Source organism: Coffea arabica, chromosome 2c (assembly GCF_036785885.1).
Source record: "Coffea arabica cultivar ET-39 chromosome 2c, Coffea Arabica ET-39 HiFi, whole genome shotgun sequence".
Lineage (NCBI taxonomy): Eukaryota > Viridiplantae > Streptophyta > Magnoliopsida > Gentianales > Rubiaceae > Coffea > Coffea arabica.
The window spans coordinates 51,837,280-51,909,368 of record NC_092312.1 but is presented as its reverse complement, the minus strand read 5'-3'; the positions used below and the strand labels follow the sequence as shown (position 1 = coordinate 51,909,368).

Below are 72,089 nucleotides of genomic sequence, written 5' to 3'. Positions count from 1 at the left end.
GAACAGGTAAAGGAGTTAAATCCAAAGGTGTGAGAGGGTTAAAGCCATACACAATTTCAAACGGCGAATACTGTGTAGCAGAATGAACAGTGCAATTATAAGCAAATTCCACATGTGGTAAGCAGTCTTCCCAAGATTTAATGTTCTTTTTAATAATGGCACGCAATAGGGTGGATAAAGTCCTATTAACCACTTCGGTTTGACCATCAGTTTGTGGGTGACTAGAAGTAGAAAATAGCAACTTAGTACCTAGTTTACACCACAAAGTTTTCCAAAAATAGCTAAGGAATTTGGCGTCCCTATCAGAAACAATAGTGCGAGGCATGCCATGTAATCTAACTATCTCACGAAAGAATAAATCTGCAACATGCTTAGCATCATCTGTTTTGAGACAAGGAATAAAATGAGCCATTTTGGAAAAACGGTCAACTACCACATAGATTGAATCATGTCCTTGTCTAGTCCTAGGTAGACCAAGCACAAAATCCATCGACAGATCAACCCATGGTGCATGTGGAATAGGCAAAGGTGTATAGAGACCATAAGGGTGTACCTTTGATTTTGCTTGGTGACAAGTCACACACCTTTCAATGTGCCTTTCCACGTCACTCCTCATGCGGGGCCAGAAGAAATGCTCTTGGAGAATCATCAAGGTCTTGGCAATGCCAAAATGCCCCATTAAACCACCTCCATGAGCTTCCCTTACCAGGAGCGTGCGCATGGAGCTCTTGGGAATGCAAAGCTTGTCTTTGAAGTATAAGAACCCCTGAGAGATGAAATAATGCTCACGAGAGTGTCGTGGCAAAGAGTTAAAAATCTCACCAAAATCTGAGTCAGTTGCATAAAATTCTTTAAGGAATTCAAAACCAAGCAACTTAGCATCTAATGTAGTGATAAGTGAATGCCTTCGCGAGAGTGCATCAGCCACTACATTCGTCTTACCTGCCCTGTATTTGATCACAAAGGTAAAACTGTCAATGAATGTAATCCATCGTGCATGTCGCTTACTCAACTTGTCTTGGGACTTGATATGCTTGAGCGACTCATGGTCGGTGTGCAAGACAAACGCACGAGGGCATAGGTAATGTTGCCATGTTTGGAGAGCCCGTACCAAGGCCATTAGTTCCTTATCATAGGTTGAGTAGTTGAGAGCAGCTCCATTCAACTTCTCGCTAAAGTAGGCAATCGGGCGACCCTCTTGGAGTAGAACAGCTCCAATACCTATACCAGAAGCATCACACTCTACTTCAAAAGCTTTGTCAAAATTAGGTAAACTAAGAACAGGTGCATGTGTGAGCTTGTGTTTAAGTAATTGGAAAGACTTAGCTTGGTCTTCTCCCCAATGAAATTGCACATTTTTCTTGACAATGGATGTAAGTGGGGCAGCAATTGTGCTAAAATCCTTGACAAAACGCCTATAAAAGCTTGCCAAGCCATGGAAACTTCTCACCTCACTTACATTGGTAGGAGTTGGCCAATCATTAATAGCCTTCACCTTTTCTTGATCAACATGAATTCCCTGCTCACTTACAACATAACCTAGGAAAACCAATTGATTTGTGCAAAAGGTACACTTTTTAAGGTTAGCGTAGAGGCTCGCCTTGCGAAGTGCATCCAGGACCATTTGTAAATGCACAACATGCTCATCTAGACTCCTACTATAGATCAAAATATCATCAAAGTAAACAACCACAAATTTACCAATGAAAGAACGTAAAACATGATTCATTAGTCTCATAAAAGTACTTGGTGCATTGGTTAGCCCAAAAGGCATGACCAACCACTCAAAAAGTCCATGTTTTGTTTTAAATGCAGTTTTCCATTCATCTCCTTCTTTCATGCGAATTTGATGGTAACCACTTTTCAAATCAATCTTAGTAAAAATGATAGCACCATGTAATTCATCAAGCATGTCATCCAAACGAGGTATGGGATGTCGATACTTTACCGTGATGGCATTAATTGCCCTACAATCAGTGCACATTCTCCATCCTCCATCTTTCTTTGGAACAAGTAGAACTGGTACAGCACAAGGGCTTAGACTCTCTTGAATCCAACCCTTACTAAGCAATTCCTCCACTTGTCGTTGTTGCTCCTTGGTTTCCTCAGGATTGGTCCTATATGGTGCCTTGTTGGGAAGGGAAGATCCAGGAATGAAATCAATTTGATGTTCAATTCCCCTTAATGGAGGCAAACCAGTAGGTATATCCTCAGGAAAGACGTCTTGATACTCCTGCAAAAGGTTAGTAATACTACTAGGCAAGGAAGCATCAGGAGCATTAGTGAATAAGGACCCTTTGCAAAATAAAATAAATAAAATCTGGTGAGAGTGCAAGGCCTTTCTCACATCTTTTACCTTGGCAAGCATGCTGGATTTTCTCTCCTGTGTGGGCTCTAAGGCCGAATGAGAGTGATCCAACTTACTTGAAGAAGGGTCGGCCTGTGACGCCCTGAAAAAAAAATGAGTTTGAGAACCCGGAAATTTTGTAATTTTCTAGGGTTTATTTTTTTAATCGCCCGTTTTTCTACATTTTCTTGATTAGAAAAATTTCCCAGATAAAGTTTATGAGCAAAAATAGTTTTAAAATGATTTTCCTAGTATTGGAGAGTTTTTAGAAAATTAAGAATATATAACGGACGTGGGACCCACAAGTGCGAAAAGTTCGGAAAAATTCGGCCAATTAGGTTAAATTCCGGATATTGTGTAAAATTTATCGGGTGTTAAGGGATAAGTAGAGGATGTGAATTGATTGATGTGAGAGGAAAAAGAAAAGATAAGATTGCATTTATGGAGGTGACAAGTGTCACCATTGTATTGGAAATAGCTTATGACTTACTATTCATTTTCTTGACTTTTTGACCAATTGCTTAAATATCTTAAAAATCACACAAAATTCATTCTTGTCTTCAACCTCTTGTCTGATTCTCTCTCTAGCAAAGAAGGAAGAAGAAACCTCTTCAAAGTTTGGCAATTATCTAGCTCAAATCCTCCAAAACACTTGCTTGATCTAGTTTCTACTCCATAAAACCTCTTCTTTTAGTGATAGTGAGTTGTTTGGTGAAGTTGTTTGGAAGCTTAAGGTGACAAGTAGCTCTTCCTCTTGTTTTGCTAAGGTAAGTGGTGGATGAACACCTCTCCTTCCTCTAATGATGTTCAATTCATGATTAGTGGTGTTATAAGATGCAATTTCATGGATTATTTCTTGAGTTTGGTTGAATTGGTGAAGTTTTATTATTTTTGAGGATTTTTCTGTTTTCATAGGGATATGATTGGGTGGTCATGTATGATGATTGGAAATGATGTTTAATGACTCTAGGAGGTGGAAAAAGTGATTAAGTGCAATCAATTTCTGTTTTGGAAGAAATTTCAGAAAATTAGGTTTTGTAGTTCTTCATTCTGCCCGAATTTATTGCACCATGTTAGAGGCCGAATTGGACTTTGCTCAAAACATGAAAGTTGTAGGTATTGATGAGTTTGAAGTGCCTGTAAAATTTCAGGTCATTTGGATTAGTGTAGAGTGAGATATGCCGATTTTACTGTTGCTGTTCTGGGTTGATCAGAATGCGAAAACTGCACTTGTAATTGGCCATTTTGACTGGAATTGCTTTGGATTTAGGTGTTGGTGTCTTCTGATGAAATGTATCTGGATGTCTTAGCTACCATATGCCTTTGGAATTTCGGCATTTGGACCTGTATAGACTGAGTTATAGTAATTACAGCATTATGTGATTTGTAAACCTGTTTTTGGTGTTTCCGGTTGAGTATTTGGCACATTTGACCTAGTTGTGCTAGGATTTGGACTGAGTGGCCTTCTACATTGTTGTAGACCTATCTCTTATCTTCGAAACGGTGGGTCTTGCACCTTCTTCCGACAATCATAACGCCTTTGGTACCATTACCGCAAAATGACGTCAAAACTGTTTTTCTGGTTTTGAGTTTAAGTTTCATTTCCGGATTTTTTTTCCCCCTAGCTTGACTTGCACTAGTATTACTTGGAGCTTGCTGAATGACTATGGATGAACTTGTTGTTGTGTGTGTACCTTTGGGACTGGCTGAGGAAATAATGAAGCCATGATGGCTGGAAAAGTTAGCAAATGTAGGGGAAGTGCTGTCCGAACTTTTAAAGGATTTGTTTGCATTGAGTTTGTGATCTAAGACTTGGGTTTGAGCAAGGCAATGATACATGATGGATGATTTCTGAGCCATTGAGGTGAGTGACCTCAAACTATTTCTGAAGTTACTTTTGTACCGTTTTCTTGCATTATTTACTTTTAAACTATTTCCAAAGTTACTTTTGAACTGTTTTCTTGCATATCATGCGTGCTTGCATATGAGTGTTCCTTGTTTGCTGTAATTCTTGACTTATTGGCTTGTTATTATTGATTGATAATGTGTTAAGTGCTTTCGATGATTGTTAAAACGAGTTTTCTAGGCGAGTGTGTACTTTATCGCACTCGACCTAAATAAATATGAAATTTTCAATGATTAATGATTAAATGCTAGTTGCGCATGATGTAAGCCTTTGGGCTGAATTGGCCACTGCCCTTTGTTACCGATCGACTCGAGCCAGAAGCGGACTCGGTCGGGCGATATGGTGACCCTGGGTGAATTTGGTATACTCGAGTATTACCTTGTAGTCCGGCTACGTCCGGATGGGTGGAGTCCGGCCAACGTCGGATGGGTGGAGTCCGGTCAACGTCCGGAAAAGGGGATGAACGAATAAAAAGATGAACGAGGGTTTATTTATAAAAATGAAATTTTCAAATAATTGGAGGAATAAGGGGAAATGTCAGGGGAACGAACAAATGAATAGCTCCATGTGAGCGGTATCCTTTTAATGAATATGTTACTATCGCTTTCCATTGTAATTGTTTCATGAATTATTAATTATTGATGGTTAATGTGTTGGCTTTGTTATGAAATTTCATGTTCGGAACCTTATTGAGATTTTAGCTCATTGAGCTTTGTGGAATTACCATGTGGTGTCATTTTCTGCTTTTGTTTTACTCTCACTGTGCAAATGTTGACCTGTAACAAAATTACATTTTTACCCCCGGTTACTTATTGAACTTCTAAAACATTACAATGATTTCACTGGCTCACGAGAGCAAAAATACGTACATCTGATTTCTGAACCATGACATCAATGAAATGAATTTTTGTGAAAACTATTTGATTACTGATTTTACTGGTTACTCACTGGGCTTTTAGCTCACCCCAAAAATATTTTATTTCCCCCCCCACAGGGCTCAAGGCGAAGGAAGGGCTTGTTGTGCTTATTCACGTGACTGGATGGCTTATATCGTGTACAGTTTAAGTTTGGATCTATTTTATGTACGAGTTGGTCTTGTATAAATATTTGAAATTGATATGGATGTAAGTATACATTCCACGATTGGAATCAGTTTCCGCTGCATTTGTGACATGTAATTATTGGAGACTTGGATGTATGTTTGTGGACCATGTGATGTATATTTGAGATTTATATTGTAATTCATTTGAGGAGTGTAGTGATCGACTGAGTCCCGGCGAGAGCTGGGCAGGCGGCCCGCCGAACCCTCTGATTCGCCTTAGGGGGAGGTGGGGTCGTCACACGGCCAACACTAATTTCTTAGCTTTGGCGTTGTCCTTCTTGGTGGTAGCATGCAGGTCATACTCTTTTTGTAGACTAACTTGATCCTCATGCACTTGTTGAGGTGTAAGAGGTGCAAGTGTAATCTTTTTACAATTATGCATAAAAGAGTATTTGTTCAAGAAACCATCAAAAGTGACTCTTTTGTCAAATTGCCAAGGACGCCCTAAGAGTATATGTGCAGCTTGCATTGGTACTACATCACACATAACATCATCTTCATACCTACCAATGCGAAAAGTAACCAAAACTTGTTTAAGAACACGTACCTCTCCACTGTTGTTTAACCACTGAAGCTTGTAGGGACGAGGGTGCTCACTAGTCGGCAAGTTTAGTTTCTCCACCATCAATGCACTAGCAACATTAGTACAACTTCCGGGATCGATCACCAAACTGCATACCTTGTTGGTCACATGGCACCTAGTGTAAAAAATGTTGTCACGTTGAAGCTCATCTTTACTAGCTTGAGTAGCTAGTGCTCTTCTTGCTACCAATCCAACCTTGTCTTGAGTTGGAACTTCTTCTATCTCATCTTCCTCTTCAACCAAGGGAGGCATGTCTGTGTATTCCTCTTCTTCATCATCAGTGACAATGTCTCCATTTGGTAGGACAAGCATGGCCCTTGGGTTTGGACATTGGCTTGCAATATGCCCAACTCCTTGACACCTCCAACATTTGGTGTCACGACTCCTAGGTTTTGAAGTTTCGATTGGTGGCTTGGAAATAACCTTGGAGTCTGGTTTGGCAAAAGACGGCCGTGAGCTTGGACCTTGATCATGCTTCGGCCTTGGAGGGTTCCAAGTATTCGAACCTCTCTCTTCCCTTCTAGGCTGGAATGGACGAGTAAATGTTTGTGGAGGAGGGTTATAATTTCTGGTTGCACCCCTCCTCTTGAGTCTTTGCTCAATCTTGATAGCCTTGTCAACCATATCATCTATCTCCACATAGTATTGAAGCTCAAGTTGATCGGCTATCTCAACCCTTAGACCACTGAGAAATCTTGCCATTGTAGCTTCTCGATCTTCTTGAATATCAGCTCTCAACATGGAGATTTCCATGTCCTTGTAGTAGTCCTCAACTGAGCGTTGGCCTTGAGTCAAGGTTTGAAGTTTTTTGTACAAGTCTCTATGATAGTGACTTGGTACAAATCGCTTCTTCATAAGTCTCTTGAGCTCAGTCCACGTGGTTATAGGTGGTTCACCACACCTTCTCCTGCTAGTAACCACTTGCTCCCACCAAACTATGGCATAGTCGGTGAATTCTACTATGGCAAGTTTCAATTTTTGGGCATCGGTGTAGTCATTACAATCAAATACTAGCTCTACCCGACTTTCCCATTCAAGGTATGTATCCGGATCGGATTTGCCTTGGAATGGAGGAATCTTCATCTTAATCCCTTGGATTGCATCACCAATTGCTCTTGTGTTCCTCTTCGGTCTCCCTTGTCTGTAGGTCTCACGGTCCGAATCGGCGTTGGAGTCACTAGATTCCTCCAGGGCGGATTTTCCTTTAGATTTCCTAGATGAAGCCCTAGATGAACTTAGGTGATCAATCTGCTCATGGATCGTTTCCAGTCGTTGGTCCAGTCTCCTCTGCATTTCCTTCCACATAGCATCCATTTTAAGTGATAACTGAGCAATGGTAAGTTCATTTTCCTGAGACATGGTGAACCTGCAAAACTTGACAAATTGTTAGTAGAAAAGGTCTCACTTGCTCCCTTAAGTGTTTCACTCCTCTCGTGTTTTCACTCAAGTGTTTATGTCCCTCTAATGCTCTCACCAATTCACTTCTCAAGCCACTTGATAGGTACCTTTGAAGAAATCAGAAATTTTCTCAAGGAAATTCAATCAAACTTTAATCAAATAGCTCCCAATTGTACTAAAGTAACAAGGAACAAAAGTAGAAACGGAATGAAATGAAGAATGAAATGATAAGGAATGAAACGAAGAATGTCCAAATACAATGATGGAGTTTCCCAAGTGTTTCCTTAATTTTCCTAATTGATTTTTCTGGAAAACAAATTAGGTGTTGTACTTTTTGGAAAGTTCCTTAAGGTCGGCTAAATGGAAATAGGATTGGTTCCCAAAACATTCCAGATTTTGTACCCCCTTAACCTTCCTCAAAATCAGCTATACCAAAACAGAATTGTTTCCAAAAATTTTCCAGATTTCCTTCTCCTTGTTCCTTTCCTAAAGTCGGCTGGTCAACCAAGTGCAAAACAGAATTTTGTAGTTTCCTATTCCAACCGAAACTAATCTCAGAAAATTCCAGAATTCCCTCTTCTTAAATCCCTCTCATAGTCGGCTAGAACTTCCTGAAAAATTTTCCAGATTTGGTAACTTCCTAACCTCTAAAATTTTCCAGAATTTTGCTTCTAAAAACCTTCCATAAAACTCGGCTATACTCCCCTTCAAAGAACAAGCAATTCGGCCCTCCCCTCTTTGCTCCACACAAGGACAGTTTTGACGCTTGGTGCTAAACAATGGCTTCACAAGATGACACAAGCAACGTCACCCAAGAATACCCCAAGCGGCCTGCTCAAGAAACTCCCAAGAGGTTTACTCCTAAGCCAAGAAAGCCCCGTATGGATGCAAGGACGTACAAGAAACTATTTATACGTAGGGAGGTGCAAATCTTCAAGAATCAAGATGGTCAAGATCCTCAAAAAACTCAACGGGTGATACAAGTGATCAAGGCTCAAGGTGTGCAAGATTTTCAAGAGGAGGTTGGTCAAAACTTTTGAGTAGTCTTTTCTTGATGTAATTTTCTGGTTTGTTGGAACAAGTGCAACAAGACAGAATTTGGCAAATAAAAGTGCGGCTTCCTTCTTTGTTGTTTGCTACCCGAATGCCTTTTCTCTTTTCCTTTTTCTGTTTGTTTTTTTTTTTTTGACTCTAAGAACACACAATTACTCGGCTGTTTTTTTTTTGGTAGAATTCCAGAATTTAATGTCAATCCAATGTTCTCCTTCAATCCTCCAATAATTATCAAGACATGTATCAAAGTTTCAAGACTTCAAGATTAGTTTCAAGAAACTCAAGAAATCCTAGATTATGGTAGTCCCTCTCCAAGATTCCAACCCCAAACAAGTTCAACCACAAAATCAGTTTAGGAAATTAATTAAAACAACTTGGTGGAATAAACTAAAGTTTGGACAGATTTGGCAAGAAACTTGCGCCCAAGGAAACCCTAGTGGTTGGATTTTTTTTTTTTTTTTTTTTGAATTGACACACAAACTGATTTGGAACAAGAGTATGTGACTCGAAACACAAAAGAAAAGATGGATATAACCTGGTGGTTGTCGACTAGCTCTGATTACCAACTGATGTGAGACGGATCTAGACGAACACCAAGTTGGGATGATTTGCGGAACTTTGACCCTTCTAGAATCACGAGCCACGAACTAAGGAGATTCCTTAACCCACGACTAGCCACTTTAGTGAACCAAAAGTATAGATAGAAGAACGCCACAATCAAGGAGACTACTTGATTGATAAGTTCGTTGAACAACTTGAGATTGATTCTCAAGTATTCAAAGGAAATTCTCTTGAAGCAAGAGAGAGTGAATAAACTCACGAATATGTTATAAAATCTGAATTGTCCTCAATGAATGAAAACCTAGGCTATATATAGCCTTACATGACTCAAACCCTAGAATGCCCAATGGACGACTTTGCCCTTCATTAAGGGTAAAATATCTAACAACTAATTGGCTAAATTAAGACTCTAAAATTCGGCCAGAGTGAAGTGGAAATTGACCGAAATTATTAATGCTAACAAACAACTAGTAATGGTAACGAAAACCCTAATTAGCAACCTAGAACTCTGTGGACTAGTCTTCACTTGAATCTTCCATTTGAAGGAAAGTGTATAGAGTAGTTTCTCCATTATGTAACCCTTCAATGGACCTCAAGTCATCACCAACTCGTTCTTGAATCGTGCAAACAAGAGCTTGAAGTGATTCTTGAATTCTCCTAGCACGCGCTCTTGTAATTGGACCACTGGGTATTTGCATGACTTGAGCACTAGAAGTTTGAGCAGCCTTGAGCCCCTCCTCATTATTAGTGAGGTTCCTTTTGAAGAGAAGTTTTGATAAATTTGGGGAGTTGTTTTAACAAAAACAAATGAAAATCGTTCATACATGTGTCTTTTGTTTAAATATGTTTTTTTTTTGTAAATAGTTTTCAATCAAGTAACTGCTAAAGACACGTTCCATGATATTAAGTATGGTGTTTCAATAAAATGTACAGTCTTATATATTGTGACTTACACATTCTTTTCAGATGGCCCAGAATAAAACCGTCTGACCCTTTGGATATCACTGTTCAGAAATTTGATGGCAGCGATCTCATAAATGTGAATGTGAATTTCAAAAATGAGATGAGTGGGGAAGAGGCATCCGAAAATGTTTCAAAGAAGCCCGAATGGAATAAAAGAAGTCCAAGCCGAATCGGGATCAAGATTAGGAATAAGAAGCAGTTGAACACAGTCCGTCGTGGTCAATATGATCAAGAGGATTGGTCTGTGATTACCACTAAAGGGTCAAATCATGACCATTCAGATGAGAAGACAAAGCATTAAGGTGATTTTTATCAGTACAAAATGAAGCCAAAAGGAGAGTTTGCCGCAAATTGTTGAGGTGCTCTTATCATCAAAAAGGTATCGCCTGGTGGAGCACTTGTTCCCTCAGCCAATCAATTCGGAGATGTGTAAGAAATTTTCATCTGATAAACGAAAGTTTTCTTTTAGAGTTAATGCGAAGAACGGAATGAAAGTCAGGCCCTCTTCTTTTCCCATTAAGACATTATATCCTTAGTTATCCCTTTTGAGCCTTCAGAATAAAATACTTCATTTGGCAACCCCTGAGAATCGCAAACCCCACACTGGGGCAAGTTTGAGTTGAACAGAAAAAGAAAAGTCCCAAGAAGTAAAAAGCGATACAGCAACAAAATAAAAAAAGAACCTCGGTTGAGCATAAATTGGGGCAAATTTTGTGAAAAATTCAAAAGAATGGCAGAAGGCCGAAAAATCAAAAGAAGAAAGAAAATGAAAGAGAAAAGCCTCCATTGAGCATAAACTGGGGCAAATTTTCGAAAGATGGATGAAAAAGGGAGAAAATGAAAGAACAAAGAATCTCAGTTGAAAATAGACTGGGGCAAGTTTTGGTTTCACCCTAAAATAGGGTTAATATGAAAATGCGATCTCAGATTATTTGAACTACTTTTTGAAGTCTGCCTTCAAGCCTTAACATTTCCTAGCACCTCACCAAACCCCATTACAAAAGCCAAAAAGTCCTGGTTTCCATTCTTGGCATTACCTCTTTCAAGGAAATTTTCTAAGTCACATGGCAAATGATGTCAATACACCTTCACTCATGTTGTAAGGGAAGGGGTTGCCGCATTGATGCCATTATTTCTTAAAACACATTTTTTGAGTTGATAAAGGTTGTTTGCAAGATTTGTTCATCAGGTAAAAATCCGGAAGGGCACCTTTGAAAAGAAAAGGAAAAGAGAAGAAGAAAAAAAAGAAAAGAAAGAAAAGCAAAAAGAATGAAAAATGAAAAAAAATGAAAAAAAGAAGAAGAAAAAAGAAGTGGGAATAGCCTTAGTGAAAATCTAGAAGGGCGCTAATGTAGAGTTTCATGAGAAAAGTGAGATTGGAATTAGAAAGCTGGTGATTGGATTCATTTGGGATTCCTCCTCGCATTATGATTTTTCTGTTGCCGATATTGAACTCAGGGCAGATGATATCTAAAGGGTCAAGCGTGGCATTTTGTTTGAAGTCGGAATAGTTTGGTTTTTCAAGCGTAAATTGTCAAATTATAGATTCAGTTCTTTAAAATTAATTTTCGTTCAATAAATGATTTTTTTTCATAGACTATTCTTTCATCAGTTTCATGATCTTATTTATCTCTTTAGTCTCATCGGCTAGCAATCCCCCTGATTTATCGAAAATCCCGGGATACCAAGGACCTTATTAACATTGGAAGTCAATGGAATTTAATCAGATCACAGAGCAAAGTTGAGTTTTCGAAGTATCAAGGGGGAAAACATCAAAGTACTCATGTTTACACATTTTCTTGAAGTAGGAATTGATCGAATGGTGGTGGCATTATTTGTTCTTTCTTTTGCAGATTCATACGCGTTTCAAAGGACGAAACTGGGGCAACTTTTTGAATTGAGAAATGTCGCCCAAGAATTTTTATATGACTGAGGGGTTCGGACCAAAGAAGAAGTGAATCAAAGTTTTAAGGAGGAGCAACCATGCCATAATGCAAATCAAGTGATCGGTTGCACAATAATCGGTGGAGACTGGGGCAAATTTATTTCTTGAAAACTTAAAAAAAAAAAAATTCAAAATCGATCAATCAAAACTAGGTTTAACTTCCTATTTCTTGAAGAAATCAATTTCAAATCTCAAACTTTTAAATTCTTGTTGTCTTTTCTGGCGAAATTTCAGCGTCTGCCGCGCACCCTCCTATTCCCTACTTTCGTGACAATCACGCTCAATTTCTTGACCAATTGAATGGCAGGATTGGGTTTTAACATTCCAAAAAATCCTGTTGGGCCTGAATTTTGTGCCGCCAACATTCCAAGGATCACGTTGGGCCTGGACTTCGTGCCGCCAACATTCCAAAAATCCTGTTGGGCCTGGACTTCGTGCCGCCAACATTCCAAAAATCACGTTGGGCCTGGATTTCGTGCCGCCAACATCACAAATATCAAGTTGGGCCTGGACTTGGTGCCGCCAACATTCCAAGGATCACGTTGGGCCTGGACTTCGTGCCGCCAACAATCCAAAAAATCCTGTTGGGCCTGGATTTTGTGCCACCAACGTTCCAAACATCAAGTTGGGCCTGGATTTCGTGCCTCCAACATTCCAAGGATCACGTTGGGCCTGGACTTCGTGCCGCCAACATTCCAAAAATCCTGTTGGGCCTGGATTTTGTACCGCCAACGTTCCAAACATCACGTTGGGCCTGGATTTCGTGCCGCCAACATTCCAAAAATCCTGTTGGGCCTGGATTTTGTGCCGCCAACGTTCCAAACATCACGTTGGGCCTGGATTTCGTGCCGCCAACGTTCCAAATATCAAGTTGGGCCTGGACTTGGTGCCGCCAACATCTCAAACATCACGTTGGGCCTGGATTTTGTGCCGCCAACATCGCAAAGTTCACGTTGGGCCTGGATTTCGTGCCGCCAACTTCACAACATCCCGTGGGTCTATCCCAATTTTAAATTTCTGTTCGGGTCTATCCCGTGGGTCTATCCCATTTTATGTTTCTGTTCGAGTCTATCCCATTTAAATTTATGTCTGGGTCTATCCCATTTAAATTTCTGTCCGGGTCTATCCCGTTTGCATTTTCTGTTCGGATCTATCCCATTTAAATTTCTGTCTGGGTCTATCCCATTTACGTTTCTGCTCGGGTCTATCCCGTTTACATTTTCTGCTCGGGTCTATCCCATTTTTACATTCATGTTCGGGTCAGTCCCATTTTTAGAATTCTTGTTCGTTGGAATCATCTTGCAGCCGAATAATGCAGGTAAGTATTTGGTGTCTACTTTTTTGTCTCAAGTTTTTTCAAAACTCAGACAAAGAGGGGCAAACTGTAGACACCAAATTTTGGTGTAATTTCATTTACTATTTATTTTTTTTAGTCTATGCTCGTTTTTTTTACTTTTTACTTTTTAGTTTTTTAGTTTTTTGTGTTATTATTATTTTTAAGTTTTTAGCATAGAATTTCTCGAAAAGAAAAGAAAAACATTCAAAAAATATGTTTTAGTTGTTTCAGATTTAGTTTCATTATTTAAAAATGAAAATGAAAAATGAATGAAAAATTGAAAAAAAATGAAAAATGGAAAAAGGGGAAAAGTGGAAAAGTGGAATTTGCATTTTCTAGTTTATATTATCCGATGTTAATTAATTTGTTTTTGTCATTTTATTTTTTATTATTATCAATATTGTTTTAATTACTTTTAAAAAAAATGATGGTGAACACGCGACTTGCAAGCTGCGTTTTTGCAGCTTGCAAGGAGGGGCTCTTAGCAGCCCCTTAGCTGCAAATTTTGGAGAGTATAGCTGAGGGTTTAGGAGGGGGATTCCTGGTATCAATAGCGAAAGAAAAGGCAGCCGCAAAGGGGAATGACGGCAGAAAAGAAAAAAGAATGAGGGAGACGGCTGGAGGGATTTCAGAGGAGAAAAAGCAGAGCTAAGGAAAAGGAGGGCCGCCGCAATTCATCTGGGTGGCCGTCAAAGCCCTATCGTCCTCTTCATCGTCAAGCTACAACATTCCCATCAATCAAGACAGCAGCTAGGGAAAAGAGAGGAGAGAAAGAGAGAGGGCAGCGGCTGGTTTTGAGAGAGTGAGGGAGCATTGAATAGAAACCAGAGAGGAAATAGCCAAAGAGGGAGAGTCTGGAGAGGTGGTCGGAGGCTGGGTTTGATGAAAGAAAAGCTGCGGGCTTTGGGGAGAAGGAGCTGGACGCCGCCATCACTCGCGAGAATCAGTCGCCACCATTGCTGTTAAACCTTACCGTCAAACCTTGCCGAAAAGAAAAACACTTCCAAAGCTATTTCCTTTTTGCTGTGTATTTGTGTTTTAGGTACGTTGATGCCTGCTTATTTCTCCCCTAGAATTTGTTTTGACGTTTTGTTTTTTTTTGAATCTGTTCTTTACGCTTTACTTGCAGCAGTTTCTTTACGCTTTACTTGCATTTGACAGTCCAAGTTGCTTCCTTTTGTTGTTTGTTTGCTTACATTTGATTGTCTGATGGTTCTTTCTTTTGCTCCCATGCTGTCGGATGATTCCTAGCTGAGGGTTTTACCTAGAATCTTGCTTGCTCTTCCTAAGAGCGAGGGACCTAATTGATGCTTTACTTTGCTGTGAAGATGAATAATGTGTACATAGGGCCTGATTGGAGTGATATTTCGGTTCCTTTTTGTGTCATAATAAGGCCATGGGTATTCATACAGAAACTCATTCTGTTTTGATGACCTGTAATGCCTGGGGAAAGCCCAACAAAAATGCAGCAAACCTCTTTTTCAGTTGCAGTAGCTTTTGAACATCAAGTATTTGCATGTTTTTCCAGAATTTTGCATAATATCTTGCTAAAGCTCTTAGCCTATTTAGATGCGGGAGTTTCTTGATTTGGTTGCTTAGTTTTTCATTTTGATGTCTGGTGGATAAAGTTTAGATCAAAGTTGTGCATTTGGATGATAATTATCCACACGGGTAGAAAGCTATATATCATTGAGCTTTAAATCATCTTTATTTGCCTTAATCTTGCCCATACAATACTCTAGCATTGGATGTTGTTGAAATGGAAATCTGAATCCTTGTTCGAAAAATGAGAAAAGTTGCATTGCATGTTTCTGTTTTGCTATTTCTTTCTCTGTAACAGCCCACCAAGTGGGTCTCCTTTGATGAGAGAAAATTGAATGAGTCTTGACATGATTGTTTTACCTTTTGTGGTGATAAGTTGCCAAATGTTTGGCTAGTCCAATGGAATAATGTGGCGAACTAAAGAAGAAAGCAAACTATGTTGCAGAAAATTTGTAAACTTTGCATGAAGTTGTTTGAACTGTCCAGATTTTGTATGTTCTTTGGTCCGACTTTGGATGTTTAAATTTACAACTTTCATGTTGCAAAGTGAGAAGTTTGTGTGGGAGTTTTGTTTGGATTTGATGGCATTTGAAAGCTGGATTTTATGAAGTGCCGAATTGCAGAAAGCTTTCAGCAGAAATGTTTGTTGCAAAATGCTTTCACGCCACTTTTGCATGGATTTGCATGGAAAATGTTTCCAAAAATTGAACTTTGGCCCCTAAGTCTCCCCTTATGTCACTATGACCCAACCAATTGAATAATATCCTCAATTTGGTCCTTATAATTTTGCAGCAATGCTACAAAGACACAATTGAGTTCTAGTAGCTTGCAATTTGGTCCTAAAAGTAGTTGCATTTTAACCTTTACTTGACCTTTTCTTTGCTCTTGGGCCCTTGAAGTTCCTAAAATGTTTAATTAGGCTTGAGTGCTTGGTTAATGTTCACAATGGAGTTCTTGGTAGCCTCAATTTTTCAACTCGATTGCTTGTTTGCTTTCACTAGTGACCATGTTTTGTTAAGGTGTTACTTAATGCATGAATTCGTGAACTTTATGATCAAATGAGCTTGTGTTCACCTAATTTCTTGGATCTTCTGAAATAAATGGGCTTTGGCCCTTTTCTTGCTCTTTGACTTTCAAAGTTTCTAAAATGTTTCAATTGGCTTTGAATGGTTGATAAATGCTTGCAATTGGGTCTTTGGTGGATCCCTTTATTGGAAATTATGTATAGTTTGATTTCATTTAAATTGCAATTAAGAGAGTTTTGGTGACTTTGTTATACTTTACTATTTGAGGTACCGTGACCTTTTTGTTGTTTTGAAGCCATTTTTCTTTCATTTGGACATCGTTCAAAGGGGGCGGTATAATTTCTTTTCTCCCTTTTTGTGTCTCTCCTATGTGACTCAACGTGCTAAGTGAATTGCATGTCTACTTTGTTTTCCTAGCTTTTCTTTAATTCCTTTTACTTATGTCATTTACTTTTTGTTTTCATTAAGTTATTCTTTTAATGGGGTATGTGTACACCTCTTGGCTTGTAATAGATAGGGCTGCGGCGAGCAATTTGGTCCATTTTCCCCTTCCCCTTTTGTTTTAGTTAGTGAATGTAATAGGTTCATTAGCTTGGTTGCATGCCTATGTGTTACGTGTTACTTGCTTTATTAGGTTTTGCATCTAGTCAAGCATGTTAAGTGCTACGTGCTACGTGTTTATGAGTGTTTGGCATGTCTACTAGCTTTCCGTAGTGTAGATGAATGGAATGGATGAATGTACGTTTCCACTAGTCCAACGCTAGTCGGAATTCATAGAATGGGCTAGTCCAATGCTAGACCCTTAGGGATTTCCCCTCGTTAGTACATGTTTGCATGTTCATTACATGTCATGCATTCTTTTTAGTTTTATCATTTTGCATGCTCCTCGATTCCCCTTTCCCCTCACTTTAGGTCTTACATCTCATGCTAGTTAGGGTACATTTGCCTGAAGAGTCCCCTTCTGATAAGGGAAACGAGCGAGTGTGGCTACTCGATAGCCTTAGCACGCTAGTTTTGCTTTCTAATCAAAGGGAAAATCGAAGTCGAAAAGTTAGGAGTCATTCCCATACCCGACCTGATGCATTCCTTTAGGTTCATTCATTCTCATTTTATCACTTATTCATTTTTCAATTCACATTTCTTCATCACTTTTCCTTTCCTTATTGTTCATTTTGATTTCTACTTCACAAAAGGGCACTTAATTACACCTATATGCACTTATCACTATATTTCATACACTTGCACACAAACACTTGGATTTTTCATACAATTTCACACATGCACCTTTTCATACACTGGCACACAAACACTTGGATTTTTCATACAATTTCACACGTGCACCTTTTTATACACTTGCACACTTGTACTTTAGCCATCATTTGCATTAATCGACCTCTATAAGGTTTTCCTTTATTGGCCGCCACAATTCATGTGGTTGGGACCAAAAACCTTACAAGAGACATTTTAGAATCTAGGTTTGCATTTTTTCTTTTCTTTTGCATTCATGTAGTGCATCCAAATGTAATAAATTCTTTGGTTAAAACAAGAAAAACTTTGATTAAATCACGCAACTAGCCTTGGCTAGGTCGAAGAGGTGCCTTGGATTTTTATCCTTGCCTTCCCCTTCGTCAAATGTGACTCCCGAACCTTTTTCGTTGGTTTACGTGGACTAGGAGTCGTTTAAAAGGGGTTTCTTACTACTTTTTCCCATTTTTCCTTTAAAAAATTCATTTTTTAGGTGACTTGGTACACCTTAACTCATTACCAAGTGGCGACTCCAATTTTATTATTTCAAAAATCCTTTTTAAACTACAATTTTGGGTCAAATCGTCGCATTCTCAAACCCCCATTTAGGCCCACTTTTTCTTTTAAATCACAATTCATTTTTTCCAATCACAAAAAAAATACATTTTTTAAACCATTTATTTATTTATTTATCAAAAAATGGGGCGCGACAACAATACCCAAACAGTTTTTTTTTCTCGAATGAACAGTAACGTGAACAGTACGGAACAGTAACGATGAACAGTAACCGCTACAGTTTTTTTTTTTTGACAAAAGACACAAACTAATAAGATATGAACAACTTCAATTGAAAGAGAATTAACCTGATGCTCTGATTACCAACTGATGAGCAACCCTAGGGGAAGACCCTCCTAGAACCTCCCAACCTTGTAATTATCAGAGTTGAATCTTTTCTCCCAAAAGAAATTAAACTCGGTTGTTCTCATGAACTCAAGACCTCTGACACACAAAGGCAATCAGCAACTTTAAGCAAATAATGATGGATGAAGAGACACCACGATTAGGGAACAAGCTAATCGATAAAGTCAGATTTGAATCCTAAGCCATGAACTCAAGAATTCAAGAGTAAGTTCAATTAAGAACTTGAAGGAAAATTCCTCACGATTTCTGGTTGTAAAATATATTCTCCCTCTCTCACTCATACAATATGTGCCTTTTATAGGCTAAAACTTGGGCAAATTCCGGCCCAAATAAACCTGGAATAGAATTTCGGTCCGCATAAAGAGCCAGCTCTTTAAGGCTTCCCGATAAGGCCCAATAAGTAATAAAATACTCAACGACTAACAACTACTAAACTAGGCAGTCTTAAAACAACTACCAACTAAGCTAACAAGTATGAGATCATTCTTTCACTTCAAACGTACAAGTGAACAAGGTAACTTCATGGTCCATCAAATCTTCAAACTTAGCTTACTCCTTGCTTGTATGGTGAATGATCAAGGCTCGTAAAGCTTCCTTCACCTTCTTGGATCTTGATCTTGTCATCGGACCACCAATGTTGATCAAAGGATCCTTGACCCAAGGCTGAAGTTATTTATTGCACACCCGTATCCGTATCAGAGGAGCATGAACAACACTTGCGGATAGTGCTACAAACCCTAAGAGAGCATCAATTGTTCGCTAAATTCAGCAAGTGTGAAATTTGGCTGAAAAAAAGTGGCATTCCTAGGTCATGTAATTTCAAAAGATGGGCTTGCTGTAGACCTGGCGAAAGTAGAAACTGTAGCCAAATGGAAGCGGCCAGAAAATCCCACAGAGATGCGAAGTTTTCTAGGTCTAGCAGGATACTACCGCCGATTTATAGAGAACTTCTCAAGAATTGCGGGACCCTTGACTAACTTGACCAAGAAACAAGGAAAGTATATTTGGGATGTTATGTGCGAGAGTAGTTTCGAAGAGCTTAAGAAGCGATTGACTATGGCTCCAGTTTTAGCTTTGCCTAGTGGAAACGATAGCTACACAGTTTATACCGATGCTTCAAAAGAAGGGCTAGGGTGCGTGTTGATGCAAAATAGGAATGTGATTGCCTATGCATCTCGGAAGTTAAAACCTCACGAGCAGAACTATCCAACCCATGACTTGGAGCTTGCAGCTGTTGTGTTTGCTTTGAAGAAATGGCGACATTATCTCTATGTTATAACTTTCGAGGTCTATACGGATCATAAGAGTCTTAAGTATCTATTTTCACAGAAGGAGCTAAATCTAAGACAACGTCGGTGGATAGAGTTCTTAGAAGATTATGATTGTACAATTAACTACCATCCTGGAAACGCCAACGTTGTAGCAGATGCTTTAAGTCGAAAGGCTCAATTAGCGAGTTCCATGGTGGGAGAGTGGAGCTTGTTAGAAGATGTATGTGAATAGAAACCTTGTCTAGAACCGAAGAAGGTGATTTTTGGAAATATTGTGGTGAAGTCGGCTCTGTTGGATCGGATCAAAGAGGGCCAAGTGAAAGATCCAATGGTGCAAAAGTGGGTGAAAAAAATGAAAAAAGGGGAATTGCCTAACTTTAACCTAAACCTTGATGGAATCTTAAAGTTCCAAAATCGTGTCGTTGTACCTAGGGATGAGGAGTTAAAGAGGGAGATTTTGGAGGAATCACACCGCTCTAGCTATACGGTGCACCCAGAAAATAATAAGATGTACCAAGATCTTAAAAGTCTGTATTGGTGGGAGAATATGAAGGTGGAGATTGCCCAGTTTGTGCAAAAGTGTTTCACGTGCCAACAGGTAAAAGCTGAGCATCAAAAGCCGTCAGGTCTGTTACAGCCTTTAGAGATCCCTAAATGGAAATGGGAGCATATAACAATGGATTTTGTATCAAGGTTGCCACGAACACAAAAGGGGCATGATGCAATTTGGGTGATAGTAGATCGATTAACCAAGACTGCACATTTCCTGCCAGTAAATATGAAATATTCTTTGGAGAAACTTGTCAAACTTTATATGGATGAAGTGGTGAGACTACACAGGGTACCAGTGAGCATTGTATCCGATAGAGACCCTAGATTTGTATCCCGATTCAGGCAGAAATTGCAAGAGGCTCTAGGAACTAAGTTGAATTATAGTACAGCATATCACCCGCAAACTGATGGACAATCTGAGAGAACTATTCAAACTCTTGAGGATATGCTGAGAGCCTGTATTGTGGACTTTGGAGGAGGTTGGAGTCAATACTTAACCTTGGTTGAATTTGCATATAACAATAGTTATCACTCCTCTATTCAAATGGCCCCATATAAAGCCTTGTATGGACGACGATGTCGATCTCCAATCTATTGGGATGAAATAGGAGAGAGAAAAATTATAGATCCGACCACAATACCATGGGTTGAGGAAGCCTATGAAAGGGTAAAGGTGATCCGCCAGAGACTTCAAACAGCCCAAAGCCGACAGAAAAGTTATGCCGATCATCTGAGGAAGGATTTGGAGTTTGAGATAGGGGATAAAGTGTTTCTTCAGATTACCCCGTTGAAGGGAAAGATTAGAGCAGGAAAAGGGAAAAAGCTGCGACCACGATATATAGGACCTTTCAATGTACTTCAGCAAATAGGAAAGGTGGCTTACCGACTTGAGTTACCAGCCAGTTTGTCTAGGATCCATGACATTTTTCATGTTTCTTTGCTTAAGAAATACCATCCGGATCAGACTCACATTTTGCCACCCGAAAATGTGGAACTCGACGAGTCCTTAACCTATGAAGAACGACCCGTTCAAATATTGGATCGGAAGGTGAAGGACCTAAGAAACAAGCAGATTTGTTTGGTAAAGGTTCTATGGAAGCATCATGAAGTGGACGAAGCAACCTGGGAGCTAGAAAAGGACATGCAAGAAAAATATCCTGACCTATTCACGACAAAAGGTATGTATTTCGAGGTCGAAATTCTTTTAAGGGAGAGAGAGTGTGAGGACTCGCAAAATTCTTATATTTTTTCCTAAAAATGCCCTTTTATTTGGAAATTATTCATTTATAATAACCCTACTACCCAATCATTCTACAATAAGTGCAAATGGACCAAGAAAATAGGGTTTCACTTTTCGTTTTCAAGTTGGAGCAAGTTAGGGTTTTCGCGTTTTCCGTAGGGTGATTTTCCGGTGCAGAGTGCGAATCAAATTTGGTGCTTAAGAGTGACTTTTAGGTAGAAATAAAATGTGATTAGATGCAATGATAAAAAAATTAGTGAATAGGAAGTAAAAATCCTAGTACGTGTGATTTAAGGAAAAACGGTGCGAACCGACGTGTACCGTACAATACCGATTGAACACACCACTTGAACACCACTTTCTTACCATACAAGCTCATTAATATTTGAGCAAAATATCCTCTCATTTTCCAGCTAGCCTTGACCGAATTTTGGGGCTGAAATTGCAAGAAAGAAAAAGAAAATTTTGCTTGGTAATTGGTGGTGACAAGTGTCACACCATTAAGGGTCTTGACCCAGACCAATTGTCCAACCTTCTTATCACCTTGGAGCAGCACTTCTGTGACGCCCCGAAAGAATGAGTACGCGGACCCGAAATTTTCTAAGTTTCTAGGGTTTGTTTTATTGATCGCCCGCCTTTTCGACATTCTCTTTATTAGAAAATTCTCCAGATAATTTTTATGAGTAAATATAGTTTTTAAATGATTTTTCTAGTATCGGTTAGTTTTTGAGAAATTAAGAGCGTATATCGGACGTGGGACCCGCTAGTGCGGCAAATGTAATATATTTTTGATAACTTGTTGGAGTTTTGTGCTAAGTGATATTTTTCTACAAGGTGTTAAGAGATATTTATGGATTGGTATGAGAGAGACAAAAAAAAAGATAAGTTTTAAACCAAAAGGTGACATGTGTCACCTTCTTATTCAAAGTTGGACCTTGACTTTGACTTGGACTTGTCTTAACCTTTATTAAACCAAATTTTGACCCAATTTCTTTCCATTTTATTGTCTTGGCCGACTCTCTCTCTCTCCAAGAAAAGAAAAGAAAGCTCTCAACTTGTTTCTTCAATTTCTTGCTCAAATCTAGCAAATCAACCGTTTAAACTTCCAATTTCTCCATAAAAACCCTTAGTTTAGTGGTTGTGAGGTTGGTTGTGAAGTTGTTTGGAAAGTTGTGGTGCCTAGTTGCTCTCTCTCTTGTTTTACTAAGGTGAGTAGTGGATGAACACCTCTCCTCCCTCTAATGATGTTAAATTTATGCTTGGTGATAGTAGGAGATGCAAGTTTATGGATTAAAACTTGATTTTGGTTGAATTCAGAAAAATCCCCAAAAATAATAAAACTTCATCATTTCAACCACAAATCAAGAAATAATCCATAAACTTGCATCTTGTACTCCCACTAAGCATGATTGTGTGGCTATGTATGATGATTGGAAATGATGTTTAAGGCATCTAGAAGGTGGAAAAAGTGATTAATTGCAACCAATTTCTGTTTTGGAAGAAAATTGAAAAACCTAGGGTTCATGAAGGAACATTCTGCCCGAATTTATAGCTCCTAGTTAGAGGCCGAATTGGCCTTAGCTTAAAACATGAAAGTTGTAGGGAATAACATTTTAGAGGTGCCTAAAAACTTTCAGGTCATTTGGATTAGTGTAGAGTGAGATATGTCGATTTTACTGTTGCTATTCTGGGTTGATCAGAATGCGCAAACTGCACTAGTAATTGGCCATTTTGACTGGAATTGGTTTGGATTTTGTTGTTCGTGTCTTCTGATGAAATGTAGCTGGATGTCTTAGCTATCATATGCCTTTGGAATCAATGCATTTGGTGTAGACTGAAATAGACTAATTACAGCATAGTGCGATTTGGGAACCTGCAATTGCGGTTCTGGTTTGGTAATCTGCATTTTTGACCTAGTTGTGCTAGGATTTGGACTGAGTGGCTTCTACATTGTTGTAGCCCTGTCTTTTAGCTTCGAGATGGTGGGTCTTACACCCTCATCCGATAAGCGTAGCGCATTTTGTGCCATTACCGCAAAAGTATGACGAAAACTGTTTTTTTGTTAAGGCCTAAGCTAATGCCATTTCTTAATTTCTGGTTACCTATGATGCTTATTTATGCATATGAAACCCTATTAGGGTTATAATTGGTATGGCTATATGACTCGTTGTGAGAACCCTCATTTTAAAACACAATTTCCTCAATTAATTGCCTTATTCTAGGATTTAAATCATATATTACATGCCATTACAATTGCTTTTCTAGGTGTTATAATAATTGTCATGCATTACACTTTATTCCTTTTACTTGTAGTAAAACATTTTTTTTAAGATAATTTTAATTAATGCACCACTTACATTTTACCAAGTGTCTTTATATTAGTGGTAGAAATCTTACATGTAGGATTATAGGTGCTAAAATATGATTGGTGCACTTGGAAAGATTAGTTAGGAGTGTTAAAGTATTATTGGTGCACTTGGAAAGATTAGTTAGAAGTGTTAAAATATGATTGGTGCACTTGGAAAGATTAGTTAGGAGTGTTAAAGTATTATTGGTGCACTTGGAAAGGTTAGTTAGAGGTGTTAAAATATTATTGGTGCATTTGGAAAGGTTAAGACACCATTAGTCAAAGATTAAGAGAGAGTTGGACAAGTAAGTGGACATGTGGCTAAACTTTAACCAAGTATCTTGTTGGAACCAAGATTAGAAGATTATTTAAACTAGCCAAGGCCTTTTCTTTGCTTGTGTTGGCCGAATTTCTTGGCTTCAAGAGAGAGAGAGAGTGAGCTCCATAAACTTGTTTTCTTACTCTAGCAAACCAAGAACAACAATCAAGAGAGAAAATCTGAATTAGTGAGAGAGTTCCTACAACTCCAAGTGTTTGATCCAAGCTTGAAGACTTACTTTGGTGAAGTGATTTTGGTGATTCAAGCTCACTATAAGAGAGGTATATGTTCTTTAAATCCTGATTTTTTTGATGATAGATCATGCACTTGAAGTGTTAATAGCAAAGATACAAGTTGTTTGGTTGAGATGTTGAGTTAGTTTCTTGAAGTAAACAAGTAGTAGCTAGGTTTCTTAGTATGTATACCAAGTGTTTGATGAAATGTTTGATTCTTATTCATGTTTGTTTATGAGGTATTATTATGTTTTAAACCTCTTTTGAGCTAGAACTACCACTTGATATGATGATTGAGTAGAAAACATGCAAGGATGAAGATTGAACAAATGTTGAAAAGTGTGGGCTGGTTGCTTTGTCTAGGCTGGCCGGTTCTTGTAGGAGGGATTTTCCCTCAATCTTATTGTTAAATTATGTCATAATCAAGCCTAATAAACTAGGTTAAATATTGGTTAAGCCTATGAGCAATTTGGAATGGAGTTGAAGCAAGTAAAGTGGTGATTTTGAACCATTAGTAGACTGTTTTAGGACTCTTGTAGTTATGGGATCATTATGGCTACCTTAAATCAGGTTGTATGTTATATTGTGAACTCCATTGATCCTAAGTGACTTGAATCCTTGTATATGATCACTTGAGGAGTGAATTGGGTGAATTTGAATCAAAACTAATGAAGTTAGCCCTAGAACTAGAGTAGTTTGGTATAGGATTAATGTTGATCCAGGGTTGGAAAAACAGCCATCTTGTCTGAATTACTCTTGTTGATAGGAGATGAACCACGGTGTGAGCTTGGTACCGTTGGAAAGCCCTTCGAGTCTAGTTTCCAACGCCACTGACGGCACCTAATTTCGACTTTTCTACAGTGAGTTATGACCGTTTTCCTAAGACTGCCAGGGCATGACTGTGCAACCCGAGAAGAAATCCTTAAGCATAATTGGAACTTTTCTTTTGCCAAACCTTCATGCACCTACTAAACTTGTTTTCTCATGAACTTTTACCATGGTTTGGACCTTGTTTGCATGACGGATTAAGTAGCTTAGACTACTCACTTGGTCTCTTATTAAGCCTAACCTAGTGGGGCATGAATCTAATTGTTAACGATTTCACTCGTTGCCCTAGGTTTGGGAAATGAAGGTGACCGTAACTAAGACGTTTGACATCGATTGCTTCTTTTGATTGACAGGTGAGTGTTCCACTACCTGCTACCTGCTTATGTGAAATATTTGAATACTTGATTTACGACTGTTTGAGCCAAACCCTGATTTGATAAAAGTGGAGGCGAGGGTGTACTTTATCGCACTCGTCCTCCTTCATTTTCACTGAGGCTCTGTATACTGTTATTGTGAAATGTGAATTCTCTATATGTGACTGTGCTTGAGTTGTTTGGGTGACATCCCATCAACTACTACTACTGTTTGGGTACCCAACCTCATAGGTGAGTCGGTTCTATCGAGCCAGCAAGGGCTTGGTCGAGAAGGCCGATAAACCTTGAGGACTGTTTACTGTTCACTGAAACCGGTATACTCGAGTATTACCTAACTACTGTTTATGAAGTGCGGGCCCGGTGGGGGGGGGTTGATTGGTGGACGGAGACAGGTGAAAGTGGTGTTCTACGGACTAAATATTCTGTGTATACAAGTGTTGACGGAGTGTCAACGAAGACATTTATGATCAAGCTCAAGGGAATTTTGGCTTTTGAAAGCCACCCGTATCCTTGAATTGAATTGTGGATTAATTGTTATTGCATCAGACGGTATTTACTTGATTACTCTATGCCTTAATTTGACTATGTGTTTACTTGTTTTACTTGGAACCTCACTGAGCTTTAGCTCACCCCACTCCCTTTGTTTTCCTTAACAGATCGGGGATGGACTAACGGTCGAGGGCTCTCCTAGCTTTGTTTGCTTGAACTTGTAACCTTTTGTTAAGATGACTTTACCTTTTACTTTTGTAAGCTTGAATTTCTAAGTTTGACTTATGTCATGTAATTCGTAGTATGAAATGGTAAGTGTGACTCTTACCTTGCCGTATTAAGTTTGGAAAGTTGATTGATAGTTATGTGTTATTAGGATTGTACAATTTAATTTGAAGTTATTTTCCCAGTTATTTTGAGTTGCTAGTTCTTTGATCGACTGAGTCCCGGCGAGAGCTGGGCAGGCAGTCCGCTGATACCCTAGGGTTCGCCCTAGGGAGAGGTGGGGCTGTCACACTCGTTATCGATTCTCATTGCATTTGTTTGCATGTTCTAGGAAGTGACGTTGGTGCACGACGTTCGTTTAACGGCGGTGCATGAAGTATCACTTACGTGATTGGTGAGTATACTACTCACTTAAATGTTACAATGTGGCTTTGTTCTATGTGAATTGATGCCTTGAAGTCTTATTTGGTTATGGAAATTGATAGAGGTGAGGGTGTACTTGACCGCCCTCACCCCATGTGATTCCATTCATAACTGTTTACCGTTTTACTGAAATACTGCACTTGCCATATAAAATATTGAATGCCATTCATGGACAACTGATTTGGTGTCGTTTGTAACAGCCCCACTTTCCCCTAAGGCGAACCAAAGGGGTTAGCGGACTGCCTGCCCAGCTCTCGCCAGGACTACGGATCAGTTAACGTCGATCTAATGCGCTCCGGAGCTTACCAACGCGCGCAAATAGGTCAAAATCACAAAATAAAAAAAACGAAAATCGAAGCCGCGATGAACAGTAGTGGACACGTCAGAATCCGGCCGGATTTGGCCCTTTCCTTTTTCCAAATTTTTTTTTTCTTTTCCGTTTGAAACGCGTATCAGTTCGAAATTCAACCAAGCATCGACCAAACATATATATACATTGGAAACCAACATTTGCAAGCCAAGACGGCATATCAAATATTCAACTAGTTCATACATGTACAAATAACCATTTACAAGCCAACCATTGGTTGCAACAAAACACTTAGGGTTTTCACCCTCAAGGAGCTATTCAAAATATACATTCACATGAGCTCAACTTGAACCAACTAGCACATTCTTTCCAAAAGTGGTCATTTTCCTGTAAGGAAAACAAATGGCACGGTATGAGCTAAAGCCCAGTGAGCAACTATCACACAAAAGCAGTCAAGATCACATAATCATAACCGTTCAGTTCAAATATGCAATTAAGAGATAAATCAAACCAGTGAAAGGATACGGTTGGCTCTCAAGAGCCCATTTCCACACTTGCAATCTTGATCCAACCTCATTGACCCTCCGTCAATGTTAAAAGTACCAAAACCGTAGACCTCACTTTACTTCCTTTCCTTCCACCAATCATACCCCAACCGGGCCCGCACTCCATTCAGTCACTTTTGGTAATACTCGAGTATACCGGAACCAAGAGTCTCATTACTACAAGGTTCCTCAGTACAGTCCCCGTGGCAAGACAATTTTCACGACCAAGCCCTCGCCGGCATCGATCCAATTGACTACCAAACGGGGTTGAGCTCAGTGATACAGTAAAGCCGTTGGACATTCATCCAAACGACACCAAATCAGTTTCCATGAGTGGAATTCAGTATTTCATATAACCAGTACAGTATTTCAGTGAACAGTCATTAACCATGAATAAAATCACAAGGGGTGAGGGCGGTCAAGTACACCCTCACCTTAATCACTTCCAATAAGCAAATAAGCCTTCAAGGCATCAATTACACATATAACAAAGCCACATTGTAACATTTAAGTGAGTAGTATACTCACCAAGCGAGAAAGTGGTGTTTCATACACCGTAGTCACCAAGACGTCGTGAGCTACCGTCACGCCCTAAAACATGTAACACATACAATAAGACTCGAGAACGAGTCACCAAACAATGCTAAACACAACAACAATAGGGTTTTATATGCATAAATGAACATGATAGCAAATCAGAAATTTAGAAAATGGCCTTAGTCTTGGCCCCAAATAGAAAACTGTTTTACACTTATAATGCGGTAATGGCGTCAATTTCACTACGGTTATCGGATGGGGGTGTAAGACCCACCGTTTCGAAGCTATGAAACAGGGCTACAACAATGTAGAAGGTCACTCAATCCAGTTCCTAGCTTAACTAGGTCGAAAATGCCAAATACTATACCAGAATTACCAAAACAGGTTTGCAAATCACACAAAACTGTAATTACTATAACTTAGTCTATACAAGTCCAAATGCCGAAATTCCCAAGGCATATGTTAGCTAAGACATCCAGCTACATTTCATCAGAAAACACCAACAGCTAAATCCAAACCAATTCCAGTCAAAATGGCCAATAACCAGTACAGTTTTCGCATTCTGTCCAAAGCAGAACAGCTACAGTAATTTCGTTATAACTCATTCCACATTAATCCAAATGACCTGAAATTTTACAGGCACCTCAAACACATCAATACCTACAACTTTCATGTTTTGAGAAAAGTCAAATTCGGCCTCTAACCCTATGATCCAAAACCGGACAGAATTGGGGATTTAAGAACCCTAACTTTTCAGTTTTCATTCCAAATCCAAAATTGGTTGCATTTATCCACATTTCACACCCACTAGAGTTATTATAGGCCATTGCCAATCATCACAAACAACCACACCATCATAATCCAATTAAACCAGAAAAATCATCAATAAATGGAAAACTTCACCAAATCACTTCAAGTCAAGATAAAACCAGAAATTTCAGCACTTTAATCACTAATAAGCATAACTTAAGCATCATTAGATGTAGGAGGAAGATACACACACCACTCACCTAGTAACAAGAGAGGTAGAGGTGTTGGACACCTTAGCTCTTCCAAAAACTTCACCAAATCAACCACTAACACCAACTAGAAAGATTTTATGGAGTAGAAACTAGTTTAGTTGGTTGAGTTATGGATTGAAGCAAGAAGAAATCAAGACTTGAAGAGGTTTTCTTCCTTCCTTGAACTTGAGAGAGAGAGCCGGCCAACAAGAGAAGAAAATTGTGAATTTTATGCAATTTTTGGATATTTAATCCTTTGGTCAAAAAAGTCAAAATTGTGAATAGTAAATCTTAAAGGAAAACCAATAACATGGTGACACTTGTCACTCTATTTAATGCATTCTTATCACTTCTTTTCTCTCTCACATCAATCACTTCACACACTCTACTTATCTCTTAACACCCGATAAAATTTACACAGTATCCGGAATTTAACCTAATTGGCCGAATTTTTTTGAACTTTTTGCACTAGTGGGTCCCACGTCCAGTATATATTCTTAATTTTCTAAAAACTCACCAATACTAGAAAAATCATCTAAAAACTATAATTGCTCATAAAATCAACCCAGAAAATGTTTCTAAGCCAGAAAATGCAAAAATTATGCAATTAAGGGAACTAAAACCCTAGGAAAATTTTTAGGGTATTTACGGGTTCTCACACTCTCCCCTCCTTAAAAGAATGTCGTCCTCGACATTCCACCTGTACTAATCAGATCAAATATCCCTCAAGAGTCACTCGAGCCTTCTAACTAATATAGATCCGGTCAAGATATAGCTCAGAAACCAATCAAGCATTGGGATTCAATCTATTCCAACTTGTATTCACCAGGTCCAATTTGTTTTTCCCCAAAGTCGGCCAAATACTAAAAATCATTCGAATCTCACTTATCGTAATTCATGATCCAGGAAAGCATGGCCTATATAATCCAAGTACTACATATCACGCCAATCCAACCTATCAAATGGTCATGGTTCAATAGGGAGTTAATCACGTACCCAAATAAAACAGGCAAAAGGCTTGAAATCGGACGCAAGGTCCCAGATATTTGGAAGAAATTCAGGGTATAGTGATGCTTTAGATCAAAATTCATCTCTAGTGGTGCTGGACAACATAACAAGCTAGCACAACGGCTATGCTTCACCAAAGAATTTCAGTTCAGTAAGTTGGCCCTGGTGGTGCTGGACAACACAACAAGCTAGCTCAACGGCTAAACTTCACCAAAAGCCTCAGTGCAAAATGTCATCCCTGGTGGTGCTGGACAACACAACAGGCAATGCCCCACCAGAGAGGTTCAGTTCAACCGCTACAAAAGAGTAGTAGCCGGTCTACAGTCACACCAGTACGAATAAGTTCAAGAGTAGGGTCAAAGCAGAGCCAAATACTTCAGGTTCATGGTGCATGAGCACGAATAAAAGTATAAGTTCAAGTTCAAGTGCAAGTTCAAGTTCAACCTCAAGGATCATGAGTACGAGTAAGAACACAATGGTCTAGTCTCTGTCCAGCCAATTCACATTCTTAAGCAGTCACAAATTCAAATCCACATTAGGTATGTAAGGCCACACTAGCCTAAACAGGTTCAAGTTTCAAGTAAGCTCAGTCTAATCGGTTCCAGACAGTTCGAGTTCTCTTACCAACCCAATACAATACTTTCGGAGTTCAAATTTCCATAAAAGTTGGAATAGGGTCACAAAACCAATCATAATATATGTTGCGCACAAGAAAATCTCACCAAGTTTCCGACTAGGTTAATCCATTATACACCAGTAAATCTGATCTTCGGATTTATTTTCGGTTCATATTCAGTACTAGGGACCTAATAAATTACATGAAACTATCCATCAATTTCTCCCATGAATACGGAGTTGGCTAAACCCTCGGTCATAATGCTTTACTCCCAGTCCTGCTACCCTACTTAATAGAAGTCTATAATCACAGGACAAGGCATAATTAAGCATCAAAAAGCTTAATACATATACTAGGTATAACAATTTTTGAATCAGGACATGATTCTTTACAGGTATCAAAATTATAGCACGAGCCAAAAGTCACAAAATAAGGCCAATATGTCAGATATTGTATATAGGCAATTAAGTGTCACAACAGATAAAAGCTTATGTAAGCAGGATACCAAAGTCTCAGGACGTGCACCACCCTTCCTAAGTCTATAGTTAAACCAAAGGGTCCAATTATTGCTAATTTCAATCAAATCACATACCCTTACGCAATTAGATCCAATAAAGCCATAACGCCAGCTGAAACCAAGATTATCCATTCGAAGTTAAAAATCTGAAATAAACAAGCGACCAGCAAAAGCACCATCATCTCCAAGAATAACCAATCTTAGGTTCTATAGTAAAGTCGCAAGTTCCATGTTCAAACCCAAGAAATGAATACAACTCGCTAACTAACGTGCCAAATGGAACCCAAGTCAATTCACACTAACTTCGTACTCTTGAATACAGTCACTCTATATCTCAAAGTTGCCTCAGTCCGTACATTTAAAATTGGCTCACTCTTCTTGAAAGTCAAGAATTTTAAAACATAAGCAAAGTATTTAAAGTAATCAGAAATCTTATCAAGTTCAAAATTCACAATGTTAACCATAAGCTTGCCATTCTTTCAAAAATTCAGGATATATATATATTTTTTCTTCGTGAAAAGCATGCACAATTTCAAGTGTGAGACTACACTAATATACAATCAAGGGGAAAACTTAGTTTAGAAATTGTTATCCTGGTATTAACCCATCATATACAAAATTCAACAACTCATCAGTTATTCACTAATTTTCAAATTTGAAATTCAAGTAAAATTCACCTTTTTACCAAAATCAAGAAAATATACATATTTAAAGCATATATATCTTATTTCCACTCATCACTTACAAATAAAACTAGTACATCCAAGTTTTTCTTCAAAATCCCAAAACAGAATTTCTTTAGAAGGTATGTGGGCGGAAAATGCATTTAAACACATTACACGTACACATAGCCCACATAACCAGGTTAAGCAATCATACAGAACAGTCAGTCAATTACATACGAAGTCATTGCATGAAATAATAGGGTCCTCAAAAGTACTTTGAACGACTAGGTCACAAGTGCAAAAGAACTCACGAAAAGCTTTTCCCCTTCTAGGGCTTCGTCCAAATATCTATATCTTAATCAAGGTCGATCACGCTTAACCATACCCGAACAAACCACACGAAGTTCCATAGAATCGCCTTTCTAGTTCACCAAATCCTTTCTAACCTAGGCCCTCATATCCTTCGTATCCGGGCGCAAGAATCTTGTCTAAGATAGTTCACATCTCGAGCCGGCCGGTCCCAAGAGTAAACCATCCTTATTAAAGGTTCCTACCCGACATACATACCTAACTTCCTCGAGTCCCATAATAATGATTCATACACTTATCACATGCCCGGTTCATAACTTACGCTCAAACGAGCACTTAGACATATTCATGAAATTAGGACCACAACACCCCTTGGCCCAGTCTCACTCCGCGCAGAGACCACGCGACGTGGCTCTGATACCACTTGTAACAGCCCCACTTTCCCCTAAGGCGAACCAAAGGGGTTAGCGGACTGCCTGCCCAGCTCTCGCCAGGACTACGGATCAGTTAACGTCGATCTAATGCGCTCCGGAGCTTACCAACGCGCGCAAATAGGTCAAAATCACAAAATAAAAAAAACGAAAATCGAAGCCGCGATGAACAGTAGAGGACACGTCAGAATCCGGCCGGATTTGGCCCTTTCCTTTTTCCAAATTTTTTTTTTCTTTTCCGTTTGAAACGCGTATCAGTTCGAAATTCAACCAAGCATCGACCAAACATATATATACATTGGAAACCAACATTTGCAAGCCAAGACGGCATATCAAATATTCAACTAGTTCATACATGTACAAATAACCATTTACAAGCCAACCATTGGTTGCAACAAAACACTTAGGGTTTTCACCCTCAAGGAGCTATTCAAAATATACATTCACATGAGCTCAACTTGAACCAACTAGCACATTCTTTCCAAAAGTGGTCATTTTCCTGTAAGGAAAACAAATGGCACGGTATGAGCTAAAGCCCAGTGAGCAACTATCACACAAAAGCAGTCAAGATCACATAATCATAACCGTTCAGTTCAAATATGCAATTAAGAGATAAATCAAACCAGTGAAAGGATACGGTTGGCTCTCAAGAGCCCATTTCCACACTTGCAATCTTGATCCAACCTCATTGACCCTCCGTCAATGTTAAAAGTACCAAAACCGTAGACCTCACTTTACTTCCTTTCCTTCCACCAATCATACCCCAACCGGGCCCGCACTCCATTCAGTCACTTTTGGTAATACTCGAGTATACCGGAACCAAGAGTCTCATTACTACAAGGTTCCTCAGTACAGTCCCCGTGGCAAGACAATTTTCACGACCAAGCCCTCGCCGGCATCGATCCAATTGACTACCAAACGGGGTTGAGCTCAGTGATACAGTAAAGCCGTTGGACATTCATCCAAACGACACCAAATCAGTTTCCATGAGTGGAATTCAGTATTTCATATAACCAGTACAGTATTTCAGTGAACAGTCATTAACCATGAATAAAATCACAAGGGGTGAGGGCGGTCAAGTACACCCTCACCTTAATCACTTCCAATAAGCAAATAAGCCTTCAAGGCATCAATTACACATATAACAAAGCCACATTGTAACATTTAAGTGAGTAGTATACTCACCAAGCGAGAAAGTGGTGTTTCATACACCGTAGTCACCAAGACGTCGTGAGCTACCGTCACGCCCTAAAACATGTAACACATACAATAAGACTCGAGAACGAGTCACCAAACAATGCTAAACACAACAACAATAGGGTTTTATATGCATAAATGAACATGATAGCAAATCAGAAATTTAGAAAATGGCCTTAGTCTTGGCCCCAAATAGAAAACTGTTTTACACTTATAATGCGGTAATGGCGTCAATTTCACTACGGTTATCGGATGGGGGTGTAAGACCCACCGTTTCGAAGCTATGAAACAGGGCTACAACAATGTAGAAGGTCACTCAATCCAGTTCCTAGCTTAACTAGGTCGAAAATGCCAAATACTATACCAGAATTACCAAAACAGGTTTGCAAATCACACAAAACTGTAATTACTATAACTTAGTCTATACAAGTCCAAATGCCGAAATTCCAAAGGCATATGTTAGCTAAGACATCCAGCTACATTTCATCAGAAAACACCAACAGCTAAATCCAAACCAATTCCAGTCAAAATGGCCAATAACCAGTACAGTTTTCGCATTCTGTCCAAAGCAGAACAGCTACAGTAATTTCGTTATAACTCATTCCACATTAATCCAAATGACCTGAAATTTTACAGGCACCTCAAACACATCAATACCTACAACTTTCATGTTTTGAGAAAAGTCAAATTCGGCCTCTAACCCTATGATCCAAAACCGGACAGAATTGGGGATTTAAGAACCCTAACTTTTCAGTTTTCATTCCAAATCCAAAATTGGTTGCATTTATCCACATTTCACACCCACTAGAGTTATTATAGGCCATTGCCAATCATCACAAACAACCACACCATCATAATCCAATTAAACCAGAAAAATCATCAATAAATGGAAAACTTCACCAAATCACTTCAAGTCAAGATAAAACCAGAAATTTCAGCACTTTAATCACTAATAAGCATAACTTAAGCATCATTAGATGTAGGAGGAAGATACACACACCACTCACCTAGTAACAAGAGAGGTAGAGGTGTTGGACACCTTAGCTCTTCAAAAAACTTCACCAAATCAACCACTAACACCAACTAGAAAGATTTTATGGAGTAGAAACTAGTTTAGTTGGTTGAGTTATGGATTGAAGCAAGAAGAAATCAAGACTTGAAGAGGTTTTCTTCCTTCCTTGAACTTGAGAGAGAGAGCCGGCCAACAAGAGAAGAAAATTGTGAATTTTATGCAATTTTTGGATATTTAATCCTTTGGTCAAAAAAGTCAAAATTGTGAATAGTAAATCTTAAAGGAAAACCAATAACATGGTGACACTTGTCACTCTATTTAATGCATTCTTATCACTTCTTTTCTCTCTCACATCAATCACTTCACACACTCTACTTATCTCTTAACACCCGATAAAATTTACACAGTATCCGGAATTTAACCTAATTGGCCGAATTTTTTCGAACTTTTTGCACTAGTGGGTCCCACGTCCAGTATATATTCTTAATTTTCTAAAAACTCACCAATACTAGAAAAATCATCTAAAAACTATAATTGCTCATAAAATCAACCCAGAAAATGTTTCTAAGCCAGAAAATGCAAAAATTATGCAATTAAGGGAACTAAAACCCTAGGAAAATTTTTAGGGTATTTACGGGTTCTCACACTTATGTGATATTAGTTGCTATGGTGGTTGTATTCTCACTGGGCATTTAGCTCACTCCGTTTTTTTTGTTTTCCTTACAGGAATATGACTCTTTTGGAATGAATTTTGTTAAATGGTTGCCGAATGAACTAGATGAATGCCTCTTTTGTATTGTATATAAAATGGGACCCTAAATGTATCATTAGGGCCGTTTTCACTTTTGTTTTGGCAACCCACATATGTAGTGACTTTTGTATCACTTTTAAATGCCATTGTGGCTTGTAAATGGTTAATGTTATGTTGTATATGTATTTCGATGTTTGGTTGGGTTTCGGACGGGTCGGTTACTATTCATGGCCGACTCTGGATTTCATTTCTTTTATTTTGGGTTATTTTGCCCTTTTCCCTTGTTGCGCGCATTATAAGTTTCAGAGCGTGATAGATCGCTTTATACTGCACCGTTAGTCCTGGCGAGAGCTGGGCAGGCAGTCCGCTAACCTCTTTGGTTCGCCTTAGGGGAAGGTGGGGCTGTCACAGGTGGTATCAGAGCCATATGCCGACGGTTGGGACTCTACGTCCTTTTACTGGAAAAGCCCCGAGCCTCTCGTTCGTGAAGAGTCACGAAGCGAAACTCTCCGTAGGGGATGCCTGCGTGCGAGTGGCATGCTGATAGGTACCCCGTGATGTGACCCTGAGAACTGTCACAGGTGGTTCGGCGAACCAACTCTCGCCGGGACTCAGTCGTTCACTACATTCCTCAAACAGATTACAATATAAATCTCAAAAATTACATCAAATTCTCCAATAATTACATGTTAAGCGAAGTGGAAACGATTCCCCAAACTATACATCAAATGATTCCAAATCCAAACCGTACAAGATATATGCCATCCAGTCACGTGAATAAGTACTACAAGTCCTTCCTTCGCCTTGAGCCCTGTGGAGGGGAATAAAACATTTTGGGATGAGTTAAAAGCTCAGCGAGTAACCAATAAAACCAGTAAGCAAATCAGTTTCACAATCGTTCATTTCAGTGATGCCATGATTCCAAGATCAAATGTACATTTATTGCTCTCGTGAGCCAGTGAAATCGTTGTACTTAAACACCCAACGCTCCAAACAAACATTTAACAGTAAACAATCAGAGGGGGAGCCATTTGCTCCAGATGAACAGTACACAGAGGTGGAGACGTTGGTGTTCAGCACACGAATTCCAAGTACTCATTTAAGCCAAAACATGTCATGGGCCACATGCAAGCACTCATGATATGCAATCAAGTAAATAGTGCAATAAACGGTTCATAAGTAACTTTGGAAACAGTTTAGAGTCACTCACCTCCACGGCTCAGAACCCATCCGTCATATACCATTATCTTGTCCGAATCCAAGCCCTAAACCCAAAAACAGATTTGATGTCATTTAGCGGTTTTGGCACCATTGGCACTACGATTATCGGATGGAGGTGTAAGATACACCGTTTCGAAACTAAGAGATAGGGCTACAATATTGCAGAAGGTCACTCAGTCCAGTTTGCAATGTATCTAAGTCAAAATTGACATATACGAAACCAGAAACTCACAAACAAGTTGGCTAACCGCACAATTGTTAAACAGCAATATCTCAGGCTACCGAAGTCCGATTGAAGTGTATCTTATGGTGTTTCGAAGCTAAAACACAACCCTACATTTCTTATGAAGATCTCCATGGCCAAATTGTGACGGCCCCACCTCACCCTAGGGCGTACCAAAGAGTTCGGCGGGTCACCTGCCCAACTCTCGCCAGGACTCACTCACTCGTATCATGTATATACATCCATAGACAATAGATGCTCAAGTAAAAGATAAGAAACTTCTACACGCCAGAAGTCTTCAAAGTGTTTACCATTCAAGTACAAACATCGAATATACGAGGGTTCTCATTCCTCATACAACCAGCCCGTGCCAAGCACTAGGGCGAGAACCATTGCAAGGCCAAAGAACTAGATCAACTAGACTATACAGAACTCTCGTCCTTGCTCGCCTTCCCCTGCTAAGGAAAACAATTTACGTGGTATGAGCTAAAAAGCCCAGTGAGGTTCTATATATATAAACAAGTAATTAAACAAGGAACATTAGTCATGTAATAACATTTAATCCAGAAAACATGTCCAATATAAAGCAATGATAATACATTCATTAAAAGGATACAGGCTCACAAGGAGCTATTTGTTCGTTCGTTCGTTCCCTTGACATTTCCCCTTATTCCTCCAATGATTTGAGAATTTCCTTTTTGAGAAGTAAAACCCTCGTGCCTGCGTTCGTTCATTCATCCCTTTCTGGACGTTGGCCGGACTCCACCCATCCGGACGTTAGCCGAACTACAAGGTAATACTCGAGTATACCAAATTCACCCAGGTCACCATATCGCCCGACCGAGTCCGCTTCTGGCTCGAGTCGATCGGTAACAAGGGCAAGGGCCCCGTTCAACCAAAAAGGCTTACATTCATGCGCAACTAGTATTTCAACATTTAATCACCGAAAATTTCATATTTATTTAGGTCGAGTGCGATAAAGTACACACTCGCCTAGCAAAAGTTCAGTTTAGAAATCATAGAAAACAATTAACATTTAATCAAATATTCACAAATAACCACATAGTCACAACAATCCACATAGTCATAGAAACAAAACGTATATAGAACACTAACCTATTTACGCACAACAACGTGCAAAATATCCTTCCGGATATTATCTTTAGTCACTGAGAAAACCTAAAATTAAATGAAAAGAATATTACCACTCATTTATCACAAACAATTAGGTGCAATCAAAGAAGCTCGACAAATGATGAGTAGAACGTATAAAAGACTTTAAAGTGGAACGAGGACATTTGGACCTGTGGACAAAATAACTAGGGTTTCCTAGACCATACGTAAAACCAAACTCAAAAGGGTTATAAAATTTTCTAATGGAAACACTTGAACTAAAGACAAGTCAAAATCCAACTAGATAGACTAAGAAATACCGTTTTCGGAATTGTTTATATGGTTGAAACTTATCTCATTTTCAAGTAGATATTATAGACTAATTGTCTTAATGAAATTCATGAAAAAGAAAGGACAAAATACTCAAGAAAATCCTAAACCACTCCTCTTTATTTGGTAAGAGTAAGTAAACATTTGGAGTTTCCAATTGAAGAAGGATCATGTTTTTAAGATGGAAAAACGGTCATAGTATTATACAAGTTCAAATAGAACTTAGCTTTCGGGCGAAAATTTGGGCAGCATGCCCTTTGTGTTTACCTAATTTTCCAGCCATTTATGGCTTCATGATTTTTCTCAGCCAATCCCAAAGTCATGTACACCACAAACTCATCATAATAGCCATTTCATAGGCTCAAGATAATATAAGAACAAAAATTAAAGTAATAACAAGTGCGGAAATGCAATTTGACAAAAGACAGTTTTGACGGGTTCATGCATAACGGTCACAACCGGAGTTACACTTATCGGATTGGGATGAAACTTATGCCGTTTCGAAGCTAAGACACAGGGCTACAATGTTGAAGAAGGCCACTCAGTCCAGTTTACCCTGTATCTAGGTCGAATCTATCAAAATGATCCCAGATTTTCTAGTTCAAGGTTTACTGTGGTAGTCTTGATTCATCCACTCTGATCTCAGCACACATAACTCCAAATCCAGTAATTTCAAAGCCATATGAAAACTAAGACAAATGTATACAATTCTCATGAAGATGACTCCGTCAGATTTACAATGCAATCTAGTCAAATTCCCACTTTACAGATTCAAAATCCAACTAGTCGGTTAATTAACCGAACTGCATTCAAATGACCATATCCCAGTCTACCGAGGTCCGTTTAAGACGTTCTTGGTGGCGTTGAAAAGCTAATACAGGGTACTAAAACTTTCATGTTTTGACAATTGGCTAAATCTGAACGAATTATAGTGATCAAACACAACCAAAGAGACTGAACTGTCCACGCGGAATTCTGGAAAGTAACCTAGATCAGTGAGGGTATTTTCATCTTTTCACAAGCTACGTTGCTCCGATTGAGCTGAAATTTTGTGGGCAACTATAAAATACCATTCTATACAACTTTCATGTTTTGACCTAAGGCCAATTCGGCCTCTAACATGAAGAAACAAAACCGGACAGAAAGGGGAAAGAAATTTCCAGAAATCTGGAATTTTTGATTGTTAATGGAACCTTTCTTGATTTCTTGCTCCCATCATCACTACAACCACTTATCTAAGCTTAGATACAACATAGATCATCCATATAGCAAGTATAGACAGCACATACCTCAAAACAAAGCTTGCAAGAGTACCAGTTCATTTCCTCTTGAAAATTTTAGCTTCCCTAGCTTCCCAAGATCACAATTCACACTTTAATCGGTTTAGAATTTGTTTCTTGCACTTGGATGGTGCAAATCAAGAAGAAATTTTGTTTTCTCTTGCTCTCCCTTTCCTCTCTCTCCTAGCCCAGCTATGCAGCAGAAAATTGGGGAAGAATGAAGCTTAATTGGTCTTATAAGAAGACAAGAAGATTAGAACAAATTGTGTCCACAAGTTTAGCCAACACTTGGCTTGATTTCCACCACAAAATTTTCTCTTTCCTTTCTTGCATTTTAGCCCTTTAATTTCGGCCAAGATGTCATCATGAGAGAGGAGATATTTTGCTCCATTAGTAATAAACTTGTATGGCAAGAAAGTGGTGGTCAAGTGGTGGTTCAATCGGTAGTGCACGGTACACGTCGGTGTGACGCGTTTTCTCTTAAATCGCACGTACTAGGGTTTTTTTTTCTTCCAATTCACTAACTTTTTATCATTGCTTCTAATCACATATTATTTCTCACTTAAAAGTCACTTTTAAGCACCAAATTTGATCCTTACTCGGTACCGGATAATTATACTGCGGTTACACGAAAAATCCGATTTCACCTTAAATTGAAAACGAATAGGTGAGTGTTCTATATACGTTTTGTTTCTATGACTATGTGGATTGTTGTGACTATGTGGTTATTTGTGAATATTTGATTAAATGTTAATTGTTTTCTATGATTTCTAAAATGAACTTTTGCTAGGCGAGTGTGTACTTTATCGCACTCGACCTAAATAAATATGAAATTTTCGGTGATTAAATGTTGAAATACTAGTTGCGCATGAATGTAAGCCTTTTTGGCTGAATGGGGCCCTTGCCCTTGTTACCGATCGACTCGAGCCAGAAGCGGACTCGGTCGGGCGATATGGTGACCTGGGTGAATTTGGTATACTCGAGTATTACCTTGTAGTCCGGCTACGTCCGGATGGGTGGAGTCCGGCCAATGTCCGGATGGGTGGAGTCCGGTCAACGTCCGGAAAAGGGGATGAACGAACAAAAGGATGAACGAGGGATTGTACTTACAAAAAATGTATTTTCAAACGATTGGAGGAATAAGGGGAAATGTCAGGGGAACGAACGAACAAACAAATAGCTCCTCGTGAGCCTGTATCCTTTTAATGAATGTATTATCATTGCTTTATATTGAACATGTTTTCTGGATTAAATGTTATTACATGACTAATGTTCCTTGTTTAATTACTTGTTTATATATATAGAACCTCACTGGGCTTTTTAGCTCATACCACGTCAATTGTTTTCCTTAGCAGGGGAGGCGAGCAAGGACGAGAGTTCTGTATAGTCTAGTTGATCTAGTTCTTTGGCCTTGTAATGGTTCTCGCCCTAGTGCTTGGCACGGGCTGGTTGTATGAGGAATGAGAACCTTCGTATATTCGATGTTTGTACTTGAATGGTAAAAACTTTGAAGACTTCTGGTGTGTAGAAGTTTCTTATCTTTTACTTGAGCATCTATTGTCTATGGATGTATATACATGATTTGAGTTCCATAGTGAGTGAGTCCTGGCGAGAGCTGGGCAGGCGACCCGCTGAACCCTGGGGTACGCCCTAGGGGGAGGTGGGGCCGTCACAGGTGGTATCAGAGCTTAGCCTTCAGATTTCTGTAGTGTTTCCTAGGCTTAAAGTTTGGGATGCCGGACTGTGGGATTTGATTTGATTTGAAAGGTAAGCAATCGAGGGATAAAACCTATAGCTGCTTCGCGTGGTCTTTGCGCGGAGTGAGCCTGGACTAAGTGGTGAATAAGTATGAAGGATTAAGTGTTCGTTCGAGCATAAGTTATGGATCATAAATGTTATCGGCCTTAAATCTTTCTCATGGTATCTGAGGACCATAGATAGGTACGTCAGGTAGGAATTTCGATTGTAGATAGTTTACTCTTGGGACTGCAGCTCGAGATGTGAATTATCTTATTTCGGATTCTCGTGCCCGAGTACTCCAGAGTTGAGGCGATGCTAGCTACTAGGTACTTGAGACTTGTATTTTGGAATATGAACAGGCTTTGTCCGACTAAAATGAATATAAGAAATCTACGGACATCGAGTGACTAGGAAGTGACGTGAGAGACCGGACAGGGTCATCTTAGTTGAGTCTGGAAAATATTGTAACCCAAAAGATCCTTGTGGTGAGATTGAAATGATTCTTAGTACGTGATCAACTTTCGAGAACTATTTTTTTGATCTGATTAATGCAAGTTGGAATTTCGAGGTCGAAATTCTTTTAAGGGGGAGAGAGTGTGAGGACTCGCAAATTCCTTGCATATTTCTCAAAAATTCCCTTTTATTTGAAAATTATTTGGAAATTATTATTTCATGTTATCCATGGTTCAATCACCCTAGAAAAGTGCCAATGACCATAGGAAATTAGGGTTTTCCTATTCGTTTTCAATTCAAGGTGAAATCGGATTTTTCGTGTAACCGCAGTATAATTATCCGGTACCGAGTAAGGATCAAATTTGGTGCTTAAGAGTGACTTTTAAGTGAGAAATAATATGTGGTTAGAAGCAATGATAAAAAGTTAGTGAATTGGAAGTAAAAACCCTAGTACGCGCGATTTAAGAGAAAACGCGTCACACCGACGTGTACCGCGTACTACCGATTGAACCACCACTTGATCACCACTTTCTTGCCATACAAGTTTATCATTAATGGAGCAAAATATCTTCCCCCTCTTAGCCCTCCTATTGGCCGAAAATTAGAGGTTAGAAATGCAACAAGAGAGAGAAAAATTTGTGGTCAAGATTAGTCCAAGTGTTAGCCAAACTTGTGGCTTGAATTAATCCTTAGCTTTCCAACCTTCTTATAACACAAGCTTAGCTTAATTTCCTTCATTAATTCTGCATCTTGGCCGAAATAAGAGAGAGAGAGAGAGACAAAGAGAGTTCATCTCATTCTCCTTCATTTCTTCTCTAAATCTTGAAAAGTTTCTTCTATTCGCGCAAATCTACTCCGATTAAGTTGTTATCTAGCACAAAGGCTACCTACCGGTGTAATTTTCTTGAGGAACAAAGGCCTTGAACACTTGTTTCTAGTCTCCTTGGAAGGTATACATGCTGGAACCTTGACTCTCCGATTAAATTCACGATTAGTTGCTAAATATGTCACATATGGTTGAATTATTGAGGTATGTGGTGAAATAGAGGCTTGGGTCATGATTTTCCATTTTATTGGAATATTTTTCAGCTTTCCTATGATTTTTCTAGTGCTTAAAATTTGGGGCTTTGATGTTTAAAATCTAATATGGGAAGTTAAGATGGTGAAGCAAGCCAAAAATAAAGAAATTAGCATTTGATTTCAAGAATTTCCAGATTTTAGGGACTTGAAAATTCAGTTCTGCCCGTTTCTATATCACCTAGTTAGAGGCCGAATTTGGCTTCGTATAAAACATGAAAGTTGTAGAGAATGATATTTTATAGTTTCCCACAAAATTTCAGCTCAATCGGAGCAACGTAGCTTGTGAAAAGATGAAAATACCCTCACTGATCTAGGTTACTTTCCAGAATTCCGCGTGGACAGTTTAGTCTCTTTGGTTGTGTTTGTTCACTATAATCCGTTCGGATTTAGCCAATTGTTAAAACATGAAAGTTTTAGTGCCCTGTCTTAGCTTTCCAGTGCCGCCAAGAACGCCTTAATCGGACCTCGGTAGACTGAGATATGGTCATTTGAATGTATTACGGTTGATTAGCCGAATAGTTGGAACCAGGTTATATGAATTGAGGAATTTGATTAGATTAAACTGAAAATTTGATTAAGTGCTCTTCATGAAAATTGTAGAATTTTGTTTTAGCTTCGAATTGGTATAAGTTGCACCTCAATCCGATAAGCGTAGCCTCGGATGTGTTCTATACATGACCACACGTCAAATCTGTCTTTTGTAACTTCATTTCCGCACTTGATATTAGCTTAATTCTTGTTCTTGTATTGTTTTGAGCCTATGGAATGGCTATAGAATTGAAATTGTATTATAGATAGTTTTGGGTTGGATTGAGTAAAAGAATGAAGCCTAAATGGCTGGAAAAGTAGGTAAACACAAAGGGCATGCTGCCCAAATTTTCGCTCGAGGACTAAGTTTTTATTTGAACTGGTATACTTACGTTTGGTCTATGAAACCCTAGTTATTTTGTCCACGGGTCTAAATGTCCTCGTTTCGCTTTAAAGTCTTTTATACATTCTACTCTATAATTGTCAAGTTTCTTGGATTGCACCTAATTGTTTGTGCTAGGTGAGCTGTAATGTTCTTTTCGTTTAATCTTAGGTTTTCTCGGTGATTAAAGATAATATCCGGAAAGATATTTTGCCGTTGTTTTTCATACATAGGTGAGTGTTCTATATACGTTTTGTTTCTATGACTATGTGGATTGTTGTGACTATGTGGTTATTTGTGAATATTTGATTAAATGTTAATTGTTTTCTATGATTTCTAAAATGAACTTTTGCTAGGCGAGTGTGTACTTTATCGCACTCGACCTAAATAAATATGAAATTTTCGGTGATTAAATGTTGAAATACTAGTTGCGCATGAATGTAAGCCTTTTTGGCTGAACGGGGCCCTTGCCCTTGTTACCGATCGACTCGAGCCAGAAGCGGACTCGGTCGGGCGATATGGTGACCTGGGTGAATTTGGTATACTCGAGTATTACCTTGTAGTCCGGCTACGTCCGGATGGGTGGAGTCCGGCCAATGTCCGGATGGGTGGAGTCCGGTCAACGTCCGGAAAAGGGGATGAACGAACAAAAGGATGAACGAGGGATTCTACTTACAAAAAATGTATTTTCAAACGATTGGAGGAATAAGGGGAAATGTCAGGGGAACGAACGAACAAACAAATAGCTCCTCGTGAGCCTGTATCCTTTTAATGAATGTATTATCATTGCTTTATATTGAACATGTTTTCTGGATTAAATGTTATTACATGACTAATGTTCCTTGTTTAATTACTTGTTTATATATATAGAACCTCACTGGGCTTTTTAGCTCATACCACGTCAATTGTTTTCCTTAGCAGGGGAGGCGAGCAAGGACGAGAGTTCTGTATAGTCTAGTTGATCTAGTTCTTTGGCCTTGTAATGGTTCTCGCCCTAGTGCTTGGCACGGGCTGGTTGTATGAGGAATGAGAACCTTCGTATATTCGATGTTTGTACTTGAATGGTAAAAACTTTGAAGACTTCTGGTGTGTAGAAGTTTCTTATCTTTTACTTGAGCATCTATTGTCTATGGATGTATATCCATGATTTGAGTTCCATAGTGAGTGAGTCCTGGCGAGAGATGGGCAGGCGACCCGCTGAACCCTGGGGTACGCCCTAGGGGGAGGTGGGGCCGTCACAGGGAGTCCTCACACAAATCATGCATTTTCATGATCAAAAATGGAAAACTACACAAAGACAGAATTCTGGGCGCGAAACAGGTTTCATGGACAGTCAAGGGTATTTTGGTCATTTCACATGCTACAGTGGTAAGATCAAGCTGAAATTTTGTAGGAAACTATTTTACACCATTGGCTACAACTTTCATGTTTTGGCCAAAATCTAATTCGGTAAGGAGCATGGTGAAAATTCACAATCAGATTGGGTGAAAAGACAACCCTGTTCACTGAACTCCTACCTAGACCAGTCTGGGTATTTCAGTCTTATCTCAGCATATACAACTCCAATTCAAGTGATTCCAAAGCCATTTGAAAGCTAAGATACAAGGCTATAATTCTTAAGAAGACATCAACAACCAAATCGGTAGTATTCCCAGTCAAACTACCCAATTACCAAAGCTGATTACTATTCTCGGATAGAAACAGGATAGCAGGGGTATTTCGGTCATTTCACAGGTTACCGAGCTCAGATTGAGCTGAATATTTACAGGTAACTATAAAACATCATTCTCTACAACTTTCATGTTTTGTGTTAAGGCCAATTCGGCCTCTAACCTGGTCAAACAGAAACAGGCAGAATAGGGGTTAGTGAAACCCTAATCTGGAATTCATGCATTCAAGTGCTAATCTTCCACAAAACAACATCTAAAACAACTAAAAACCACTAATAAGCAATTAGTTGAAGTAAAGAGGATGTTCTTGGCAAAATACCTTAAAACCAGTTCCTAAAGAGGAGCTTAGGCTTTGTCCTCCAAAAATTCTTCCATTCAAGTTCCTAATCTTCTTTAACTAGCACTTTGTATGGAGTAATTTGAGTTTCCAATGGTTGGAACTTAAGATTTGGCTTGGATTTGAAGTTGAAGATGAAACTTTTCCTCTCTTTCTTTCTCTCAAGTGTTCAGCCAAGAAGGAAGAAGAAATGGGATATTTTTGGTCAAATTTTGGTATTTAGTAAAGGTAAGAAAGTTAAGTCAAAGTCCAACTCCAATCGGGTCGCGACACCTAGCACCTTTTAATTGTAACACTTATCCTTTTGTCTCTCCATCATTAACCATCTAAGCAACCTCTAATTATCTCTTAACATCCGATAAATTAAACCCAGTATCCAAAACTTAACCTAACTGGCCGAATTTTTCCGAACTTTTCGCACTAGCGGGTCCCACGTCCGATATACGCTCTTAATTTCTCAAAAACTAACCGATACTAGAAAAATCATTTAAAAACTATATTTACTCATAAAAATTATCTGGAGAATTTTCTAATAAAGAGAATGTCGAAAAGGCGGGCGATTAAATAAAATAAACCCTAGAAAATTAGAAAATTTTCAGGTTCTCGCACTCATACTTTTCGGGGCGTCACAATCTCCCCTCCTTAAAAGAATGTCGTCCCCGGCATTCCCTCTTGTACCAATCAAGTTAAGACATCCCGTAAAAATCACTCAAGCATTCCAAGCAAACACTAAGAGTCAAATCAAACCCACAGTCCGGCATCCTAAACTTCAAGCCTAGGATACACTACAGAGATCTGAAGCCTAAGCTCTGATACCAACTGTGACGGCCCCACCTCTCCCTAAGGCGAACCAAAGGGTTCGGCAGGCCGCCTGCCCAACTCTCGCCGGGACTCAGTCGTTCACTACATTCCTCAAACAGATTACAATATAAATCTCAAAAATTACATCAAATTCTCCAATAATTACATGTTAAGCGAAGTGGAAACGATTCCCCAAACTATACATCAAATGATTCCAAATCCAAACCGTACAAGATATGTGTCATCCAGTCACGTGAATAAGTACTACAAGTCCTTCCTTCGCCTTGAGCCCTGTGGAGGGGAATAAAACATTTTGGGATGAGCTAAAAGCTCAGCGAGTAACCAATAAAACCAGTAAGCAAATCAGTTTCACAATCGTTCATTTCAGTGATGCCATGATTCCAAGATCAAATGTACATTTATTGCTCTGGTTCGCCTTAGGGGGAGGTGGGGTCGTCACAGTCTGTGACGATCCCACCCCCCCTAAGGCGAACCAGAGGGTTCGGCGGGCCGCCTGCCCGACTCTCGCCGGGACTCAGTCGTTCACTAAAGTCCTCAAATGAATTACAAGAATAAACCTCAAATATACATCACATGGTCCACAAATACACATCCGTCTCCAATAATTACATGTCACAAATGCAGTGGAAACTAATCCCAAATATACATAAAATAATTCCAAATCCAAAATTGTACAAAGTTTAGGCCATCCATTCACATGAATAAGCACAACAAGTTCTTCTTTCGCCACGAGCCCTGTGGAGGGGAATAAAATAATTTTTGGGGTGAGCTAAAAGCTCAGCGAGTAACCAGAAAATCATTAATCAAATCGGTTTCACAATAGTTCATTTCAATGATGTCATAAATCAAATGATAAATCCGGAAACAACTACAATATTTGCAAAACAGTAAATATGGATTATCAATAATTCAAGAAACATTTACAATGGAAAGCGATAGTAACATTCATGAAAGGATACATTCATTCTCCTGACATTTCCTCGCTCATTTGGTCATTCATCTCATTTCATTCACCCCGTCCCTGGCTTTTGGCCAGGCTCCACCAACCTACATAGGTAATACTCGAGTATACCAAACGTTCACCCAATTTCCTAATCGCCTGACCGAGTCCGCTTCTGACTCAAGACGACCGGTAACAAGGGGCAATGGCCAGTTCAGCCCAAAAGGCTTACATTCATGCGCAAGTAACATTTCAATCGAAAATTTCATATTTATCGAGGTCGAGTGCGATAAAGTACACACTCGCCTCGAAAACTCGTTTTGGAAATCATTATAAGCGCTTAACACATTATCAACCAAAATACAAGTCATGAAGTCAAGAAATATAGCAAACAAGGCACACTCACATGCCAACACGCATGATATGCAAGAAAACATTTCAAAAGTAACTTTGGAAACAGTTCAAAAGTAAATAATATAAGAAATGGTTCATAAGTAACTTTAGAAGTAGTTTGAGGTCACTCACCTCCACGGCTCAGAACCCATCCGTCATAAACCATTATCTTGTCCGAATCCAAGCGCTAAAACCCAAAACAGATTTGATGTCCTTTAGTGATTTTGGCACCATTGGCACTACGATTATCGGATGGGGGTGTAAGATACACCATTTCGAAACGAAAAGACAGGGCTACAACATTACAGAAGGTCACTCAACCCAGTTTTGAGTGTAAACAGGTCAAAAATGCAAGATACTCTATCGAAAACGTAAAACAGATTCACCAAAACGCATTCTAGCGGAAACATCATAACTCAGGCTCTACAAGTCCAAATCCAGAAATTCCAAAGGCATATGGTAGCTAAGACATCAAGGTATATTTCATCAGAAGACCTCAAAGGCCAAATCGTGCATTTCCATGGTCGAAAATGGAAGACTACACGAAAATAGAAATCTGGGCGCGAAACAGGTTTCGAAAACAGTCAAGGGTATTTCGGTTATTTCGCATGCTGCAGTGGTCGGATCAAGCTGAACATTTACAGGCAACTAGTTTATAGCCTTAGCTACAACTTTCATGTTTTGGCTAAAATCTAATTCAGTAAGGATCACGGTGAAAAGTCACAGTCAAACTGGGTAAAAAGGCAACCCTGTTCGCAGAACCCTTTCCTGGACCAGTCTGGGTATTTCCGTCTTATCTCAGGGTACCAAGCTCTGATTGGGCTGAAAATTTACAGGAGACTAGAAAACATGATTCTAAACAACTTTCATGTTTTGTGCTAAGGCCAATTCGGCCTCTAACATGCTGAAATAAATTCGGACAGAACAGGCTTGTGTGAAACCCTAACCTGGAAATTTCATGCATTCAAGTGCTAATCTTCCATAAAATCACATCTTTAACCAATACAAACCATTAATTTGACATTAGCAAGACCAAAGAAGGAATTCATAAGCCGATTGATGAAGCCCTAGTGATATTGATGTTTGGATTGTGATTTTACTATATTGGTGACTTGGAATTCAAAGTGCAAATGAATTGGAATCGTGGAGTCCGTTTTAGTCTTTTGAATTCAAGTATTTTTAAATCAAGCTTTGTAGAAATATTTTGTCTTAATATCAGGTTATAGAAATTGAGTATAGTACGATAAAGCTAAAATTCAAGTGTCGGGACTTTTAAAACCTTGCTAGCTAGTTAATTCTTTTCTTTGTTTAAACTAGTTTTATACTAGATAATCTTTTATATATAAACCAAGAGTTTGTTTAGTAAAACTTATAGTTTTAAAACTTGGTTTCTAGGGTTTAGCGAGGACGTGGACTTCGATTCCCAGCTTGACTTTTGAGCCTCACTTTTGGTGAGTGTCCCTGCTTGTTCTATGCTTATTTGGTTAAAATGCTTTCGTGACTCGATATGCGATAATTGGAAAATGATTGCTGGTCCATCGAAGTGAGCAGTGTGTACTTTATCACACTAGTCTTTCGAGTGGTGACTTGTTTGAAGCGTTTTTCGTGAATATTCTGCTTGCGCTTGCTATAAGTGTTGGACGTAAAGTCGTTGGGTGAATCCCTCGACCAGTCTAAGGTATACTCGAGTATTACCACTTTCGTGCTTGGCGTGCGGGCCCGGGACAGGGGTAAGATTGGTGGTCAGAGTTAAGAAAAATAAAAAGATCTACACGGACCTTAGGTAGTGTGTGATACCCCAACTTTTAGGATCACCTTTTGTTTAGTCTCAGAAAGGATATTACGGTTTCTTTAGTTTATTTTTATTTTAAAACATTATTTTGTTTTAAAGAAGAAACTAAAGTTATTTCTTTGGGTTTGATTTAAAACCTTGTTTTGTTTTAAAAGACTAGAAACCCTAAAAGTCTAATTGAAACCCTAGTTTCATTTATGATTGACCGTTTTCTCAAATTTTTCATATTTCAACCGAAACCCTAAATTCAATTTGCGGAATTGTAAAATCCTCACGCTTTTCTTAAAAATGCCCTTTTATTTGGAAATTATTCATTTATAATAGCCCTACCACCCAATCATTCCACAATAAGTGCAAATGAACCTAGAAAGTAGGGTTTCACTTTTCGTTTTCAAGTTGGAGCAAGTTAGGGTTTTCACGTTTTTCCGTAGTATGATTATTCGGTACGGAGTGAGGATCAAAATTGGTAGGTAAGAGTGACTTTTGGATGAGGAAATATTATATGATTAGAAGTGATAATAATAAGTTAGTGAATTAGAAGTTAAAACCTTAGTATACGCAATTTAAGGAAAATCTGCTCGAACCGACGGGTATCGATTGTTATCGATTGAGTGCACCACTTGACCACTGTTTTATTACCTTAATTTCTTTATTATTAATTGAGCAAAATCAGCCCTAAATATCCTCTCATTCCAGCCGAAATTGTGGACCAAATTAAGAGAGAGAAAAGCAAATTTTGAGATTTCATCTTGAGGCGACAAGTGGCGAACATCCAATGGTTGTTTGACCAAACTAATTCAACCTTCTTATCCTTTCTTGAGCTTCATTTCTTCCTCATTTTTGCCTTTTCTGGTCATGAGTTTGAGGGAGAAAGAGTGAAGAGAGTTTCTAATTCCAACCTCAAATCAAGAGTTGTGAGTGAAACCAAGCGAAACTAAACCAATTAAAACCTTCCTTGAGTGTTTAGCTAGTGGTGTGTTGGTGAAATTTTGGAAGGAAAAGCTAGGGCTGCTCTTGGTAGTCACTTTAACAAGGTAATAATGCTGATTTTTCCATTTTTTACTCTTAATCTTGTTTAATTTAGCATAGCACCTTAAATTTGTGGTGAATGATACCTATTATAATGATTTGGACGGATATAGTGTATGTTCTTGAGTTACATGAGTTAGGGTTTAATGAGTTTCTGCCTATACTTGCTGTATGGATAGTATATGTTGTATCTAAGCTTATATAAGTGGTTTTGGTGGTGATTGAAGCAAGAAATGAAGGAAGTTTCCTTTGAAACCGTAAAATTCCAGATTTCTGGAAATCTTAGCTTCAGTTCTGTCCGGTTCTATTTCATCATGTTAGAGGCCTAAATAGCCTTAGCACAAAACATAAAAGTTGTATAGAATAATATTTTATAGTTTCCTACAAAATTTCAGCTCAATCGGAGCAACGTAGCCTGTGAAAAGACCAAAATACCCCTGCTACCCTGTTTCTGTCCGAAAATGAAAATCAGCCTCTGTAAGTGGTTAGTTTGATCAGGAATATTACCGAATTGGTTGATGATGTCTTCTTAAGAATTATAACCTTATATCTTAGCTTTCAAATGGCTTTGGAATTACCTGAATTGGAGTTGTGTGTACTAAGATATGAGTGAATAAAACAAGACTGCTAGTTGATTTCCACAGTGAATTTCGAACTGGAAAATCTGGAGTTATTTTGGTAAATTTGACCTAGTTAGGGTGAGAACTGGATTGCGTGGTCTACATGAAAATTGTAGGTCCTTGTCTTAGCTTTTCAATGCCTCTAAGAACGCCTTAAATAGACTTTGGTAGCCTGAGATATGGCCATTTAAATGTAGTCTAGTTAACTAGCCAGTTCGTTGTAAGTTGGTTCTGTGAATTGGGAATTTGTCTGGGTTACACTGGAAATTTGACTAAGTGATCTTCATAAAAGTTGTAGGCTTTCATCTTAGCTTCGAAACGGTATTAGTTGCACCTCAATCCGATATGTGTAGCCTCGGTTGTGTCCGTTACGCAAAATCATGTCAAATCTGTCTTTTGCTAAACCTCATTTCCGCACTTGTTGTTAGCTTGATTTTTGTCCTTGTATTGTCTTGAGCCTATTGAATGGCTATTGAAATGAGATTGTTGTGTGTGTAACTTTGGGCATGTTTGAGGAAAATACTGAAGCCATAAATGGCTGGAAAATGGGTAAACACAAGGGGCATGCCGCCAAATTTTCACGAGAAAGATAAACCAGCTTTTGGAGTTCTAGTTCTGTATCTTGCAAATTTAACTTGAATACACTAAAAACTGGGTCGAGTTGTCTTCATGGAAGTTGTAACCTTTTGTTTAAATTATGAAAGACTACCTAGCACATTTTGATCCAATAACCACAACCCCAATTATGATCAAAATCGTGTAACCCGTTTTGTACCATTTTCATTTCCACGCACGTGCAAGTGCATTTCTCAACCGTTTTTGCCATTTTGGACCGTTTAGGTCTACTTTTGTTATTTTGTTACCATTCCAGCCGATTTCGACATTCTTTTGGCCTTAACGTCATTTTGACCGTTTTTTATTATTTTTGACCATTTTCAAGCGTATTCGATCGTTTAAATTATAAACTGCTATTGTATGGCCGTTTCACTTATGTGTGTATATAATCTGTCAATACAGATTGTAAGGCTTTTGACGGTGAGTCGTCAAACTCAGTAACTTGTATCGTTTTTCGTGCCAAGCTTTATCAAGTGAGTAATTGGGTTGTTTATTGATATGGAATCGTTGAGGTACCTTGTATATGTTAAATGGGTACTTAGGCGAGGGTGTACTTTATCTCACTCGACCTAATCCCATCCTTTGTTTTGATTTTCTATGTGAGAATACATGCCTTATGTTGAGTATCACCCTTTTGCTGTGTGCTGAGGAGGGTGGTTACATGACTTGAGTATCACCCTTTTGCTGTGTGCTGATGGGGGTGTTTACATGACTTGAATTAAACCCCATTTGCTGGGTGCTATTTGGGGTAAGTACTTTGTTATGTACTTTGTTGAGAGATACCATCTATTGAGAGATCGGACATCTCAAGGCTTGGTTCCAGTCCGATTCCAAGGGTTAGACGAACTATTCGAGCCAGCTGGGGTTTGGTCGAAGATAGTTCCATGCTAAATTGGGATTTAGTTCCTTGTTAAAGCTTTGACGAAAGCTAAATTATTTTGTTTCGCTCGAGCTACTGTGTGCTATTGACTGGCCAGCGGGGGTTGATAAGGTGAACAGGAAAGTTTAAGTAGAGTCTACGGACCATGAGTACTTTGGTTGATGGAGTGTCAATAGGCGTTCAAGTTCGGGGAATTGAACTGGCTTTGGAGCCACCCGTATCCTACCATTGTGATGTTACTTTTTGGTTATTGATATGAATTATCCTGATTTACTTGTTTAATTATGTGAGTTTACATTTTTCCCCCTGATTACTCACTAAGCATATAGCTTACCCCATTCTATTTATTTTTCTTAGCAAGGGACCGACGCGGGGATCGCTCGGGAAGGTGTTTAGTGTTTTGATTATAGATGAGTTGAATTTCTACTTGTTATAAGTTGATTAGCCAGATGTATATAGTTGTCGTGGTGGTTGTAGTTATCAGCTTTTCTAGGGTTTATTTTCTGGTACTCGTGATATGTATGACTTGTTGTTCTGGTTTATACAACTTTTGAAGATGTAATAGAGTAAATAGAGCTTTCTTTTGGCATGAACTCTATTTTCTAGTTCTAGAGCATCGAGTCCCGGCGAGAGTTGGACAGGCGACCCGCCGAACCCTGGGGTACGCCCTAGGGGGAGGTGGGGCCGTCACATAGTGAAAGTTGACGGAGGGTCGACTACGGAAAATTTTGATCAAGCTCGTGCAGAAATGGCTCCTGAGAGCCCTGTATCCTACCTTGTGCTGTTATACGCTTTCCTAATTGTTTAATCTTGTGAAAATTATTACTCACTGTTTGATTTATGTGATTGCATGTTTCGGGGCACCACTGAATTTTAGCTCACCCCACGTTATTTGTTTTCCTTAACAGGTCCTGGCATTTTGAGAAAGATTTGAACTCTACTTTTACTTTGTATGGTTGGAATTCGTACTTAACAATGTAGCTTCTGTTTAGGGTTGCCACTTGAAGCTGGAAAAGTGCACACCCTAAGTTTTGGTTTGTATGAATGTATTCGACCTTTATGAGTTTACTGTGTGGTTTGTAATGTATATTTGTAGTTTTGGGTTGAGCTGGTCGGAGATATATTTAAGAGTGAACGTTCAGATGTTCAATGGCAATGTTATCTTTGAAGTTAATGTGTTTTAGTATTCCGGTCGTTTAAAGGTTTGGTAGGTTCGGATGACGAATTTTGTTTTGGTTTAAGTTATACGTGGAAAGGACTTAGTCGGTTTTCTTGCGTGAGTCCTAGCGAGAGCTAGGCAGGCGACCCGCCAACCCTCTGGTTCGCCTTAGGGACAAGTGGGGCCGCCACAGTTATTCTTAGGGTTTGTCAGTAATTGAGGGTATTATCCAGAAGGAAATTTGAACGTTACTTTGCTTAAACTGATGAGTGTTCTTGGTACGTTATGTTTCCATTAACATTATGGATTGTTGTGAATGTTTGATTATATGTTAAATGTTTTCAGTGATTGCTAAAAATGAATTTTACTAGGCGAGTGTGTACTTTTTCACACTCGACCTAAATGAATGTGAAATTTTCAATGATTAAATGCTACTTGTGCATGAATGTAAGCCTTTTGACTGAACTGGGGCTTTGCCCTTCGTTGCCAATCGACTCGAGCCAAAAGCGGACTCGGTCTTGCTGACCCGAGAATAATGTTTGGTATACTCGAGTATGTCCACGAAGATTGGTGGAGACTGGCCAGAGAATTAGCTAATGGCGGGAAATGAAATGAATGAATGAATGTCAAGAACATTGGAGGAGTTTTCACTTGCAAATATTTTCTAATGTTGGAGGAATAAGAAAAATGGTTGGCGAACGAATGAACGAATGGCTTCTCGTGAGCATGTATCCTTTTAATGAGTGGGCTATGATTGCTTTTATATGTTAAATGTTTTCTGGATTATTTGCTATCAAATGAATAATGTCCTGAATTTAATTGCTCAATTATGTGTATGGGAACCTCACTAGCTTTTAGCTCATTTTATTAGTTTTGTTTTCTTTACAGGGGATGCGAGCGAGGGCATGAGACTGGTACAGACTAGCCTAATCTAGTTCTTTTGAATTTTGCAATTGTACTCGCGCTAGTGCTTAATTAGGGTTGAATGTTTTAACTTTTGTTTTATTTGGGATTGTATTACTGTTTGAGATAGAAATGTATGTATGTATACGGTCCAAGTTTGGGAACTGTTATTTCCCTTATTCTTGAGGTTATACCTTATTTTGTTTGAAGCGAATGAATGAGTCCTGGCGAGAGTTGGGCAGGCTGTCCGCTAAACCCTGAGGTATGCCCTAGGAGGAGGTGGGGTCGTCACAGATGTTTTAGGGGCTTTACTCTTAAGAACAGGGATTAGATGACTTAGTTATACCTTAAGTTGATGTTTGAGCAAGTTGGTGACTTTAAGTGTCTAACCTTGAGTTTTGTGGTTATTTTGTAGGAATGGAGAACAGTAATGGAGGTCATGTAGTTAATGGTAATGGAGAGGCTAATGGTCACGTGGAACCTCTTAGACCTATCTACTATCAAATACTTGGTAGAGGACCTTGCGTTCGATTCTCGCCTTCTTCTAGGTTTCCCTGTTGTCCCTGTAGGGTGATGCATGTTTATCCTAATGGCCTTGTACTGTCCATTGATGACGAGTGCCGGCAGTTGGTGGTTACTAATAGGACACTACTTTAGGAGATCAAGGAGCTAAATGCTATGGTGGATGCCTAGGGTGCTAGAATCATCGAGATCGAGGGGACGGTGTGTGGCGACCCCACTTCCCCCTGAGGCGAACCAAAGGGTTGGCGGGCCGTCTGCCCAGCTCTCGCCAGGACTCACGCACGCACACTAACCCAAATCCTATCGAAGAATAGCCTAACTATTACAATGTCGCTTCCTTTCAAAATAAGTCAACAACTACCACATTAACTTCAGAGACAACAAGGAACTTAAAATCGCCAATCTATGGCCCTTAGACATCACACGCTCTAGAACCAAGGAATAAGGTCGTTCGTATCTAGATACATCAATCCATAATTCACAAACACAAATATATTATCCAACATCCGAAATAGGGTTTACACATTTTCCAGCTTCAAGCGGCAATCCAAAAATAAAAGTACATAATTCAAGTTAAAACACAATACAAGCCTACACAATAGCCATAATATTCGTTACATCCCATACGAGAAGAAAAGAAACATGAATAAGTCTCAGCGCTTTCAGTCTCCAGAACCTGTTAAGGAAAACAAATACGTGGGGTGAGCTAAAGCTCAGTGGTGCCCCAAAACATGCAGTCACGTAATTCAAGCAACGAGTAATAACTTAAACAAGTTAAACAATTAAGAAAGCGTATAACAGTATAAAGTAGGATACAGGGCTCTCAGGAGCCAAATTTCCTCGCTTGATCAGAACCCATCGTAGTTGACCCTCCGTCAACTCTCACTACTTATATTCCATGTAGATTCTCTTATTTTGATTCCTAACCCGTCACCATTCATACCTCTGTCTTAGGCCCAATCTTCGACTAGACACAGTATACTCGAGATATACCCGTAATTGGTTGGTCGAGGGATTCACCCAACGACGTTATTGTAGTCAGATTCACGCATCGAGGGATTCACCCAACAATGTAACTACTTTTAGATTGCAGTCAGATTCACGCGTCGAGGGATTCACCCATCAACGTAGCTGCGTTTATGTTTAAGAATTTAGTTGTAGTAGTCAGATTCACGCATCGAGGGATTCACCCAACGATGTAACTACTTTTAGATTGCAGTCAGATTCACGCGTCGAGGGATTCACCCATCAACGTAGCTGCGTTTATGTTTAAGAATTTAGTTGTAGTATACTCGAGATATACCCGTAATTGGTTGGTCGAGGGATTCACCCAACGACGTTATTGTAGTCAGATTCACGCATCGAGGGATTCACCCAACGATGTAACTACTTTTAGATTGCAGTCAGATTCACGCGTCGAGGGATTCACCCATCAACGTAGCTGCGTTTATGTTTAAGAATTTAGTTGTAGTAGTCAGATTCACGCATCGAGGGATTCACCCAACGATGTAACTACTTTTAGATTGCAGTCAGATTCACGCGTCGAGGGATTCACCCATCAACGTAGCTGCGTTTATGTTTAAGAATTTAGTTGTAGTAGTCAGATTCACGCATCGAGGGATTCACCCAACGATGTAACTACTTTTAGATTGCAGTCAGATTCACGCGTCGAGGGATTCACCCATCAACGTAGCTGCGTTTATGTTTATGATAAAATGATTCACACAAGTCACCACTCGAACGGCTAGTGTGGTAAAGTACACACAGCACACTTCGATGGATCAAAACAAATTTTTCGCAAATATCACAAATTATCTCAAACAAAACACTTTAATCACATAGGAATAGAACAAGCAGAGACACTCACCAAGAGTGAAGTTTAGATGTCAAATTTGGAAATCGAGTTCCTCGTCCTCGCAATATCCTAGAATGTCAAATATTGAAACTGTAAGTTTTTATTCGATTTTTAAGCTTATAAGCATCGAGATTTATCCAGTATATTACTAGTTTACTTTCTCCTAGTAAATTCAAAAATTCTATCTAGGTTAAGGCTTGACAAAAGTAATGGAAATATTTCTCGTAGTTTTCCTCTAGTTATTATTCCTTAAAAACATAATTAGTATTATTTCCTTGAATAGTTGGCAACCTCTTAACCTACATTTTAGAAATTTACTTTGAACATTTCTATGAAAATACAGCTTTGGCAAGACTTATTCCCAAAACTATTTTCCTAAAATAGGGTTTCTTGCCGAGTAAGTCTCTTTGTTTTTGACTAAAATCATTGAAACTCGTATTTTAGAGTTGTTCCTCTAATTAACTATTCAGGTGCAAAACTTAATAAAAGGAATTAAAGTAAGACTTGAGATTTTCAAAGTCTAGAAAGTTTATTTATTAGAAGTATCACGGCTAGTTTGATCTAAAAGAATTTATCGAGTTGGAAGAGTTCTAAGCAAAACACTAGATTTTGAATCTTATAATGTAATACTAGCTAAAATACATTTAGATTCGCTTGATCAAGATTACTAGAGTTCGAAAGGTCGAAAAGGCTTTCACAGCTTTGATTCCAAATCGAAATCACATTATGGCTCAAATTTGTCGACTTGGCCAAAAATCTCGTAGTAGAACACTAGGCTTCTTCAATCATTAACCCTTGGTTTTAATAGATTCTTTTCAAATCAAAACTAAATAACCAAGGCTTAGTCAATACTTAGCACTTGGTCATCAACTCATAGTTTCATGAAACAATAGCACAAATTTCCAAATAGTTTCAACAATTCCATTACCCATTCAGAGTGGGAGTTCATAGAGCCCACCATCACCTAACTTCCAATAATTCAACCATTAACTCAAAAGTGGGAATTCATAGAGCCCACTATCCAAAATTTCAGCACGTTATGCTCCAATGAAGAAGAGACAAGAAAGAAAATAATTTCAGGCACACAATAGGGTAAATCACAATCATTAACATCAACATTTTCCATGTATTTCCACTATACCTTTCAATCAAATTTTCCTTTGTTTTAAACATGGTGTCAAGTACTCCACTTCAACATTTAAACACTTAGCTAGCTGATTAGAATCTCCAGTTTAGAAATTTTGTTCAAACCATAATCATTAACTTCAGAATTTCCAGGTTCAAATTCACGGCCATATACAAAGGAATTTCCAGCAATTGTGTGTTCTTTAGCTCCATTTTTCCTTGGCCAAAACAGGACATTAGTTACTCAGATTCAACATTTTAAACACCTTGCTAGCTAATGAACATTTCCAGTCCAGCATTCAGGTTCAACCAACAACCATAAACATCAAACTTTTCTAAAAATTTTCCTGCTTGACTCGGTTGATCATGCATTGGCAGATTGTACTCTCGATTTCATTTTTCTGTTTTAGCTAACCTATTGATGACTTGCAGAGTCTAATTACTTGTTATAAGATATCTAATTATACTTATTAACTCAATCCACAAAATTAAAAACCAATCTAGGCTGCAATAACCCAAAACAAGCTCGCGGCTACTCTATCATTTGCACATAACCGAAATTCCATTCTTCAAATTCCCAATCAAGTGTCTAACCTCAACCTGCAAGTTCTTGGATAATCTAATCTTCTTGTTTTTTGATTAGTTAAGTACTTAATCTAACTCAAAATATCGCAGGAAATCAGAAATAACACTTCATTTCAACATTAGCTACTCGGCCGCACGTTTTGCCCCCAAAACAGAATTTTCTAACTCTTAATTCTTCATCCGACTTCATCAAGTGATCATGCAAGGTCCTAATCATAAAATTCATTCAAGTTCCAGTTTGCAAAACACCAATTCATGCTCAGATTACTTCAGAAAACAACATTAAAGCTGAGGTATCAAATCAGCTTCTCGGCTTCACCATTTAACCGAACAGAAATTTTTCTAGGGACTTAAATCCATCAACCACCTGCTCAAACATCACATGCAACCTCAAATAGGACTTCCTCTGCTATAACTTAACTTAATCAGCCCAGAATTTTTTACCTCAGACACTCGCTAATCCTACGCACAGAAATCTGCAATTTTTTCTTCCTCCTCTTGGCTTCACGCACGCTGCAGTGGTTGTGGTTGTCGATGGAGCTGGTGGTGTTGCAGTCGGGAAGTGAGTTGCAAATGGAGGTGCAGGATGAGTGGAGCTTGCTCACTGTTCCTTCCTGCCTCTTCCTTCAGCTCACGGACAGGTTAGGGACAAAATGGAATGCAGCTCGCGGCTTCCTCCTTCAGCTCCTCTTTGTCGATAATAACTAAGCAGAAGAGGGATGTGTTTTGTGGTCTGAGTTATGGAATGGGACTGACTGAGATGTGCCGTGGTTATGTATGTGTTTTGTGGCTAGAATTTGGTAGAGTGTGAAGATGGTTTTACGTATGGAATTGGAGAGTTTCGGATTGGTTAAGTGGGCGGCAATGGAAGGCTGAACAAGGGAATGTTTGGCCGAGCATGGTGAGGTTGTGGTATAGTGGAGGTTTTGTGGAATTGTGGAGGGTAGTTTGGTCCTTTCACTTGCTCTCTAATTCTCAACAAAATCTCGATTCTAACTTAAATCCAATACTTATCACCAATTGAAATTTGAAGGCCTAATTCTACACTAATATACCGAAACCGTTTTATCGAATATAATCGGTTACGAATTAATATTAAGGTTCCTAACATTTGTACTTTATTAACTTATTAAAATCAAGTTTGACCTTGTTATAAAAATCTAACATTTAACGTTAGTACTAATTGGAATTTATTTTAAGGAAATTAAGGTTATCGATTGGTTGTCCTTTAAATTGTTTGAGTCAAGGAAATTAAGATCCTAATTTTTATATGTTAGTACGAAGAATTAATTCTTAACTCTAAGATATTAATTTAGTATAGTAAAACTAAGAAATTCATAGTCTAGGGAAATTATATCATTCTTCATTTATAACGTGTGTTTAACTACTTATTTGAAAACAAGAAAACATAATATAACTCAAGAATTATTAACTTAGTGTAGCAAAGCTAAGTGCTTTAATAGTTAGCACCGTTATGTTATTTTGCACACAAAAATTATTTTTATTTACTTGTTTACAACAAATGAACTAACGTGGTAGATTAGAATAAGAATTACGAAGGGATTATGCACTAGTATATAAAAGCGAGTGAAAGTAATACTAGAAAAGATTTAAAGAATACGAAGGCTAAATAAAAGTGAAGTCGAAGTAAGCATTGGTATTTCTGCAAAATTCAAGGTTCTCACATCCTCCCCTCCTTACAAGAATTTTGCCCTCAAAATTCATTCTTTCTAAGGAAATAAATTGGGGTGCTTCCTTCGCATTTCCTCTTCTAATTCCCAGGTTGCTTCCTCAAGTCCATGATTTCTCCAAAGAATCTTCACCAGAGGAATTTTCTTATTTCTCAGCTCCTTTACTTCTCTTTCCAAAATCTTAACTGGTCCTTCCTCATATGTTAACGTTTCATCCACTTCAATTCCTTCTAGTTGCAGCACATGGCTTGGGTCGGGGTAGTATTTCCTCAGCATGGAGACATGAAATACGTCATGAACTTTGGCCATGCTTGTGGGTAACCTCAATTGATACGCCACTTTCCCCACTCGCTTCAATACCTCAAAGGGACCAATGTATCTCGGCTTTAGTTTCTTGCCCCTTTTTGATACTACTCCGCTCTTCCAAGGCTTAACCCGCAAGAAAACCTTGTCTCCTACTACAAATTCCAAATCTTTCCTTCTTGTATCAGCATAGCTCTTTTGTCTACTTTGTGCAATTTGAAGCCTTTCCCTAATTAATTTCACTTTCTCTTGGGCCTCTTCTATCCATGGTATAATTGTAGGATCTACAACTTTATTTTCTCCTACTTCATCCCAATGAATCGGAGATCGACACCTTCTCCCATACAAAGCTTCATAGGGGGCCATTTGAATCGAAGCCTGATAACTGTTATTATAAGCAAATTCCACTAGGGTCATGTATTGGTGCCACTTTCCTCCAAAATCCAGTATACATGACCTCAATAGATCCTCCAGAGTTTGAATTGTCCTTTCCGACTGCCCGTCGGTTTGGGGATGATACGCAGTACTAAATTTCAACTTAGTCCCCAAAGACTCTTGAAATTTTTGCCAGAAACGCGAGACGAACCTCGGGTCTCGGTCGGACACTATACTTACCGGAATACCATGTAACCTCAAAATCTCTTCTGTGTACAACTTGACCAATTTTTCCAATGAAAAACTCATGCTTACAGGTAGGAAATGTGCTGATTTAGTGAGTCGATCGACTATTACCCAAATTGCGTCAAACCCTTTTTGACTTTTTGGCAATCCCGTGACAAAATCCATTGTGATATGTTCCCATTTCCATTCAGGGATTTCTAACGGTTGCAATAAACCAGAAGGCTTCTGATGCTCAGCTTTCACTTGTTGGCAAGTCAAACATTTCTGCACATACTCCGCCACATCCTTTTTCAAACCTTCCCACCAATACAATCCCTTCACATCGTGATACATCTTGGTTACTCCTGGGTGTATGGTATACTTTGAGCGATGTGATTCCTCTAGAATTTCTTTCCTTATTTCTTCATCTTTCGGAACCACAATTCGATCTCGGAACCTCAATACTCCTTCAGACCCTAACTTGAAATCTAGAATTTCCCCTTTCTGCATTCTTTCCAAATTCTTCTGAGTCGTAGGGTCCGTTTTCTGGGCCTCCTTAATACGCTCTAGTAAGGGTGATTTCAAAGATAAATTCCCAAGTAAGATCTTCAATCTCTCCAATCGAGGGTTCCAACAACTCAATTCCTCTAACATATCCCATTCTTTGACCATTAACCCTGCCACTTGGGCCTTTCTGCTTAGAGCGTCTGCTACCACGTTGGCTTTTCCAGGGTGGTAGTTAATTGTACAGTCATAATCCTCCAAGAATTCCACCCATCGCCTTTGTCTCAAATTTAACTCCTTCTGGGAGAACAAGTACTTGAGGCTCTTATGATCCGTGAAAACCTCGAAAGTTACGCCATACAAGTAGTGTCTCCATTTCTTTAAGGCGAAAATCACTGCTGCTAACTCTAGGTCATGAGTTGGGTAGTTTTGCTCATGAGGCTTCAGTCTCCTAGAAGCATAAGCAATCACTTTACCATTCTGCATTAAAACACATCCTAAGCCTTCTCCGGAAGCATCGGAGTACACGACATAACCTTCATCTCCATCAGGTAACACCAAAACAGGAGCGGATGTTAAACGTCTCTTTAACTCCTGAAAACTTGACTCGCACTTTGGAGTCCAGATAAACTTATTCCCTTTCTTGGTTAGTTCGGTCATAGGTCCTGCAATTTTCGAAAAATCCTGGATAAATCGCCTATAATAACCTGCTAAACCCAAGAAACTTCTAATTTCAGTAGGTGTTTCTGGTTGCTTCCAATTCATGACAGCTTCAACTTTGGCCGGATCCACTGCAATTCCATCTTTAGAAACCTTATGCCCTAGAAACGAAATCTCCTCCAACCAAAATTCGCACTTGCTGAATTTTGCGTATAACTTATGCTCTCTTAATATCTGCAATACTATCTCCAGGTGCTTAACATGTTCGCCTCGAGTCTTTGAGTATATCAAGATATCATCTATAAAAACTACTACAAATTGGTCCAGGTATTTCTTAAAGACTCTCTGCATTAGGTCCATGAATGCAGCTGGTGCATTAGTCAATCCAAAAGGCATGACTGCGAACTCGAAATGTCCATATCTTGTACTAAAAGCAGTCTTGGGTATATCTTCCTTCTTAATTTTCAATTGGTAATACCCTTGCCTCAAATCCAGTTTAGAGAAGACCACTGATACTTGCAGTTGGTCGAACAAGCTATCAATTAATGGTAGAGGGTATTTATTCTTAATGGTAACCTCATTTAACCCTCGGTAGTCAATGCACAACCTCAAGCTTCCGTCCTTTTTCTTGACAAATAGAACGGGTGCTCCCCATGGTGAGTGACTTTCCTTCACAAAACCTTTTTCCAACAGGTCTTGTAATTGGACCTTCAACTCCTTAAGCTCAGCAGGAGCCATTCGATATGGGGTCCTAGAGATCGGAGCCGTTCCAGGCACCATGTCGATCTTAAACTCCACTTCTCTCTCTGGCGGTAAAGCCTTTAATTCTTCAGGAAAAACATCCAGAAATTCCCGCACTACTGGCACATCCTCTAACTTTACCTGATCACTGGGAGTATTAATCAAAAAGGCTAGAAAACCTTGAGCTCCTTTAGATAACATTTTCCTTGCTCGTATTCCCGAGATCATGGCAGAAGATGCTAACCTACCTTTAACATCTAACCTCAAAGTTGCTTCTCCAGGTATACAAAATTCTACCACTTTCGCTCGGCAATCAAGCTTAGCATGATGATGGCCTAGGAAATCCATTCCTATGATAACATCGTAACCTTTTATATCCAGACTGATCAGATCCACTAGCATTTTCTGTTCTCCGATATAGAATTCACAATTCTTATAGGCCAAGCTAGTGATTACCTTTCTATTACCCATGGGTGTCCTAATTTCAAGATCAAAGGGTAATCTAACAGGTTTCACATCAATCCCAGACATAAAAGTTGGATTTACAAATGAATGCGTTGCACCAGGGTCAATTAACACTTTAGCTAATCGATGGAAAATCGGAAGTGTACCTTCAACGACTTCCGAGGAATTGGGTACAGGTTGGTCATCCAAAGCATAAACTCGGGCAGGAACTGTCGGCCTGCTCCCTCCAGTAGTGTTTGGTCTAGCATTTAAAGTAGTCCCTGTGACAGCCCCACCTTCCCCTAAGGCGAACCAAAGGGGTTAGCGGACTGCCTGCCCAGCTCTCGCCAGGACTAACGGTACCGTTTACGTCGGTCTATTACGTTCTGGAACATAACAATGCGCGCAAACGAGCCAAAATCACAAAATAAAAAAAAACGAACTCGAAGCCGAAATGAATAGTGAAATGCCCGCCAGAATCCGGCCAGAACCTGGCCGGATTTCCGGCCGGATTCTCGGCCGGATACTGGGCCGAGAGCAAAACCTCAAACCCTTTTTTTTTTTTTTTTTCCTTCCATCACAATCCGGCCAAGATCCGGCCGGATTGTCTGGCCGGATACCCGGCCGAGAGCAACTGGCCTGGTTCCATTTTCCTCAGGCAATCCGGCCTTCAATCCGGCCAGTTTCTGGCCGGATTCCTGGCCGGATTTGCCACTGTTCATCTTCGGCAAGATTTTTCCCTTTTCCGTTTGAAGTCGTATCGATCCGAAATCCGTCCAAACATCAACCAAACACATATATACATTGAAAATCAACATTTACAAGCCAAACGGCCTACCAAAGTATCCATTTAGTTCATACATATCCAAGTAGCCAACTACACACCAAACATTGGTGGAATCAAAGTACTTAGGGTTTTCACCCTCAAGGAGCTAATCAAAATACATGTACAAGAGCTCAACTTGCATTCAACTATCATAACCTTTCCAAAAGTGTTCATTTGCCTGTAAGGAAAACAAATAACACGGAATGAGCTAAAGCCCAGTGGTATACCACCCAATAAGCAATCAAAGTCATATAAGAATGAACTTTCATTTAAAGTGCACAAATAAACAATGAAGCAGAACGGTAAAAGGATACGGTCGGCTCTCAAGAGCCCATTTCAACGCTTGCAATCTTGATCCAACCTCATTGACCCTCCGTCAATGTTAAAGTACCAAACCGTAGACCACACTTTACTTCCATTCCTTCCACCCAACATACCCCAACCGGGCCCGCACTCCATTCAGTAATATTTTGGTAATACTCGAGTTTACCGGAACCAAGGGTCTCATTACCACAAGGTTCCCCAGTACAGTCCCCGTGGCATGATAATTTTCACGACCAAGCCCTCGCCGGCTCGATCCAATTAACTACCATACGGGGTTGAGCTCATAAATGCAGTAAAGCCATTGGATACTCGTCCAACGACACCAAATCAGTTTCCACGAATGGAATGCAGTATCTCATATATCCAGTGCAGTATTTCAGTAAAACAATCAGTAGCCATAACTAAAATCACAGGGGGTGAGGGCGATCAAGTACACCCTCACCTCAATCATTTCCAATAACCAAGTAAGCCTTCAAGGCATCAAATACACATAGCACAAAGCCACATTATAACAAGTAAGTGAGTAGTATACTCACCAAGTAAGAAAATGGTGTCATACACCGCGGTCACCAAGGCGTCGTGAGCTACCGTCACGCCCTAGAATCAAGCAACAAATGCATGAGACTCGATAACGAGTCATATAGCAATGCTAAACACAACCCCAGTAGGGTTTCATATGCATAAATGAGCATAATAGCAAACCAGAAATTAGAAAATGGCCTTAGTCTTGGCCTCGAATAGAAAACTGTTTCACACTCATTATGCGGTAATGGCACAACTCTCACTACAATTATCGGTTGGGGGTGTAAGACCCACCGTTTCGAAGCTATGAAACAGGGCTACAATAATGTAGAAGACCACTCAATCCAGTTCGTAACACAACTAGGTCAACTATGCCAAATACTAACCCAGAATTCCTAAAACAGGTTCGCAAAACACAAAAAACTGTAATCGGTATATCTCAGTCCTTACAAGTCCAAATGCCGAAATTCCAAAGGCATATGTTAGCTAAGACACTCAGATACATTTCATAAGAAGACACAAACTCCAAAATCCAAACCAATTCCAGTCAAAATAGCCAATTACTATCGCAGTTTTCGCATTCTGCTCAAAGCAGAACAGCTACAGTAATTTCGTCATAACTCATTCTACATTAATCCAAATGACCTGAAATTTTGCAGGCACATCAACCTCATCAATACCTACAACTTTCATGTTTTGAGCAAAGTCAAATTCGGCCTCTAACACAGTGATCTAAAACCGGACAGAATTGGGGCTTCAAGAACCCTAACTTTCCAATTTTCCATCCAAATCCAAAATTAGTTGCATTTAACCACATTTGACATCCACTAGAGCCATTTCCAACCATTACAATTCATCATACAAGCCCCCAACATCAAGATCATATTAAACCAGAAAAATTCCCAATAAAATAAAAACTTCACCATAACAAGCCAAATCAAGAAATAAATCACATTTTCACACACTCATGCCACTTCTAAGCATCATATGACCATTATTAGAGATAGTAGGGTGTTCAAGCAACACTTACCAAGAAATCAAGAGAAAGAGGGATATTGGACACCTTTGATCTTCAAACAAAGTTCACCAATACACTTACTAACACTAGAAGCAAAGTTTTTATGGAGTAGAAACAACTCTAGGCTTTGGTTTGTGGTAGATTGGACCAAGTGGAAGCTTGCAAAATGAAGAAGTTCTTCTCCTTCTTGAGCTTGGGATGGCCGGCCAACACAAGGTAAGAAATGGTAAATTTTTATGATTTTTTTGAGATATTTAACCCTTGGTCAAGAAAGTCAAAATGATGAATAGTATTTCTTTAAAAGTATCCAATAAGAAGGTGACACTTGTCACCTTCATTAATGCCTTCTTATCTTTCTTTTCTCTCTCACATCAATCACTTCACACACACTACTTATCTCTTAACACCCGATAAATTTATAACAGTATCCGAAACTTAACCTTATTGGCCGAATTTTTCCGGACTTTTCGCACTAGTGGGTCCCACGTCCATTATTTATCCTTAATTTTCTAAAAAACTCGCCAATGCTAGAAAAATCATCTTAAAACTATAATTGCTCATAAAATCCTCTCAGAAAATATTTCTAAGCCAGAAAATGCAAAATTATGCAATTAAAGGGGAATAAACCCTAGGAAAATAATTAGGATTTTACGGGCTCTCACACTCTTCCCCCCTTAAAAGAATTTCGTCCTCGAAATTTCTCACCTTAATTCCCGAAAAGGTTTGGGTATTTCTTTCGCATTTCCTCTTCCATCTCCCAAGTAGCTTCCTCCACTCCGTGGTTTCTCCATAGCACTTTCACTAGCGGAATCTTCTTGTTTCTGAGCTCTTTGACTTTTCGATCGAGTACTTGAACCGGTTTCTCTTCGTAGGCCAGTGATTCATCTACTTCGATATCCTCCGGTTGTAAAACATGAGATGGGTCAGGATGGTACTTCTTTAGCATCGAGACGTGAAATACATCGTGGATTCGAGATAGACTGGATGGCAGTTCCAATCGATACGCGACCGCTCCAACCCTCTGAAGGATCTTGTAGGGTCCGACGTACCGCGGTTGAAGCTTCTTTCCTTTCCCCATTGTAAGACTTCGTAAGGGTGTGATCTTGAGAAATACGTAGTCTTCAACTTCAAATTCTAAATCCTTCCTTCGGTTATCCGCGTAGCTCTTCTGGCGACTCTGGGCGGTTTGAAGCCGTTGCCTTATCAACTTGACCTTCTCGTGAGCCTCTTCCATCCATGGAATAGTTGTCGGGTCCAGTGCCTTCTTTTCACCAACTTCGTCCCAGTAAATCGGTGAGCGACACTTGCGTCCGTAAAGAGCTTCGTACGGAGCCATTTGAATCGACGAATGAAAGCTATTGTTGTACGCGAACTCCACCAAGGTCATGTGCTGACCCCAACTGCCTCCAAAATCCAAGATGCACGTTCGCAGCATGTCCTCGAGAGTTTGAATTGTCCGTTCTGACTGGCCATCCGTCTGAGGATGATAAGTAGTGCTCAAGTTGAGTTTCGTCCCCAGGGTTTCTTGGAACTTCTGCCAAAATCGCGACACAAACCGTGGATCCCGATCGGAAACGATGCTCACAGGAACACCGTGTAGTCTTACTACTTCGTCCATGTACAGTCGGGCCAACTGATCCATTGAGTACTTCATGTTCACCGGCAAGAAATGGGCCGACTTGGTTAATCGATCAACGATCACCCAAACGGCATCGTGTCCCCTTTGCGTCCTTGGTAAACCTGAAACGAAGTCCATAGTGATGTTTTCCCATTTCCACTCGGGTATCTCCAAGGGTTGTAACAAACCCGATGGTTTTTTATGCTCCGCCTTCACTTGCTGGCAAATGAGACATTTTTGCACGTATTGAGCTATTTCCCTCTTCATATTATCCCACCAATAGGTCCCTTTCAGGTCTTGATACATCTTGCTGCTACCCGGATGGATTGTATACTTGGATCGATGAGCTTCCTCTAGAATTTCCGCTTTCAAAGACTTGTCCTTTGGTACCACCATTCGATTTCGGTATTTCAAAATACCCTCAGGACTCAAATTAAAGTCCGTAGTTTCTCCCTTCTCCAATTTCTCTCTCCACTTCCGAACCATCACATCCTCGCCTTGCGTCTCTTTTATACGTTCCAGTAGAGTGGATGTCACCCTTACATTGCTAAATATTACCTTATGGCTCCCAAGACAGGGTTTCCACTCGCACACGGATTCTAGCAAATCCCATTCCTTGATCATTAGCCCTGCCACTTGCACTTTACGACTCAAGGCATCCGCTACTACATTTGCCTTTCCCGGATGGTAGTTGATTGTACAATCGTAGTCCTCCAGAAATTCCATCCATCGCCGTTGTCTCATGTTCAGTTCCTTCTGGGAGAAAAGATATCTAAGACTTTTGTGATCCGAAAACACTTCGAAGGTCACCCCATATAGGTAATGCCTCCACTTTTTCAGAGCAAATACAACAGCGGCTAATTCCAGGTCATGGGTTGGATAGTTCTGCTCGTGAAGTTTCAATTTCCTAGAGGCAAAAGCAATCACATTCCGGTTCTGCATCAAAACACATCCCAATCCCTCTCGCGACGCGTCCGCATATACCGCAAACCCGTCCACTCCATTTGGCAAGACCAATACCGGAGCCATGGTCAATCTTTTCTTTAATTCCTGAAAACTTGTTTCGCATCGACCGCTCCAGATAAACTGGCCATGCTTCTTCGTCAAATCAGTTAATGGTCCGGCCAACTTGCAAAAATCTTTAATAAACCTTCGGTAATACCCAGCTAGCCCTAGAAAGCTACGAATTTCCGTGGGGGTTTCTGGTCTCTTCCAATTTGTCACGGCCTCAACCTTCGCCGGGTCCACCGAAATACCTTCGTGGGAAATCACGTGCCCTAGAAACGCCACTTTCTCCAACCAAAACTCGCATTTACTGAACTTGGCGTATAGCTGATGTTCCCTCAATGTCTGCAACACCACTCTCAAATGCTCTTCGTGCTCCTCGCGTGACTTAGAGTAGACCAAAATGTCGTCAATAAACACCACGACAAATCGGTCCAGGTAGGGTTTAAAAACCCTATGCATTAAGTCCATGAAGGCGGCGGGAGCATTAGTCAATCCAAAGGGCATAACGGCGAACTCGTAATGCCCGTATCTCGAGTTGAAAGCAGTTTTTGGAATGTCCTCCTTCTTTATCAATAGCTGATAGTATCCCTGTCGGAGGTCCAACTTCGAGAAGACCACTGCTCCTTGCAGCTGGTCAAACAACTCGTCAATGTGAGGCAGTGGATACTTGTTCTTGATCGTCACGTTGTTCAGCCCCCTATAGTCAATACACATCCTCAACGTTCCATCCTTTTTCTTCACGAATAGAACCGGAGCTCCCCAAGGAGACTCACTCTCGTGGATGAACCCCCGCTCCAAAAGGTCTTGCAATTGCAACTTAAGCTCCTTTAGTTCTGCGGGTGCCATTCGGTAAGGAGTTTTGGAGATAGGTGCAGTTCCAGGTAAAAGATCTATTCGGAATTCTATCTCTCTTTCCGGAGGTAGGGCTACTAACTCGTCAGGAAATACATCCGGAAATTCCCTCACTACGGCCACGTCTTCCACATTCAACTTATCCGTAGGGGTATTAATTAGAAAGGCCAAATAGCCTTGCGCCCCTCTACTTATCAGTTTCCTAGCTCGAATGCCCGAAATGAGAGCAGATGAGGCTAATCTACCTCTTATATCTAACCTTAAGGTTGCCTCGCCCGGAATGCGAAATTCAACTATTTTCGTTTTACAGTCCAGTTGGGCGTTATATTTGGCTAACCAGTCCATTCCCAAAATCACGTCGTACCCTTTAATGGACAAGCTAATCAGGTCTCCTAAAAACCTTCGCTCACCTACCCATACATCACAATCCTTATAAACCATACTAGTCACCAAACGTTGATTCCCCGTAGGTGTACTAACCTCTAAGTCATATGGTAAGCTAGCAGGTTTTATATCGATGCCACACATGAAATCAGGGTTAACAAACGAATGGGTGGCACCAGGATCAATTAAAACTTTGGCAAAGCGGTGGAAGATAGGGATCGTACCTTCCACCACCTCGGAAGACTCTGGGATCTGGTGAGGCTCTAAGGAATATACCCTAGCCGGAACTTTTGGTTTGGATCCGTCTCCCTTGGCCGGTCCAGTATTGGTCCTCGACGGTAGTTGGCTCCCCTTTCCGTCTTGTTTCATGACCGGACATGTAGCCAGCTGATGGTCTGCACTTCCACACCGCAGACATTTCCCCAATTTCCTCCAGCAATTGTCCTCTGTGTGGTTTGTCTTCCCACAGTGCCCACAGGGACCACGAGGTGCAGAAGCCGAGCCACTCTGAACGTTTCCCCTCGGTCCTCGCCCAGCTTGTCTCTAAACGGAGTCCCTCTGCCTGATCCGGACTGTCGACCACCTCCCGTGCCTCGTCCAAACTTAGAGGGAGTGCCCTTCTCACCCTGTCCAGATGTACTCCCAGGAAAACCACGCTTTTTAGCCTGGAAGTTTCGGACCTGAAGCCGTGCACTCTCGACCCGTTGGGCTTTTTCCATAGCCTCGCTAAACGTGGTAATTTGAGCCGCCGCGAGGTCCTTCTTGATCTCAACGTTCAAGCCCTGAATGAAGCGCCTCACTCGTCGTTGCTCGGTCATGATTAACTCTGGCGCGAATTTGGACAGGCGGGTAAACTGGCTCTCATACTCCGCCACCGTCTGAGCCCCTTGCCGGAGCCGGATAAACTCATCCTCCTTCCTCTCCTGAACTAGAGGAGGGAAAAACTTGGCATTAAATTCCCGGATGAAGTTCACCCACGTTCTCGGAGTCTGCTCTCGCTCCCATTTTTGTCTAATCACGTTCCACCAGGAACGGGCAGCCCCTTCAAGTTGAAACACGGCAAAAGTGACCTGCCGTTCGTCCGGGTAGTGTAGGGCCGCGAATATATCAACCATTTTCTCCAGCCATTTCTCGGCGACGTCAGGGTCGGGTCCCCCAATAAACTTTGGTGGGGAAAACTTTTGAAAACGCTCAAGCGCTCTATCTTCACTCTCGACATGATGGCCAGGGTTTCCAGGGTTAGGGTTTGGGTTCTGGCCCTGTTGTTGCACAACTTGTGCGAGTAGGTTGGTCATTTGCTGCATAGCAGCAGCTATTTGAACATTGGGGTTTATCTGGGGTTCAGGATTCGGTTCAGTAGAAGCTTCCCCCGTTTCTCTAACTGGTGTGGGTTGCCTAATACCGCGCCCACGTCCCCGACCACTCCGTGTTCCTTCCATACGGTATACTTGGTCTAGGCAAAATTACTAAACCAAAGCAGTAACAAAGCATGTAAGTAACAAATAAACTTTCACTTAACACATAACGATGCATTTCAAACAAGATCTCAAGCACACATATATACAAGCCAAACATATATACAAGCAGTCAGTCAAGTACGGCCAAAGCACGTACGTACACAAAAGATCCACCTGAGGATAGGCCTATCAAAAGAGATTTACACGTAGCTAACTCTACATCCAAAACGGTTAGCTAAGGCTCTATCCCTATCCCTATGTACATTCCAAAAACCACCACTAGCCCATAAGGTGCCTAGATATCATAGCTTAGTCGGTTGCCGGGGTCTGAGACCCAGGCGATGGGGTAGATTCCTCCCCAGCCTCGGCCCCAGCATACGAGGCCTCATCGCTAGACTCCTCGAGTCCATCGT

The 72,089-nt window shown here is 39.7% G+C and overlaps 2 protein-coding genes across 2 annotated transcripts in view; one reads left to right on the top strand and one right to left on the bottom strand.

Annotated features, from left to right (window-relative positions):
• The window catches only part of LOC140035691 (uncharacterized), a 7,455-nt gene extending 158 nt beyond the window's left edge, over positions 1-7,297 (bottom strand). Inside the window, exons 1-3 of the mRNA XM_072077018.1 lie at positions 5,903-7,297; positions 1,924-2,233; positions 1-1,221 (exon numbers count right to left, since the gene is read on the bottom strand). The exon at positions 1-1,221 is cut by the window's left edge and continues 158 nt beyond it. Coding sequence (XP_071933119.1) covers positions 1-1,221; positions 1,924-2,233; positions 5,903-7,297 — 2,926 coding nt within the window. The remainder of the gene's footprint in view (positions 1,222-1,923; positions 2,234-5,902) is intronic.
• Positions 7,298-20,294: 12,997 nt separating this feature from the next.
• On the top strand, positions 20,295-55,294 carry LOC140035690 (uncharacterized). The gene is made up of 2 exons (XM_072077017.1): positions 20,295-20,928; positions 55,053-55,294. Exons 1-2 carry the CDS (start codon positions 20,295-20,297, stop codon positions 55,292-55,294), a joined length of 876 nt encoding a protein of 291 aa, XP_071933118.1.
• Positions 55,295-72,089: the final 16,795 nt, after the last annotated feature.

Excerpts from the sequence above, each read along its gene's own strand:
- LOC140035690 (XM_072077017.1), top strand. The coding sequence starts at position 20,295 with ATGGCCCCATATAAAGCCTTGTATGGACGACGATGTCGATCTCCAATC. Across the intron at positions 20,929-55,052 it reads TGACCTATTCACGACAAAAG|GAATGGAGAACAGTAATGGA; the intron begins GTATGTATTTCG and ends GTTATTTTGTAG.